At 34.9% G+C, this 72,089-nt stretch overlaps 1 pseudogene; it reads right to left on the bottom strand.

The window, feature by feature from the left end:
* Positions 1-19,255: 19,255 nt before the first annotated feature.
* Positions 19,256-45,086, bottom strand: LOC149547513 (putative UPF0481 protein At3g02645; annotated as a pseudogene).
* Between the last annotated feature and the right edge of the window lie 27,003 nt (positions 45,087-72,089).

Raw genomic sequence — 72,089 nt, 5'->3', positions numbered from 1 at the left:
CCTTTAGTCCTCCTAATCATCCTATTTAGTTTTCTTGTCTTTATCTCTAGCTTGAGTGACTTAAGTATGATGAATATTTTCTACCTCAATTGTATTTGATAGCTCCTCATTCATCATGCTACTAGACTTCTAAAGATTCATCTTCTCCTCAAACCTTACATCTCGATAAATAAGCCCAAACCTAATAAGCCTTACAAATTTCATTGTAACCAACAAGGATACCCTTCTCTATAGTTTCTTCTAGATTTTCTCATTTTTTCCACAGGAATGTGAAAATACATAAGGCAATTTTTTTTTGAATATGGTCCAAATTTGGTTTCTTACCACTAAATTCCTCTAATATAATCAATTTTCCCAAAACTTTGTGAGTTCTCCTATTCTACAAATATAAAACTATATTGTGAGCTTCAACCCATAGGAACTCAATGCAAGTCTTGATAATGAAGCATGGCCTTGGCTGCTCCAACTATTGCCTTATTCTTCTGCTCAACAATGTCATTTTGGTGAGGATTGTATTAAACTATCAATTCTTTCTTGACACCTTCCTAAGAAGCAAAGGATTTGAAGGAATCTGAGGTATATTGGCTTCCATTACTAGACATTGGCATCTTGATCTTTGTCCTTGTATGGTTTTCCTTTAAATTTACCAAAGACCTCATCCTTGTTCTTCATAACATATATCCATGTCATTTTAGATAAAAAGTCAATGAAGGTAACATAATACTCATACCCATTTGAGGATCATGTTAACACAGGCCCACACAAAATGAGTATATCAGATATTAGATTACTTCAAATCTACTGTCACTTCTAGAAAAATCAGTCTTGGAATATTTCCCAAGAGAATAACCCTTACACACCTCATGCTTTTTTGTCTTTGATATTGGTAGCCCTATCACCATTTTCTTGAACACATTAAGTGATCCATGTTAGGCATCCTCCTATGCCATAATTTTCATTTCCCTTTATATATTATTACTAATGCTTGTGTTATCTATAACTTTAATCAAGATAAGTTTCCATGTCTAACTCCAATCACTTTTGCAACTTTGGAATTTTTTGGATGAATATAAAATTTTCCCCTTTCAAAATTTATGATGTAAGCCTTTTTTTTTCAAATTAGAAATTGAACTTAAATTTTTTTATATGCTAGGAATAAATAACACATCATCCACCAATAAGGGTTTACACGAATCCTTTTGAAACTTGACAGTGCCAACACTAGTTGCATAGTACTTGGCATTGTCACTAAGCTCTATATAGAAAATGTTGAAATAATATCTAACTCCTGTCATATAGTAAGAAGCCCCATTGTAGATATACCAAAACCTATTGGTAATTTATCTTGAGAGGCAAGAAATGAGTAAAAAATCATTCTCAAATCATGATGCAAACTCATCCACCTTGGATGTAGAAGCAACTTGCTTCTTTTGATTGTCCATATTTTTCTTATTCCTATTCGAACAATGACATGGATAGAGACCAATTTTATGGTAGACAAAATATTTTATCCACCTTAGATCTTATGTCTTCCCACTCTTATAATAGGAATGTTTTGTTTTCCCTTTATTAGACTTCTTCCTACCTTTATTAACAAGAGCAAGATTTTATTTGTCTTGAGCCAACTTTATCTAGTCTCCTCAATGAACACTTTCACTAATTTCTTCTTGAAAAAAATAATCCAAAAGTATTTCCCAATTAGTGAGCCAATCTCTACCAACCACACACTTTAAAAAAAACTTCCTAATTCTTTTCAAGTCTATATGCAGAAACTCATCTTTGTAAATTGTCTCTACAATGGTAACTAGCTCATCTTTGACTTATGTAAGCTTGGACAAATAAGTGTAATTGAAGTTAGATTCACAAGAAGTTAGAGTGCACCCCCAAGCCTATCCTTGTATTGAACATTAGTTTTCATCACCACAATAAAAGAAACTAAAGACAAAAAACTTATTTTTTTTCTAGTGAAATCTGTGTCACAAATCCTTTCTATGTATTTAGAGTTTAAATATCTGATACCATGTTATCTTCTCATAACCTAGCCACATATTAATTTCTCAATAAATTCATAGAAAGAAACTCAACATGATTTATAAAAATTATTACTCTAGGTCAATTAATATAAGGAAATAATTATTAAAGAAAAATAAAAAAAGTTAAGGACACGTAGATAATAACATATAGATACACTTAGGAAATCACAATTTGGGGAAAAACCTGCAACTATTGGATCTTAAATTTTGCATAATGACCAACCTTCTCTTCAAGAATATCATTGATTTTTCTATAGAAAATTTACATATATAGATCCTAGCTACATTACTTAGCTTGCAAGGAAATAAAATTTTGTTGCTTTGTTTGGTTTTAAAATCAAATAAACTCACTCTTCTTTTATGCTACCTAACAAACTAATAATTATCTTATTCAAGAATAAAAACAAAATTTGTTGCTAAACATCCAACTTGAGTTTCTTCAAAGCAACTCCACCTTCCAAGCTACCATAAAAATGTAAAAATCAACATGGATTCATCATCAACATTCTTGTAATTATCAAGGTTAATCGTTTAGATGGTGACATTTTAATGGTGCTCTAGAGGGTTCCTCAACTCCATCACAATTTTGAACTAAAAACAATGATGAGGAATTTGATTTCTAGCTAGAATAATATGACCATTGTAGATGATCTTACCAGTTAGTAGGCTTAGTAGTTCTATTATTTGGAAACATCTTACAATTTATTCATTATTTCTTTGCCTATTTTATCTTGATATGTCAAGCTACATGTTTCACATCTATTTAAGCATTATCTACACATGAAGTTTTAAATATAACAACTTAATAACAATGATATTATTGCCTATTATATTTGATATTCTTTTTTTTTTTCCACTAATGTTGATGAGTCAATATATGATGGTGATAGAATATTAAAGTGATATATTTGGTATTAGTTTCTTTGATTTATGAGGACTATAGTCAAGGAGAATCATTTCAATATTCAGTACACTATATTAAAATTATTATTATTAGGATAATACAAGTAGTAATAAAATTGATGATTATGTTGGAAAAATAATGTCATGAATTTAATGGATGCATATTGATAAGTTATGTGAAGGATCATGGTTAACCAAACTATGCCCTTAAGCGGCAATGAAAGATCAAAAAAATAGGGTTGTGTCAAATTGATGTGCAATTTTAAACTTGTTATGATCTTCTAATCAAAAAGCTATGAGAAAATAATTTGTAGGAGATTAATTTTAGTTTTTGAACTACTAGACCTTATTTGAAGAAATAAAAAATTGATTGGTCAAAATTTTCAATTTTAATGTAATAGTACAAAAAATTCAAGACAAAAATTAGAAGTAGGTGTATGTTTGACCACCTTAATCAAAATCAAACAATAATATTTTTTTGACAAGATTCTAGATATAAGAAGTAGACTTGTGCCTAAATGTGACATATTTTTTGGTATTTTTATAACAAATAAATATTTAAGCATGAATTTTCTATTATAGCATTTTCAGAATAAAAAACTCCCATGTCTAACCAGCTTAACTAATTCACAACTTTAAAAAAATTAATTTTTCTTTTGTTTTCCTTATAGTAGAAAAAATTATATAATGTGACACATCTTTTGGATTTTAAAAATGTTATACCATTTGAAAGTTATATTTATTTTTCAATCAGTGTGTTAATCAACACTTTGTGCATAAATCCACTAGAAAATGATTAATAATTACTTACTAAACTCTTAATTTGGAAGACATTACACTTGTGGAAATATAAGGACATTCTTAAGAAACCCTTTTCATTTCATCAAATTTGGGTGAGAAAAAAGTCATCAAGCAAATGTTAAAAAACACACAAGAACAAGCCAAAAACATGTTTTCAAGATATTTTTTAAGTCTACCATGTAAGGTAGGTACCCAACATAATAGTAGGCCTTATAAAGATATTAATATTTTGGTTTCATATTAGGATTTATAGGGTAAAAGATAGAATATATTTTGAAATGCTTTGAGGCATTTCATGTGAGGCCTCACCCAATCCATCGTAGTATAGATGACATAATTGCATTGTGGTACTTTTAATTTGATGTTTTGATATAATTTTGAGACTATAGGGTTATGTCATTTTAATATCAACATTTTTATGATTCACACTTATTAGAACCTAATTTAATTATTTCATTTCATGTTCTAGGCTATTTCAATTGCTTTAATGGAAACTGAATTACATAAATACTTGAATGTCAAATCATAATGTTCAAATGAAAATTAGCACCAAAGGATAGATTTAGATATGCAAATGAACCCAACTCACATGCCTTGTAACTTAATAGTCACACATTTAATATTTCATCACTATGATAGAGAATAGGTTATGAGGTTGTTCAGAATGTTAATTTGATCATGTTACATAAGAACCTGTTATTTTGTATGAAATGATTGAACACATATGGATACAGTTTTATGACCTGGTACTATTAGATTTTGATGCGATGTGAAACATTAATTATATTAAGATGATTTATGGTTTTTAGAGAAACGTTAATTCAATTATGATGCTTTATAAGATGAAGGATTATGACATGCAGATAAATGTAATTTGATAATGAGGACAACAAGACATATGGTTACATTTGAAAATTGGTTTTATATTATGATGACATAATTATGGAAACATTCTAATAGTCTGTGAAATTAACCCTAGGAACTCACACACAAACCCCTCGTTATGTGATGAAGGGATATTAATAGGAATGTCATTATCCTTAACCTAATTGAAAAGATACTAGTTAGCAAGTCTACATATTAGTGATTTCTATTCAAATACATATCCTAGGATCCAATTATTTACTTAAATGATTTAATAGATATGACCTTAGTGTTTGTGGTTATGATAGAAAAGTATTGTGATAGTGTATAGAATCGTAATTTCATTATGATAAGAAAGATAAATGTTGATACACATTTTTTATATTGAAATGTTTTGAATAGTTTATGGAAATAATTAGATGGAAGTTACCTGAATAAGTTAGTGTGGATTAAATGATATTGGAATATTCTGCACTTATCTACATGTATTTTTATATTATTTCATTGGACTACTGACATTGAGCTAAGTGTGCAGGAAAGTGGAACCATGGAAATTCTTGGGGAAACAAGTTCCAAACCTTGTGAACATAGTTTAACCAAGGCGAATCTTCGAAAGATTCAAAAGCCTCGTTGTGAAAGTATTTTTCTCCATAATTGTATGGTTTCTTGCTTGTGAATATGTTTAATCATATATTAGATGCATTAAAGGCATGCCAAGGAAAATGTAATGTATTTTTAAGTGTGTCACTTGACACTTGTATAGTCTATGTGTTGATGACATTCCACCTATAGTATTGGTCTCAAGGTTACTCAATCTCGGTCGTCTTCCTTCTTTTCAAATTAATGCTTGAGTACACCCATTTGGGAGAGAGTGTTTGGATGGGTCACATCATGTTGGAATTCGAATTCAAACTTGACAAGGAGTTTAGGGGGTCTAGATGGGATCCTAAGGTGTTATTTTATTGTTAAAAAGCCACCCTAATGGTAGTATAGCAGGTTAGGGGCCTAAATTTAATTATTTTAATGTTTTCCTAGCTTTGGGAACCCCTTAAACAAAGCCAACTTGAACCAATTCGAAATTTGAGTTTTTCTATGATAGAACCCTCTCAACCCCACTTGGTCAACCTTCTTATTTTGGAGGAGCAACAATGTAAGATAGGGAGGCTTGATGTTTCTTACTAAAAAAAAGGGTTAGTGGGGAGTCTTTTAAGGGGGTAGTGACAAGTTAGTGGGTTGTTCACCCAATCTCTAATTTTAGAGATAGCTAAGTTTTGGAGGGAGATTAAAGGGAGCTCTTCTACAACTATCCTTACCGTAGCTTGGACCGAGGTTGGTGACTTAAAACATATTATTTTATTCCTTTCCTTTCATATGAAAAGAAAAAAAAATATGCAACTGTGAAAAGTTATCAATGGAGTATGCATTGCATTGTCAATCTTGTGTTATGAGCTTGTCATTGTGTTGGGAAGAAGTGACTGTGTTTTGTGCTTTTGGAGATCCTTTCTTGGTTTTGTTTTTTGGTTCTTCATTTGTTTTGTTGTTGTTTCTTGTTTGAATGTGAGAGTTGATTGTGATTATGGGTGTGAAGGCTTCACTCACCCTTGGGAGGGCAGAAAAGCCTTGGGTGAAGGGAACAAGTTGGGCTTGACATTGCAAGTGAGAAAAGAAATCTTTTTTTTTTACCTCATGATGAGGTTTGTTATTATCATGGAGCATGGGCTCCATCATGGCCATGAAATCTTATTGTTTGGGAGTTATAAGGAGGTTTGGTGGATGAGGAGAAGATGGTTTTTTTTGAAGGCCTTGAGAGGCAATGCAGTGGCAATATGTTGTTTATGTTGTGGTGGCCTTGAGAGGCAAAATGCATTGGCAATATGATATTTATGTTGTTAGAATTTCTCCTCCTTGAAGAGCCCACCTTCACCCAATGTTTTATGATTCTAATGGTGAATCATTGTGCAAGCCATGGAAGGGTGTTGATTTGTGTTTGTATTGTGTATTCATGCAAAATTTTGTGATGTAGGTGTGTAACCTGTTTGGTTCTTGTTTCCCCGACTCGGTGGGTGGCTTCAAAGGAGCCTAGGTTGGGAGGTGAGCCTCCATGGTTACTATTTTGTGTGTGTTATGTGCAAGTTTTGTGAAGATGCATGCCATGAAGTATTAGGGTTCCACCATTGTCAAAGTGGAGAAGATCCCAATGTGTTAAAAAAAAAAGGCTCACTGTTCATGTTTCTCAATGTTCATGATTTTGAAAGTCTCTTGTCTTGTTTCAATGTGGTGTAAAAGAGATTGTGCTAGTGTTACCATGTGAGTAAGTAGAGAGAAGAAATTGAGAATGTTGTGCATATATGTCTCCTTGTAAAGAAATGATCATTTGAGGTTTTATGTGTTATGAAGCACTAGTGTGAGTTGGAGAATACACTGATATCATTGTTACCAAATTAAATATTATAGAAGGAAGGATGTAAGGCTGTATGTTTATATATATTTATTTTATTTTATATGGAATACTCCATGTTAGATTTCATGTGTTATGAGATAAGGTTGTATGTGATTCTTCTCTCTTGGATGTATTTTTAGATATTAATTTCCTAATTGCCATATAGAATAATGTGATGTGATGATAGAGTTGATAAGATAGAAATATATCAGTTACATTGAAAGGATATATGTTGTGCATTTCATAACTTGGAAGAGAATTATTAAGTTTATACTTCATTATCTATGTATAAACATCCATACATTGGACTCTTTAAGTTCTCTTAATTTTCTAAGAAGACAAAACCATACTACTAACAAATATGTTCACTTTAAAAAAAGAGAGGAAGTTTTGATGGAATGAAATGAAGTATTACATGAGTAGAGGAAAAAACCATATTGCAACTTTCCTGTAGGACCCATTCTCCTCTCTGGAAAATGTATGGGATTTGGAAAAATGATCTTTCCTTATTACAGACCATAAAAAAAATAGTAATATCCATAAATATGCCCTAGTAGATGTAATAATGCCACACTACATATATCAAATCACCAATTTTAAACACTTAAACTAAAACCCAAGTCATGAATTTAAATATTTATTTCATACAATGGATTGACCAACCCAGCATTACCTTAAATGATGAACAAGCAAAATGTTTGCACAGAAAACAAAATGTGGTCCCCATTTTGGCAAGTTGTCTTGTTTCACCTTGGGGCCGTACAAAAAGGTAGTCATGAGTGCTTTATTTGACTAGTCATCCCTTTTTTTTAAAAAACCTCTACCTAAGTAGCCGACATGGAGATTTGGTGCAGGTTATGTTGGTTTGAAATGCACTCCACCACGCCTAGGGAATAGGGAGCCCATACGTATAAACAAGGTGAGGATAGATGGAAGTTATTGATAGGACTATGTCCTGTCACATTCGACTCCTAGGGACCAATCCTTGCATGCCTTGAGTTGGGAGAAACATAAGAGTCAATCATGCTCTTTAAAAGGCGAGAGTTGGGCACATGACCCTAGGATAGAAGGGGGTATGCCTAAAGGGAGATAGCCTCTTAAATAAATAAATAAATAAATAAATCAAATTAAGTAGTAGTTGGGGTACGTGCAACTCATGTAGAGGCTAGGTGGATTTAGATTTTTTTTTTAAAGGAGAGAGCATATATATATATATATATATAATGTAGTGGGGTATCAAGTGGGAATGAGGCATAGTTTAGTTTATTATTGTTGAAAATTTTAAAAGGGTTAGTAATTAGGTAGTAGGATTATTTGAGTAGCCTAGTATTGCAATGTTGTGGTAGATAAGTAATGTTAGTTTAATTAGAATAATAAAACTCACTTAGGAATGTCATTACCAATAAGGTATATGGATAAGAGGATAACTAGTAATGTATATAATTAATCAAATAATAATAATAATATTAGAATTTAGATTTATAATGTATCTTTTTTTTGAATTATTGAATAAATTATTTTTAAAAATAAAAATAAGAACTTATAGGGTCGCAATTTAATAATGGAACAAACACCTTAGACATTCCACACAAGGAATGGTAATTTAGTGCATTAAGATTTTAAATGTGAGTAAATCTAATCTTTCCTAGGGGAGGTAAAAGTATGTTTGGAAATTAATATCATTAAATTACTGAGGTTAACAATGTTAGATCTTGTGACACGACATATTAACTCAAACTTAATTAAATGCATTGACTTACTCCCTCATTTGGAAATATAGATATTCAAAATTGGATGGATAATGAGTAAATAATTTATTTGAAGTAAGATCATTGAACGGTCAATAGTTAATTTATTTATTTTTTGTATTAATTTAGAAAATGAATAACTAGCTTTAAAATATAAATTAATTAATTTAAGGGAAAAAAATTAAAATAAAAAAAATAAAAAAAAATAAAAAAATTTGGTTGTATTTTAGCTAGTAAATTTTAGGGCATGACATTTCAGAACCACAAATATTATAGCTTGGCACCTTTTGGCAAACTATGATCTTGCATATACCCAACATAAGCATAATGTCAATGGATTTGTTTAATTGTGGGTTGGAGAATCATAAGGATTTCTTGTCTAGAATGATTAAATTAAGTTTTTTTTAATGTGGAGGCATCAAATTTACCTAATGGTATAGAAGGATCTTTAGTTAGATGCAATAATGATTATGTAATGTAAAGGGACTCCCATAGAGGAATAAATGTAATTGGGATGATTGATAGTTTGTAGGCTTTTCAAGACTGGTATCATGTAAAATCCAAGGATGTGAGTGCTACACACACACACACACACACATACATACATATATCTATATATGTATGTATATGTATAAATCTATATGTATATGTGTATATGTATATGTATATGTATGTATACATATATATGTGTGTGTGTATATGTGTGAATGTATATACATATGTATGTACATGTAGATACATACATACATACATACATACATACATACATACATACATACATACATATATATATACACACACACATATGCATATACATGTACACATACACACACACACGCATGCGCGCTTGCGCACACACACACACACACACAAGCACACACACACACATACATATACATACATACATACATACATATATGTATGTATGACTTAATTATATCAATGACAAATAGTTGTTTATGTCACATTGAGTAGATGAGATCAAAATTTTTACTACCATGATTTGTGTTGACTCAATAAGAAAGAAACAAATAATTAATTAATGTGTTTAGATTGATTTGGATTCTAAAGATATTTTATCCAAGAGGAGGAATTCACATTTAGAGGGAGTCTATAATTTTATGATAAGAAACTATTGATGGCAATGTTAGAAAATTGATAATATATTTAGAAGAAGTCTGAAATTTTATCAGAAGAACACAAAGATGTGAAGGTTAAAAGGTAGGTATATATTTCAAAGGGAGTCGCATTATAATGTGGATTTTCCAATACATTTTTATTTAACATAATTGTTCTTGAGGTATAATTCCTTAAAATGTAGCTCTCTTTTAGAAAGACTTGAGATTTAAGTGCTTATTATCACTCTTTCATGTGGTTCATGGTGGATGTCATGTGTGTGATGCCATGATAGCACCATGCTAGAATATTTCTGAGTTTTTCTTGTACTAGTGTGTTTACAATCTACATAAGATATGGTGAATATAATTCTATGGTGGTGATATGATAATGATGGATAGTTACACATTTTACCATCATTATGTAGTTAACATCTCACACTAATGGTTGACATTTCATGAGGTAATATTTATAGATCGCCAAAATGGTAAAAATTTTGTGAATGCATGTGTGTGAGTGCACACACATGTGTGTGCGCACGTACATGTGTTTGGTAGCTTAAGTGTCATGCCCAAAATGCAAGGACATGAAGACACCAACAAAAACTATTTTTTTATTTTTTTATTTCAAGAGTGATAATAGGATTAAATGTAATAAATAACTATTCGAATAGAATCACTAAACTTTCTCATACATATTTATAATTACAAATTTTAAGTACAATTCAATTGCAAATTTTCTTAACATATTTTAAACTAAATTGCATAACTTAATATGTATCACAATGTTATCTAATTAACTTCAATCAAAAGAATATGATTTCGAATCAAAAGAATGTCATAGGAAGGTGAAACATCATTTTATCCATTTAACATAAATCAAGTAAATATATGCAAAACTGAAATACCAAAAACATCATATGCATGAATATTACTCAATTTTTCCTTTTTCTATTAAACCACCTAGTTCAAGGCTCCATTGGGAAAGAACCAGTAAGAAAATTCAACATCCTTGCCACTTCAATAATAACTTTAAAATACATTTTTTTAACACAAGATTTCAATCCTGAACATAACTGAATTTCAACAATCAATTAAATTTTCTTCTTGACCCTTAACAAGGGATCTATTTCAAATTATGCAAAGCATCACAGGGATCATGGAGAGAACAAAAACTGACTAGGTGACAAACAAGCATAACAAGGAACACAATCGGACCTTCATTTCCATATTGGGTTTTCACAATCGATAAAAAACTAGGGAGAAGGTGGATTTTTCCAATAGGAGATGTTAGACACAACACAAAATAGGTGCCCAATCGGGGCTATAACTCAAGAACTTCTGTTCTTCCAATTTTTACATGCCAAAACTCATACGTGATTTGTGCTGACAAGTAGGGGCCCATAACACCCTACCCTCTCTCCCTCTTCTCATCCTAAGAAGAGACTCTACACTGTTGGAGTCCAACTGAAGACCTTTCCTAAAATTGGCCACTTCTGCCTTATTCGAGGGTGAATAATGCCAAAACACCCATACAAGAAAACTTCAAAATTCAAGCAAAAAATGAAGAAAAAGCATTTAAGAAAACATGTTTCAATCCTTCCCAAGCATACCCAACATACATACAAGAATACCAATGAACAACACAATAACATAAGCATGAACAAAGCATGAACAATATGAATAACATAAACAAAATGAGTTGAAGAATCCTACCTTCACAAAAAATTTATGGCCAAATGAACTAGTTTGAGAAGAGCATTCCCTTCCTTCTCCTTCTCCTTAAATCTTAGATTCCACTCTAAAACTAGAGGTTGGGTAAACACTCAAAACCTACTCAAAAATGCCTCTAAATAAGATCATAACTCAACCACCTCAAAAAGGAAATAACTCCCCCACTTGTCTAAAATTCTAGAGGCTTCTAACTCAACTAAACCTAAGGCTAACCTCAATGTGGAGTTAAAATCATTCAACCCATGATGAAATAATTCAATTTTCGCACTAAATAAAAAATGGAGTTTTTGAGTGACCATAAAAGTCAACAAAAGGGGCTAGGAAGGTGGAAAATGTCCCCAACCCATACCCATACCCTTTGGGTACTTAGATTTCATGATTTTAGGCCTTAAGGATTAATGAGGGACCTATCAAAAGCTAGGATATTTTTAGGATTAATAAAAACCATCTAAAATATAGATTACTCACTAATCTTGATTAGGATAATTAACCTCGATTACTCACTGATTAGCAAAAAGGTAACTAAGCTAATCTAACTTAGATCTTTAGTTTACTTGGTTAATCCTAACTATCATGCTGGAATGCATATACAATTCACAAGTGTCAAGCAACACTATAAAAGCATTGTTACGAATCATTAACATTTAAAGATTACAAAATGATACATTCATTCAAACTATGATACAAATAAAACATGAACAACAGGTTTGCATCCTTTGTTAGATTCAACCCTAGTTTCCACAATCGGTACATAGGTTTCAGTTTCATTTCTCTATTAGATTTCTTGGCTAAAATATCCTGCACACTCATTGCACACATTAGTAGCACAAGAAAATTACATGCATATATGTATATAATGTATCAAGGAAATTACATAAGTTAAAACATCCATCTTTCAAATAAGTTAACTATTTAATTCATTTCTACTCACATTTAATCATCAGAAATCATAAAATCAATATAACATAACTTATCCATTCATTTAGATTAAAATACTAGAATAATCATCGTTAGGCATGCATATACCTATCATCATAGACATCACCAATTAATGAATACTAAACTATCTGAAAGCATAAAACCTAACCCTTGAGTTACCAAAATCAACGCCCTTATTATTTGGTCAAAATGCCTCGTATGTTTGTTAGTGAAATTTAGTGTTTAAGCAGTTGAGATAATGTAGTAGTTCTTGAATCACTGAGTAATAAAATGTATAGATGTATCCATTGATCTAAAATTTATTAGGACATTCACAACATAAAACATTGCTTCATATCTATTCTAATCTCCTAAAATAGATTTAACAGAGAAGTTCATATTTAATAAGTACATGCGAGGAGGGACCTTACATTAAGTCAGATAAGCTCATTGTACTAAAATGAATTTATATATATTATATACATAATCTGATATAAGTATATATGTGTGTACAGTTAAATAATAAACTACTATATTAATTCAATAGTAATGAAAACACATGTCCTATAAAAAAGATACGTCTGTCCATATCTTACTGATAATATAAAGAAAGATTATTGTACTTGGAACACATATATCAAGAAGGAAGTATTGTTACATCTTCAAGTGATCCTTTCAAAATTTACATGGTAATAAAGCCTAATTGTAGATGTAAATTGAATGAAAAATATAAGATAGAGACTTTGAAGCATGAGGGCGTACAAGTTCTGCATTTGACAATCATGAGTAAACTATAACACTAGATATATTAGAAATCATGAGTATTAGAAAGAGTATACATATAGCATTTAGAAAATATTAATTTCCAGTAAACCACAAGGAAAGACATCACATATTCAACAAGCATATAAAATACCCATAAATAACTATAAACAAAAAGAAAGACTTTATGTGAAGGGTGTTGATTGTAATGAATCTTGACTTTTTTATTATAACACTCGAATTTTATTAGTTGATACCGCCTAAAGGAGGGAACTTATGTTTTCAGATGACTTTTTGCATTAAATCTTCCCTATAAAATCATGAAATTTCAAAAGCATTCCCACAAAATTAGCTTCCTTTCAATTTTGTCAATTTTTTGCAATTTTCAGATTGAATATTTCTTATTTGTCATTAGTGGATGGCTTTATTCTTGGTGTCCTTTTCATTTTCTACATCCAAAATTTCTTAAAATATATGAATGTGGTGTCGTAGTTGTGGCTAGCAATAATAAGGAGGTGATGACATGTAGTAATTAGTGTGGCATTATATATGGTTATGTATCTATGACTATGCCCTTTGTTTGCTATTTTCAATCACTATATATTTTAGAAATTGCTTTATAGGATATGGATTGTTCATTAGGTTGGCTAATTGTAGTTCCATTATGCTAAGCTAGGCATGATATGAGCAGCAATCTTGGTATCCAAACCATCTAAAATCATGAAAATATTTATTCAAGACTATGTCAAATCCCCCAAAGGCCTAATCAAATTCATCGCTATGGCTAGACTAATGAAATACTAGTTTCAAGTTTTAGGAATGCCCCAAAATGGTGAGGATTGGCCCAATGTAATGACATTGTCAGAAAAAACCAATCCCTCATTATTTTCACTTCTCAATCATCTAAAGAGGCCTCATAAGAAATTTCCTACCAATGGAAATATGTAGTAATATAAGTTCAGTCATTCTTAAGTCTGATCCTATTTTTGCTACCTCCATTTTTTATTTTGATTTACACGATTTCTCAATTCGCTTCCTCATTTATGCAATGGAAAAACACTCTAAAAAGGAGGTTGATTGATTGCATGAATTAAATAGACCTACTAATTGTGAAAAATTTCAAATATTACCCACAATAATCTCCTTTTCTCTCATCATAGTTGTTCCCTTATTGTTATGCATTAGATCACTCGTAAACTAGGTTTATTGCATAAATTGTTTAACCTTGTAATTTGGAAAATGCATTTAGAATGCAATAAGGTCTCAAATAAATACATTGAATTCATTTAGGATGATGAGAGGAAGAAAAATAAATGATTTTTTCTTGTCAAATTTCATTTTTTCTATGCCCCCTCCATTGGCTTTGAACTTTACTCCTACTTTCCTTAGTTTCACTACAGATGGAAGGTTGAACCTAATGTCTGATGGCTATGGACATGAGTTCCATAAATCCTCCCTTTAATTTTATTAAACATAATATTTTCCCAAAAAAAGATAAGCCATACAACATGTAGTGCCTCTCCCATTTGACTTTTGTAAGTCATCCTAATGGATGCACCCTTGATGATATTTTGTTGTGATGGGATCATGATTGTGACCCTGAGTGGTCTACACCGTTGAGGTGTTTGGATTTATCTTTCTATATAAGTTTCTTTGATTATGCTTTTGACTGATCTATGAGATTATGATGTGATTTTTGGTTCACTGAAGTTTGTGCTAGTGGTTACCAAGATTGATGTGGTATCATGAGGTCGTTTCGTGATTACCTTGAGATGTGTGCAGAGATTGCGCTATGTTCTTTTACCATGCTACACTGGACTAGGTTCCTATAGCAGTGGTTAGTCATGTTTATGATTGTGTTTTCTTATGTGTTTTAAATGCCTTTTTAATGTAGAGTAATCAATCTTTATTAAATGCATTAATGATTAGAAATGGATTGTTCATGTGAGATTATTTGGTTATGTGCTGTGGACATTTACCTTGTTATATTTCTGATTATAGAGATATTTGTTGCTCATGTATGTTAAATTTGAGATGACCTAAGGGTCAGATATTATACCTGGTTTTCAGTATCATAGATGTTATACTACTATGCTATTCACTTAATCATTTTGCATGGGGATGCCATTTTGAGATGACAGTGTGTTTTATGCTGATATCTGGTTACTTGGTAGTTGGACATATCTTTGATTATGTTATGTGATGGATTTAATGCTATGGTTATTTACTTCATTCCTATGTTGTTATGCTTTATGTGAACATGAGTGATGTAAATAGATTATTTTAATCTAATTAAATAAATGGTTAAATTAGGTGATTTAACACATTATTGCTTTGGATGTGTTATTATATGCAATTGCATGTGATCGTGTTGTTTAGTGTGCAAGATTTATATCCCTAGCAGTGGCACATGGAGTTAGTGATTCAGCCATTCATATTTTACCAATGTCGTCCTTGTATGGTCAAAGTATCCTTTATTAAAATGTTTAAATTAAACCTTTTGGTGATTATTAAATTTGAACTCATTTGCATTATGTGATTAGACCAGTAAGCATGTCTATGCATTTAGAGGTTCGCATTGTCGCGAAAGTCGTTAAGGTGATTTCTATGTTTTTGGGCTTTTGGGCTTTTTAATTGTTTTATTTTAATTTTTGGTAGCTTTGCCATAGATGAATTCCTATTTATAGGAATAGTCTATTTTCATTTGGGTCGATTCAAGGTTTAACTAGGTTGGTTGGTTATTTGCCCTAATCGATTATTCACTCAAAAAGTGAATAAATATCCAAAGAGGAATTTAATTCTTCACTTCTCACTTTCAAATTGGAAAGTTGGAGAGTAAAACCCAAAATCCTCTTCATGAGGATCTACTATTTTGTTCGTTGTGGGAGCTACGGGCATGGGATTGTCGCAAGGTTGAGCTCATTGGATCCAGCTCGGGGAAACCTTGGATTGCCGCAATTTTCAGCCACTTCTGCGGGTGTTTTATTTTTTGGTTCAGTTTACCGTTTTGCCCTTTTGGCTGTGAGGTAGGGCTTTCTTGTTTTATTGTTTCTGCTCCATTTCTGCTTCTTTTTTTGGTAGCCATTTGTTTAGAGGTTGAGAAATAGTGTTCCCCTCCATTTTTGTATGTTAGTTCTACTCGGTTGGGCGGGTATGAATATTTCCTTATTTTTTGAAATGAGGGTTTGGAGTTTTGCATCGTTATGCTGGCCATTTTTGCATACGGTGTCCATTTTCATTTATTTTTGGATTTTGGGGTTTTTGAACCGAAAGGCCAAATGGGTTTTAATTTTACAATTTTTCCAAAATGTGGGGTTTTTACCTCGTTTTGCATGCTGCCATATTTTCTCGAGTTTTCTTGGCACAATGTGGGTTGTGGACTTGGATGATTCATTTGGATATCAGTCATACCACTTTTGCACTTGTTTTGTTGCATTGGGATGCATGTCACACCCATGCTCTTGAATTTGTGTTCGGTTGAGTGATTTGTCACCTGTTGTTATGATTTCTTTTGGACCTTTTCTTTTGTTTCATGAATGCTAGGATTCATGTAGAATCCATACTCTTTGATTGAGGCCAGTTGAGTAAGTTCATGAATTTTGGTCTTTTTACATCATTGGGATTCATGTAGAATCCATACTCTCGGATTGAGGCCAGTTGAGTGGTTTTATGATGTATGGTTTTATTGGCTTTGGGATTCATGTAGAATCCATCCTTCCTGTGTTGCTTTCAGTTGGGTGTTTTGTTTTGCATTGTGTTCTCATTCATGTCCTTGTGTTATGATCTTCATGATGGTGGTGCGCCACACACAAGTACATGGGCATACATTTGTCGGAGGACTTGCGGGTCTTGACCTTCCATGTCTTTTCTGGGAGTTTTGATCATTGGGGTTGGGATGGGAGTATGCATGCCCACAGGCACTTGTCATAGGATAAGCATGGGTAGGGTAGGGTAGCATCTAGAGGGGGCTTCTAACTCGCAGCTCGACGTTCATGGCGCCGGAGGTTGACGAAAGATAAGAAGTTTTAAGCAAGTGATAACTAAATAAAATGTGTCAGTGTTAATAAAATTTAAGATAATGAAAAGATCTTCCTTCGTGTGATGGTTCCAAGGGAGTCCCTTGAGAGTGTTGCCACACATGATCCGAGCTTGGGCTTTTCGATGCCAAGTGACTCTCCAGGATATCAGCCCCTACTTAGTACCCTATTGAGTGTCTGACCAGGACCTGTACTCCTTGCATTGTCTTAGGTTCTTGGTTGCAGCCATCATATTGTCTAGCGTGAGTGTTAGCCATGGATGTTGTGATTTTTGTGTGTTTGTGGTTGGATCATTATCTCCATCAGCACGGTGGATGTGGACCTACGGGTGCCATGTGGTTGGGAGGCATAGCTACCTTCACCACTGGTAGGGATCGATGTACAAAGACGATCTTTTGTCCTAGTGCGACCGTTGCTGGATGTCTTCACTTGGTACTTCAGATTCTGGAGTATGCTTTCTTGTGATTTATGCTTTCATTGGAATGCTTGTATATCATGTTTAGATGATGTTATTTTGTTTGGCGTATTCCCTTATTATGATGTTTAGCATATGATTAGATGATGTGATTTGATTTAGTAGTATATCTGTTGCTTACTGCTGTTTAGCATGTGATAGGTGATGTTATCTACTGTAGGATTATCTTATGCTTTTCTACTAGCATGTTAGATTTCCTTATGCTTATATTGTTGCATGTTTTTAGTAGTGACGTCCCTATTATGACAGTATCGACGATTTGGTTGGTGGCTTGGGATGCTACGTGCGGGGGATGGCTAGGACCCACGATGGTCTTATGATGCTATTGATAGTTGGGAGGAACCGCGTACTTAGTTTGGTTGTTTTGTTCCTGAGATTTATTTTTGTACATTGCAATGTTGCTTTTTTTCTCTTTGATGTTTATTTCAGTACGTTCTTTGTTGTTATGGCTTAGATGGATAGATGTTCTCCTTTTTGTGTTGTTGTTGCACTTGAGTGTTCATTCCTCGAGCCTTTGTGGATCCGGTACTCCCTGGTGTGGAGGTTCTTTGCTCTAATTTTGGTCCTTTTTGCTTCTAGGAGTGTTTTCATGTTTCTATGGGCGACATTTGTTCAGCATGGTGTGACACTTTAAAAGTATCGCACGCCCATGTAAACTATGTCGTACGACACTGTAAAGTATCGTGGGCATTCTTGAGAAATGTCGTAGGATACTGAAAAGTGTCACATGCCTTCTTGAGAAATGTCGTATGATGCTGAAAAGTGTCACATGCCATCTTGAGAAATGTCGTACGATACTAGAAGAGTGTCGCACGCCTTATGGAGAAGTATCGCCCTCCCTTAGTAAAAAGTGTCGCATGGTTTTTGTGAAAAACCTGTGCGTGCCATCAGCGGGCACTTTTCTTCGTGATCCAATCTTTTTGAGAGTGGTTTTGGATACCCTTTTGGGCGTTCTTCGACCCTATGCTATTGCATTTTTTTATTCTGTCAGTTTCTCTTGAAATCAAGTTTTCGTGTTTCTGTTATAGTCTCTTGGCGTTTAAAATATATCATACTTAAGATATATTTTAATATGTGACAAATCATTTGAGATAGGTTTCAGACCTCTCGGAGATAAGTTATGGATTCTAGGATTTCAGGCTTAGCTAAATTTCGGGATTCTGCATTTTACACCAGCTTGGTGTTTTGTTGATGAGTGGTCATTTCTTGTGCCCTCATCTTGTTGTGGTGGTTGTTGGCTTTTTTTTGGGTGTGTCAGTTGGGTAGTGACGTTCAGAGATTCGTTGGTTGTCGGGATTGTATTGAAGTCTTCCGTTGTGATCTTTGTGATCCCTGTATGATGTTGTCTTGTGCATTCATACTTGTAAAAGAAAAATATCTTGGCTTGATTTGAATCCTTGTTTCCAAGGATCTCCAGGCGGGGCATTACACAACAATAGAATATGACTCCTCTTTGTAAACCTCAAAAGGTCGATATGTGTTAGCAAATACTACATTCAGTACAAAGTCACTTTTGTCCTAGGCTAATTCCACAAAATTTATCTCCATTTAGAGAACTTGAACTAGTAAAAAAAATAGGGATCTAATTCTCCAATTTCATCACATCTCTAATGATTTCAAGAATTGTGTTGTTATCACATTTTGGCTAGAAAATTGGATGAAATTGGGGGCAAAATATATGACATTTTTTGCAATTTGTAGGTTGAAATAGGGTGATGTTGTTTTAGAAGAACTCAAGAAGAAAAGAAGCATTCCACACTATTTTCCAGTAGAGGGTTGTATTTTATTTCCTTATTGTAGCAATCTCTAATTTGGCACTCCATGGTCTTCATCTTGTCAACAATAGAGAAGAAGTTTTTTGGGGGATAATTTCTCCTGAATTCAGTTGGATACCCTACACATAACTTAGGATCTATGCTTCTCCAAGAATGTTAGCTTTAGTTTTCCAAAGTGTTAGGTGGCACTAGATATGAGTTTAGGAATATACACCACTTCAATTTCATCGATTAATGTCTTTGGTATGTTGAAAATGTAGAGCAGTGTGTGCTTTTAATCGTGGCATGCAATTACTTCACCTTTAACCTAGATGTGTTATTCAACTTCATTAATTTGTAGTCTTGTGGACTTTACTATATATTTGGGTACCACTATATATTATTTCAAGTAGGATTAAATTAAATTATGTCTTCTATGTTTTGTCTTAAAATAAAAGAGATTGGTTAGTGCATTTCCATTTTGAATCTCATTTTCATTCTGCGTTCAATTTTTGCATGCTATCTTCTCATTGATAACTAGCCAACGCCACTTGCCCAAATGTTGAAAGATGAGTTCCAATCCATTGTTTAAGCATTTCTAGACTTTTGGTCCTACACAAGTTCAACACTCTTAGAAAAGAGTAGCATTTACAACTAGCTCTTCTACCCATTCATTGTTCCCCACTAAAGAATACCTCTCCTAAAGCCCACCAAAGGAAGGCACTGGTGCTCCACAAAGCCATTGTTCAATAACTTATCATATTCTTGATTGGCACATCACCATTTTTATCATAGATGTGTTAAAGAATTGTGTGCACTTATTTTATCTTGTAAATATGTCTCTCATTCTATGTCCTAAAGAAGAGCTTACGAACATCATATCCTATCACGATTGAGAAGTTTTCCTACTTCAATCAATGGCTAGAATTTTAATTTTAATTTTCTATTCTTTTTTCTTGCTCTATGTGAGAGTTATCTATGTACATTGATGGTTTATCTTATGTATCTTTCGAAATGTGATAGGCCATATTGCAAGAGGTCATATCCCCTTCTCTCAATATTGGTATTACTTCATAATCTTCACCACCACTAAGTGGGCTTTTTGATTGCCAAGGAATATATTAATGCCAAATTATACCTTAATAAATTTAATCTCATATAGTTCTTAAGATTAATTATTTTCATCCTTTGTTGTTGAGTAGTTTCTTATAGGTGATTGAAAATATAATGAATGAAATTTGCTTTGAATCTTTCTTACGGAAATTCAAACATGATTGCAAGCCTCAACATATGACTTGCATGAACATACATGTGAGCTTATATGAAGAATTTAGCATAGAAACCTATGGAGGTAAAAGATAACCAAATATGATGGAAGGAGTGTTGAAACTTAAAATTATAGGAGAATATACAAGTTAGTTCATCTTTTTTAGAGTTGTCATTTTTATTCTTTATTTTTGGTTTACTCTCATTTCAACATTTTTTGTTTGAACCATTGGTATTCTCAAGAGTCATATCTGAATAAGAAGTTGTACTAAAATTTTCATATCTACCTAATTTTTTTTTGGTATATCCTTCCCTCAAGCTAAATTGTTGACCAAGTCCTCCTTTTTAACCAACCTTAACTGAAAGTGATTTATTCCAAAGCACCACTTATTAAGGTTTGAAACATTTCTTGGTATAGTAGGTAAGTTTCCAAATACTCCTTGAACCTTTTGTACCCCTTTACCCCTTTACTAAGTTCAAAGAACACTAAGCTACATTGAAACCTTTGTACCAAAGGAACTTGTTCACAAGTTCAATGTTTCATTTGTTCCTCAAATCAATGTCTCTTGGTGGATCCACTTAACATGTCAGGTATACATGTGGTATATAAGCCACGCAAAAAATGGTTGTCTTGTCATGATTGACCTGGTAGCAGGTGATGTGATGACCTAAAAAGTTAGCACAAGAAATTAATGGTTGAAGTAAAATTGTCATTAATGATTGTGTTGGAGCTTTGATTTAAAGCTTCAGAAATAAAGATTTGGCACATGTAAAGAGGGATAATTATTTGAAGTACTTTCCTCCCAGTTTAATATCAGTGCCTATTTTTCCCCATCATCTTTCCTTCATGGCATGCCAAATTACTTCCATCCTCTATGCAATTAATGATCATTTCCTCTTTTTCAAGATGCATCTAAAAGAAAGTTTTCCCATTTAAAAGAGACATTAAGTTTCTTTTCTTACTTGAAATAGTAGTCATAGGAAAAATGGAGAAAAAAAGCCTTCTTCCATAGTTCATATAGTCATCACTCTCTAGGTAATCCTTCCTTTTTCTAGCTATTTTTCTCCTGCCTTTTGAGTGAATCATATTTGTGGCTATTTCCTTTCTTTTGAATTCAAAGTAAAGCTCCTAAATCATGAACTCTACAATACATCTTTTTGGGAACACTCGTAGTTTCCAATGTAGGTCATCCATGATAGCTGATACAAACTTGCTAGGGGTTGATTTGGGAAGTGTTTCAGAAAGATTATGCGAAAGATTGGCCAAACCTTTTTCTATTAAAGTGTTGGACACAAACTTGCTCATTACTTCCACTTTCTTGCTAGCTTATCCTTTCCCAAAATTGATTCAAGAATGCATACATATGTACAATGTGTCTAAAGGAAATATATTGAAGAAGGATGGCATTTTTTTGTTGAATGTCAATAGCAAGACCATATCTAGCTTGTTTCACCTGGAAGAGTAGCAATTTTCTGACCTTACCTTGGCCTTGTCTACGACTAGATTTTTTGAGAAAGAAAGTGATTATAGAAATGTCATAGTAAAAAGCTAGACCAAATCTTTCTATAGAGGTGGTTTGAGGTTACCTAAAACCTTTAAGAAAAGCCTAATGACTACTCAAGTCTAAGATATATAATGGTTCTTTTACATAAAATTTGTTCCTCTCTTGATGTCTCTATTTTTGAAAATTCTATGTACTTCTACATTCAAATTGTGATAAAAGGTTCACAATTTATAGAATGGGTAGAATTAATAGCTAACTCTCTTATAGATAAGTTGAAAGGTGGTTTAAATCTGAAAAAGGATTTTTCCATGTCATCTTATTTAATGTACATGTTAGTTGCCACTCAAGATTTGCAACATTTCCCACATGAACCTTGGACTAAGGATATCACCATATACAATTATTTTCTACTGTTACACAAAGATAAAGTCTTGGAAGACTTTAGAAGGGTTCATGATCTATTTTTTTCTAGAAATTTGTGTCTTGATATGAAAAGCTCCTTGCAACATAGATTATCACTTGAGTCTTAAAGACTCATCGAATCTTTTGGTATCTTATACATCCAATTCCTAAGGTTCACTGATTTGAAAGTAGGAGGTTTTGATGAGGAACCTATGTGTCTTCCCAGATTTTCCTTTGATTGTCTGATCTTGGTAGAAGTAGCGTGGAAATTAGTCTTTGTGATAAATAAATTCTTAGTTGAAGAGGCCTATGATATCATTTTCCCACTTAAGCTAAGAAAATTGACATACAAAAGCATGGAAGATGCAAAGTGTATAAGTTTGGACTTGGTCAAATTTAGTTTTGGTTCCTATCAGGCTAGGCCAAACTTTAATAGCAAAGGAATTATCTATAGCTTGTTTGATACTTAGGAAAATACTATACATATATCCACTATGGATGATTTTTGGAAAGATTGTACATATGAATTAGAGGTGAAGAGAAGGGGGTTATCCACATTCACCATTTCCCAAATCCACCTTTTTCAATTGAAATTGGGTATAGATATTACATACATAGAAGAAGATGGGATAGACATCCCAGTTCCTCAAGAAATTGAACTACTAAATATAGATTGGGATTCTAAGGAGGAAAATAATATTCTTGAAAGAACAAAAAATGTGATTAAAAGGATAAAATTTTGGTTTAAAATGAAAAAAGACACATGTGTTTTAATAACTAGGTTGATCCTATTTCTAATGTTCATCTTACAATTGTAGGTCATAGAAGGTCATCAATGATTTCTAAGAAAAATATTCATAATCCCCCTCTTGTGCAAAAAACTCATTATAGAAAGAAGGCTAAAATGTCAATACTAGTAAGTCTTCACTAAGTTATTCAAGTTGATGGCAACTAGGACAAAGGCCAAGGCAAAGAGCTCATTGATAATAGCTAGAGAGTTCAAATGAGTATGGGTTCATCTCCTCTAAGGATGCTTATCGTAGCTACCCCACAAAAAGCTACTGAATCATAACAAGATGCTATCACTCCTCATTAGCTTGTGGTCTCAGTGTATAGAAAAAGGAGTTTGGTTTTGATTTCTTTCCTAGTTGATGGCATTATGACTAAATATACCAAGAAGGCCCCCACACCCAAAGAACCAAAAGAAAAACTAGGATAACCTTTGATAGTGCAACTAGGAGAAGTATAACCGAGGTAACCACCTATAATGAAAAAGAGGGAGATAACAAGTTGGACTTGAGAAACTTTGAAATTACACACATAGAATTAGGGGTAATAAACTGTGAGACAAAAGAGCACTAGGTAGAAGCATCTACAAACCAAATTGTGCTACAATCACAAAAAGATGAAATTAAGAAGAAAAAGCTAAAAGCTAAAAATAATGCAATGGCTAAGTATATAAATTCTAAAAGGACAAAGATAAATTCTCGATAATCAATCACAAATTGCCTTTGATTCTAATGCCCCTAAAAATTAGTAGTTGTTAGAAGATTTAAAGAAAGGAAAAATGACGACATCTATAGTGTCCAGTTGGATTAACCTAGTAATGAGCCAAGTCACTAAACTCGTGCAGAATTTTCATGAGATTGTTTCTCTAGCAAGGATTTCACTTGATGAATCTCATGTTCAATCTAGGACATGAAAAATAGAAGTTGAGAAACTATTAGCCATGGTGTCTTAATTAGTGGAAGTAGAATATTTTGCACCAGAAAAATTTATCCAAGTGAACCCATTGCAACATGTAGATGTAGGGCTGATTAAGGTTCTAAAGAAAAACATAGCATGGAGGGTGTCCAATTATACTTTTGTGATCTAAAGGATGCAATCATGTGAAAAATATTTCAAGACATTGTAGGAACAGATAGGTAGGGACTTTAAGTCCATCAGCTCGACTTTCCCTAGCCCTCTTAAAGAAGTAGGTTTTGATGTAGAGATCATGGTCAAAAAGCATTAGGAGTGCATATAATTTGTAAGAAAAAAAATTGATCGCACATTATTTGAATTCTCCAAGGTGGCTAAAAGTGAAGTGATGTTAGGAATATTCACTCTATGATTCACAAATTACTTCGACAATGTGAATAAAATGAAGCTGGACAAAGATATCTGGAAGAAGTATTTGTAGAGCATCAAGAACCCAAAAATTACTACCATGACTAAATTCATGAATGCATTTAGAATGTGGAAGCTCACATGTGGTTAGGATGATGTTGCAAGTGAGGAAGAAGAGTAACTACTTGACTAATCGATGGATGATTAATGTTTTATGTTTAATTGCTTTCAAAACTTTTTAGTTTATGGTTTTAAAAGGTTAAACTCTGGGTCTACATACCCATTTTCATGTGGCTTTTCATAACTACTTCTAACTATTTGAGAATCAGGTTTTTAGGGAGACTCTCAAATAGCTTTCTATTTCAGTTTGAAACTCAATAGCTCTAAGGGTTGGTTTTTTTTGATGGTTATCATGCTATGACCACTTTCTCTTAATTTTATAGTTATGTAAGTCTTTATGAATTTTCTAGTATCATTTATGAATAGTGTTGTTCATTTTCAAAAGGAATGGTTGAATGTACTCGTTATTGATTTAGTATTGAATCAATATTGAATTATTGAAATTCCTTTGATGCTAGATATTTCTTTTTATGGTGAATATGCATCAATTTTGATTATTCTTTAAAATGTGATTGAATAGAAAAATTGTCCATTCCCTACTACATATGCATTTTTGTTTATTTAATTGCGATTATTTAGATTATTCCCTCTATATAAGAATATAGATGGGATGCCTTATTACTTTCGAGTTAAAAGTAATTCTTATTTGAAAGGCATTTGTGATTGAAAATCTAATAAGGGAGCTGAACCTTGCCAAAATTTAGATAGCAATTGAAGAAGTGGAAATTCCTCAAATGTTGGAAAATTGTGTTTGTGTTGTGAGATTTGGGCATAGAATCTTTTATTTATCTCTTTTATTTAAAGACAAATCTGTTCATCAACAATACATAAGAAAAAAGAGAATTGATATTAGACTTAGAGAGAGTTTAATGCACCATCAAAAGAATTATTTGATGAGGAACTTAGAGCATTGATATCAGATTTAGAGAGAGTTTAATGCACCATCACAATAATTATTGAATGAGGAACATAGAGGATTAATCTTTAGGGAGTATGAAAGTCCATATGTGTCAGTATAGAATTCTAGTAGGCCTACCCCCTCTATGTATCATGAGGAAGTGATGACTTCTAAATTATTGCTACTTGTATTTTCAAAAGCTATGGGAAGGTGATGATCTTATGATAATTTAACTTTTTATATATAGATTTGATGTATCTATTGAAAATCAACAACTAAATATTATATGCCATTCACTTGAAGGTCTATGAGTTGTTTGGATAGATATATAATAGGTATTTGGTGAATATCATATGTTGATATTCTACAATCCACGACCTCATTGAGAACTTGGTAAATGTCATGTGTAGATAATTTGGCAGAAATACTCATGATATAAGATGTGATATCAACCCTTATTAAGTAATTGGTGAATATCATATGTTGATATTCTACTAACTATAACTCATAGTATTAGGTGCATATCATCTTTTGATAATTTGGAGGCCAATACTCATGATATCAAATGGAATATCAAAATGTTGAACACCATCTAAGCATATATATTCTCATATTACATTGATATTGTTAGCATGATTTTTGATGATAATACATTGGTGGAGTATCATAAGCATTGAACAATATTGATATGTTGCATTAATGATTGTATTTGTCATTGATGTCAACATAGAAATGATTTTGTTAAGACTAGAAGAATAACAATTAGTAATCCTAGTATCCATAGAATTTGAGGAAGTTTTATATGATGCATAGTGGAGGACACGTTCCTAAGGTTATCCTAGTGATGTGGTTTAAAGGACTAGGTCTGATTTGATGTTGTATGGATGTTACACTTGTTTTACTAGAAGTAGTGCAAAAATAGAGCATCTTTTTGGTAGTTTCTAATGGTTGCATTATATCTTTTAGCCAAGATGTAATGAAGGTGATGCATAGATAATAGTAATAGAGAATAGTCATGTGAGAATGTTAACATGTGCACAAGACATGGTTACACACATGTGACATTTTGTATAGACTATGTGCCAACAGTGTTGTGAATTAATTAATTATCTTATTTTAATTAATTAGGAAAGCCTCAAGAAATTATTATGAAGATATGGTATAAAGGAAAGTTGTTTCTCTTGTTTCTAGAGAGACCTAGATTTAGAGGATCAAGTGGAATGTGAAGTATTAGTGTGTAACTTGGGAAGGAGCATAATTCTTACTAAACTCATGTAAGCAATCTAAGGGATCATTAGGTGCGTAGTATGAGATCTAGTTACAAGATTTGAAAGAGAAGAATTCTAGTTGATAGGATAAATATGAAGGAAGGAAGTACATTTTAGTTCTATTATTCTATAAGGAATAATACTGAGAATATTTGGATAGTGTGTTCTTTGATGTTAACCTTGAAGTTTTTTGGGTAGTGGGTCCAACTATCTTCCACAACTCCTAATATGGTTGGCACAACTCATAATAATGTTGGAATCTCCCAACAAGGACTCATATGTATTGAATGTTGTAATAGACTCCTAATAGGGTCTACCCTCTAACAAGGACTATTTATATTAGTACATCATCTTGTGGGTACCATCCTCACTAGGGTTTTCATTTTGATCAAGGGTGTCCCTAGTTAACATATCTGGTGTTAATTGTGCATGAGTATCTTGTCATGGTTTCAGGTTAATTTTTATGATGATATTTTTATAACTGATTCACCCCTCACCTCACCCACCCTCCCCTCCCTTTTAAGTTATTTCAGTGGACTATATATTCTAACAATTAGCATCAGAGTATCTGATCCTTGAAGATAAGGCTCAAGAAATTTTGGAGATCAATGGTGAATATGTTCAGGAAAGATAGTCCACGACTCAGTGGGACCAACTATGATAGTTGGAAGGAAAAAATGAAGACTCGTCTACTATGCATGGGTCCATGATATTGTCTTTCGACAAAAGCTAAGGAAATTATTGAAGAATAAAAGTTAGAAGAATGTAGTGAGGGAGAAAGAGATTTGTTCATGTGTGACATGAGAGTCAAAGAAGCCCTACTATCTGCTCTTCTAAAGAATGAATACAATTAGATAAAGACATTTTAAACTTCTCATGAAATTTGGAAAGCATTCGATGTTGCTTTTGAAGGTGATGATCATGTAAAAAGAATGAAATTAAAAAGTTGGATTTGCAAATTCCAAGATGCTATGGAAGATGAATCCAATAGAAATTATGTAGGAAGACTATTAGGAATTGTTGCAGGTATTCAATCTCTCGATGTAACTAAACATGATGATGAGGTTATATGGAAGATCTTGAAAAGTCTATCACCACCATTTAAGCAAAAAACTTAGATGATTCAACTAGTAATGTCCTACACCAAATAATTCACAAAGGAAACTTTTCTTGGAAGATTAGAATTTGTAGAAGCAAAAATGAGATAGGCTGGGCAATTAGCAAAAGTTGAGATAGCTTTCAGTACTATTCATAGTTGACCTAATCTATTAAGAAGTACAAGCACAAGAGGAGACTTCACAGGTAGTAGAAGATCTAAAGAAGAAAAGAAGATTGGAGAAGGAATAGCCCTTCTGGTAAGAAGATAAAAAGATGGTAAGAATATCTTTAAGTGTTGGACTTGTGATGAATATGGTCATTTTGCATCTAAATTTTCTAAAAGAGAGAAAAAATTTAGAGGAAAATTCAAGCCCAAAAGAGATAAGGATAGATATTGTTTATATGCTAATGAGGGCAAAGAATCTAATGAAAAAAATCAAAGTGAAAGTGATGATGAATATAGATTTGTGGCTATTAAGGAAGATAACCTTGATAGAGAAATTAATGAAGAGGGAGCTCTAGTTACCCAAGTTGAGAAGAAATCAGATTGGATAATTGATAGTGGATGTTCACATCACATGACTAGTGATATAATTTTTTTTGTTAAGTTTAGAAATCATGATGGAGTTATTGTTAGAGTTGGTAACACTGAAGCCTATCATAGTATAGGGATTGGATCTATTACTCTCAATGGTAAAACTCACATTGATGATGTTTACTTTGTTGATGGTTTGAAACATAATTTTTTAAGTGTTGGATAGTTCGAAGACAAGGGATATTAATTGCAGTTTGTAGAGAAGACTTGCATTGTCAAAGGAAAAGATGGTAAGCTAATTAGTACTGGAATCACATCTAGAGGTAATTTATTTAAGTTGAATCCTACTAAAATAACATGTTTGATTGCAAAGGTTGATAACAATTAGTTATGGCATAGAAGGTTTTATCATATAAACTTTGATAATATTGTAAAGGTTGGTAGTACATTTGTAGTGAGAGATGTACCTAGGATTATTAAGCCTACTAATGTTGTTTGCAAGGAATGTATTTTGGCTAAGCGGAAGAAATAGTCTTTTTCCAAAAAGGTGTTCTCTACTACAGAGCAATTAGAGATTGTTCAAATAGATCTGAGTGGTCCTACAAGAACTAGAGGATTCTTTGGTAAAAGGTAATTTATGATTTTTGTTGATGATTTCACTAGGATGCTGTGGGTAGCATTTCTTAAAGAAAATTTTGAAGCTTTTGAGAAATTTAAGATATTCAAGAATAAAATTGAAAATGAATCTAGGGTTATCATTAAGTGTTTAAGATCAGATAGAGGAGGAGAGTTTACTTCTAGAGAGTTCAACATGTTTTGTGAAGAGAATTGAATCAAGAGACAATTATCTTCACCTAGAACACCTAAACAAAATGGGATTGTTGAAGGAAGGAACAAGTCAGTAGAAGAAGTAGCAAGAGTAATATTTTTCCAGAATTATGTCTCAAAGAAATTTTGGAGAGAAGTAGTTAAAATTGTAGCATATACTTTAAATAGAGATAAGATCAGAAAATGTATGAGTAAGACACCTTATGAGTTATGGTTTGGTCAATCACCGTCAGTCAATTATTTAAATTTTTTTGGAAGTAAGTGTTAAATAAAGAGAGATGATGATATTGGTAAGTTTGATCCTAGAAGTGATGAAGGTATGTTTCTAGGTTACTCATCAAAAAGCAAAGCATATAGATGTTTCAACTATGAAACTAAGACAATAGTTGAGTATGAAAATGTAAGGATTAACAAAAAGTTTGGTACTAAAGAGAAGATGGTAGATTATAATTCTAATGAAGAAGAGGATAATTCTAGAATTATTCAATAGAATGTTGAAGTTCTTTTTGAGACTAAAAATGACTTGTAGAATGATGTATCTATTGAGCATATATTACATCAGAGATTTGAACCTAGAGAAGGGATAAGAGTTGAGATGTCAACTCCTACTTCTAGTAGAAATATGACAAAGAATCACCCTCTAGAGAAAATAATTGGGAAAAAAGATAAAGGTGTAATGAAAAGGAATACAGTGAATGAGGAATTATACCAAATTTCTCAAGTGGAACATAAGAGAACAAATGAAGCATGCAAGGAATATTACTGGATGACAGCTATGAAAGAAGAACTAGATTAGATTGTGGAGAATGAGACATTGGAATTAGTTCCTACACCTAAAGACAAGAATGTGATAGGAACCAAATTGGTATTTAGAAATAAGATGAATGAGAAAGGAGAAGGTTGTAGGAAATAAGGCTAGACTTCTTTGCAAGGGTTAATCATAGTAGGAAGGCATAGATTATGGATAAACCTATGCACCCGTGGAAAGAATGGAAGTAGTAAAGATTTTATTGGCTTATGCAGAAAGAAAGAATTTCAAAGTTTATTAGATGGATGTCAAGGCAGCTTTTGTAAATGGAGAACTTGAAGAAGAAGTCTACATTGAGAAAACTAATGGATTCCCTTTGATAGAACATAAATATTGTGTATGAAAACTAAAGAAATCATTGTATGGTCTAAAGCAAGCACCCAAAACCTAGTATATAAGGTTGGACAGGTATTAATCAATGTTTGGATTTATCAAAGGTAGAATAGAAGGTAATTTGTATTTAAAGAAAATTGATTATGACCTACTTATCATTGTAATATTTGTGAATGACATAATATTTGGAGAAAATGATGAAGAAAGTGACAAGTTTGTTGAAGAGATGAAAAATGAATTTGAAATGAGCATGATAGGAGACATGAAGTGTTTCCTAGGATTGCAAGATTGTGTAGAAAAAAAATGGGATATTTATTTTACAAACTAAGTATTTGAAAGATTTGTTGAAAATATTTGGTTTGGAGAATTACAAGCTTGTTGGTACACCCATGATAATTGGTCACAAGTTATCTAGTAAAGATGAGATATTTAAAGTTGAGCACAAGAAGTATAGATCTATGATTGGAGGATTGCAATATCTAACTCACACCGAACTAGATATAGATAATGCAGTTGGGATGGTGGCAAGATTTGAAGCTGATCCAAAAGAGTATCATTATAAAGAAATAAAGAGGATATTCAAATATTTGAAATGTACATCTCATTATGGAATTTGGTATGATAGATCAAGTGATTTCACCTTGTACACATATACTAATGTAGATTGGATAGGCAATATTGATGACAGAAAGAACACCAGTGGTGAAGTATTCTTTCTTTAAGGAAGATTGGTTTCTTGGTTGGGAAAGAAACAAGACTATATATCTCAAAGTACAACTAAGGTAGATTATGTTGCAATAGTAAATAACTGTAATCAAGTTATGTGGATGAAACAAATGTTGAAAGATATTGGGATTGAGTTCATAGAACTCGTTATCATTTACTATGATAAAAAGTATAGTAAATATGTATAAGAATTTGGTATTGCCTTCTAAGTTGAAGCATATATCCATAAAGTATCATGTTTTAAGAGAAAAGCTAGCATAGAAAGAAATAAGTTCAATATATGTAAGAGCTACAGATTAGATTGTAGATATCGTTATGAAGTCATTTCCTACAAACACTTTTGAGTACCTAAGAGTTATGCTAGGGGTTATGCCCCCACCTACTTTAGAGTTGTTGATGCAAGGAGTGCATCAGTCTAGTGGTATAGAGAACTATGGTTAGACTAAACTGAATGCTAATGCTTCCTAAATGGGGGAATATTTGATATGTACTAAGTCGTGAAGGACTCTTGGTAATTGGTAATTGGTATTGAACAATGTCTTTGGACACTTGAGCTTGTTGATGATTGAGCAGCTAATTAGCAATTGATATGTAAAAATTGGTATTATGATCGATAGCTTTGACGTTGATGTCAATGGGGGAGAGAATGTACATGAAAAACATATTACAAGAATGTACATAAGCAGTGAGAAGAGAAGCACCTATTGAGATGGCAATGAGGGAGAGTTATCTCTTTAGGGAGATTTAGAAAGATTCCTATAAGTGCACTATTAGAAATATAAATGCACACAAGGAAGTTTTCATGTCCCCTATTCAAATAATTAAAAAAAAAAAAAACTTTGTTAAGGCAGGCAGGCTCCAAAAAGGTGAAATTTCGGAAAAAGGGGCTAATCTTTGGAAACCAATGGACTAATAAATAAAAATTATTATTAAATTATATTTTATTAACCCCTCTTGGACGTGAGTTAGGGTTATGCCCTCTTTAAAATGGGTTTGGAGGCATTTTGGGCTCATTCTACATCTTGATTCTTGCTAATTTTCTTGTTGTTCTTCAGAGGCTGCCAAACCTGTGGAGAAGGAGACCCAAGAATGGGAGTTTGCAGGTTTCCAAGAAGGCTAAGGATGGGAGTTTTAAGCCATTCCAATCTGCATGCTCATACAGAGTTTTCCTTTGTGTTGAATAGTGCCGATTTGGGTGTTTTCGGGGTTGTTTTTGGTTTGAGTTTGGGTTTTCAGTTGGGTGTTTCATATCAGTTTGGTTTGCTGCTGTATTTCAAACTTTATGATGTTAAAATAGGGCTGAATACATGTATTGGGTCGTGATTAAACTTCTGAGATAGTTTATGAGTGTTTTGTGGTGTTTCTGGGCATTTTTTTGTGTTAATTTCGGGAGCCCGATTGAGCATAGTTTTGCCCTACATTTGTGAGTTGTTGTGTAAAGGCTATAAAAATATGGAAATGTCATTTTGTAGGTTGTTATGCTGCTGAAATTTCTGTAAAAATGTCCATTTTCAGATTTATTAATAATTTGTGAAGTTGTGAAGTTTTTGGCACTAATTTGGACATACCCGATTTGGGTTTTATTGGGAAATTGGCAGATCTTTGTAATATTGGTTGTTTAATTTTAAAGTTCTGATTTGAGGCTGGAAATATCATAAAAAAGATAGTAAAGGGACATTTCAAAAGTACAAGTTGCACAAAAGGAAGTACAAGTGCAAAGATGAAGCAAAAAAATATTGGAAGTTATTTTTTGTGAACAATTTTTTCCAATCCTAAAAGAAGAAGAAAAATAGTACAGTATTCTAGAAGATTTTAGATTGATGAAGAGGATTTGAGAAGATGAAAACAACAAAGTACAATTTGGTATTCTTGGAACCTAGATGGTTTTCATCTATGTTGCCATTGATGCCAAAGGGGGAGATTGTTAGTATAAATGTTGATGATACTACATTGGGGGAGTATCCTAAGCATTGAAGAGTATTGATATGTTGCATGCATGATTGTATTTTTCATTGGTGTAAACAAAGTAGAGATTATGTTAAGACTAGAAAGATAGTAGTCAATAATCTTAGTATGTGGAAAAGCTGAGAAAGTTTTAGATGATACATAGTGGAGGAAATATTCTTGAGGTTGTCCTAGTGGAATGATTTAAAGGAATAAGTCTGATTTGATGTTGTATGAAAGTTACACATGTTTTACTAGAAACAATGTAGAAACAAAGCATCTATTTGGCAATTTCTGATGTTGTCATTATATATTTTAGCCAAGATGTAATGAAGGTGATGCACAGATAAAAGTGATAGAGAATAGTTAGATGATGATTCCAACATGTACACAAGACATGGTTTTACACATGTGAAGTTTTGTATAGACTATGAGCCAACGGTGTTGTGAATTAATTAATTATCTTATTTTAATTATTGGGAAAGCCTCAAGGCCAATTCAAGGAATTATTATAAAGATATGGTATAAAGGAAAGTTGTTTTCCTTGTTTGTAAAGAGACTTGGATATAGAGGATCAAGTGGAACACAAAGTTTTAGTGCATAGTGGGACAAGGAGAAGAATGCTTACTGAATGCATGAAAGTGATCCAAGGGATTATTGGATGTGTAGTATGAGATCTGGTTACAAGATCTAAAGGAGCAAAAGTTTGGTTGATAGGACAAAGACAAAGGAAGGAAGTACATTTTAGTTATATTATTCTACAAGGAATAATACAAAGATCATTTGGATGAAGGGTTCTTTGATCTTAGCCTTGAAGTTGTTTGGGTAGTCGATCGAGTTGTGTTCCACAAATCCTAATAGGTTTGGCACATATCCTAATAGGGTTGGAACCTGATAATAGGGATTCAAAGTCTCCTAACAAGGACTCATATGTACTAAATTTTGCAACAGACTCCTAATAAGGTCTATCCTCTAACAAGGAATATTTGTATTAGTACATCTTCTTGTGGGTACCATCCCCACTGGGGTTTACCCTCTGATGAAGGATTTCTCTAGTTTATAGATCTAGTGTTAATTGTGTAAGAGTATCTTGTTGTGGTTTTAGTTTATATTACTCACATGGTTAGGTTTATTTAAGGTTAATTTTTTTGATGATAGTTGTATAACTAATTCAGCTCCCCCAATTATATTAGTGGATTATATATTCTAATAGAGATAATATTGTTGGAAACAATTAATTAATTGTGTATTGTATTTGATGTTACACAAAATGTCATATCATTCCCAGTTAGTGCATGTTGAGCTCACTTAAGCATTGAGGATAGTTTTCTGTGTCTGTCAAGCATTCTAAAGTTTGGCTAGTTCAAAAGATAGTCTCTACCGAGTTCACTTGGGCAACAAAGGAAAGTTTGCAGAACTTGAGTGTTAACTGAGCTCACTCATCTAATAGAGTAAATGTTGGATAGAACCAATGTTAACTAATCTCACTTGATTACCAAAGGAACTTTGTGAAAATGTAGTGTTAACCGAGTTCACTTGGTTAACATAGGAAAATCATTTATGAGTTAGTGTCTATTGAGTAGGATAAGGTAATGAAGGGTTTTATTATTTTGGCATATTGAGTTCAATTAAATATTTTTTTGGTTCTAGCCGACTGAGGAGATGAATATTAATTATTCGAAGTTATATTCAAGCCGACTTGAAAATGTCTAAGATATAAGTATAAGGTCAAGTTAAGGATTGATTGTTTGGAACATAATTGAAAATTTGATAATATTTAGAGCAAGCAAATTAGAAGGATAAGAAGAATATCCTTTTTGAGATGTAAAGATACATTTTATTAGGAAGGATCATGTATATAAGCTAGAATTGAGATCTATAATTAGCAATCCAGTTGCATAAGAAATTAGCTCATCTCATTGTTACTCTCTAACCATTGTAGTAGTGATCTAAATCTCTTAACATAGTTTTCTTAACAAAAATTTACAAAGCCTCTAACAAGGTGGCATCTATTAAATTGTCTAAAGACCTCTAACAAGGCCGCTCATAACAAGGTGATTAAATCCTCTAATACGGTCACACCTAACAGTGTATTTTGTAATATTTAATAGGGCTGGATCCTAATAGGGCTCACTTGAGAAGAGTGAAAATTAGTCACTAGTTGCAATTGGTGGTTTTTCCTAATTTGAGATTCTACATTAAATATTGGTGTCAATTGTGTCCATGTTATTTCTTTATGTGTTTATAACTAAGTTATAGTAAGAGATCAATCATAGATAAAATTTTAATATTTTCATATTAAGAATTTACTGAGCTATTTCAGTGTTTACTCAGTTACAACATTTTTCTTTGTGTTTACCGAGTTACAATAGAGTTTAGTTTTTATTTGTGTTGATTTCTAAGGGATCAACGATTTATTTTTATGGTAACTTATTCACCCCTCACCTCTTAGTTACCGCTCTTATATTTCCAACAATTTGTATAGGAGAATTCGGTGTTTGCAGAGAAGGTTTGAAGGGCCAAAGCTAAAGATTAGGATGTCTTATAGAAGAGAGATTCCCAAGTCGAACTGAGACAACTTTGCATCATGGCAAGGACTTATGAGGTTACATTTGGAAACTATCTATGAATTAGGTTGTAAATATCTTGATAGTAAATAGAAGGCTCCTACTAAAACATTATCAATTGAAGAAATTGCTGAAAAGAAAAATCATAACTTCATGATGGTTGACATTTATTTTGCTCTTAATTATGTTGAATTTGATGAAGTCAAAAGTTGCATTACATCTTATGATATGTGGATCAAACTAAAAATCATCTATGGAGGAGATGATAATGTAAGAAGAGCTAAAGCAAAAGTCTCGTAGGAAAATTTGATTAGATGAAGAAGAGAGAAGATAAAAACATTAGAAAATATGTTGAATGAATTAAAAGAAGTGTAAGTGCAATCAAAGAATCTAGAAGAGACATTTATGAGAAAATAATTATAAGAAACGTACTCCAAACCCTTCTTCCTATCTATGCAATTAGAGTGTCTACTACTCAAGAAATGAGATGTGATCCAAATAGAAATATAAATTTAGATGCTCTAGTTGGAAGATTGATGGCTTTTAAGTTGGATAATATGATAACTATGTCCCTAGTTCCAAAGGTATTGTGTTTGCATTTCAAGTAGAGAAGCTTTCACTCAAGAAAAAGGGTAAGAAATCAAAAGCCATTCAATTAGAAAGTGAAGAAGAGGAATAAATTTTAGATAGTGATCTTGAAATTTTTGAAGCTCTACTTGCAAGGAAATATTCCAAAGGCAGAGGAAAGTACAAAGGCAAGATTCCTCTAATCTATTCTTCTTGTGATGAAATTGGTCAGATTGCTACAAGATGCCCAAATAGAGAAGACATAGATGAAAAGAAAAGAAATAAATTTAAATGCAAGAAGGAATTCAAAAACTACAAGGGCTACAAGGACAAAGGTGAGAAATCTTGTTTTATGGCTAATGATTTTGGTAATAGTGAAGATGAAATGGTATATATTGTTGTAAAAGATGAATCTAATGATGAAAGAGATAAAATGAAACTTATCTCTCATGTTAGCAAAAATGATACATGGATTATCAAATAGTGGCTACTCACATCATATTATTGGAGATAAAACAAAATTTGAACACATGGAACATTATGATGGTGATAGCGTGAGATTTGAAAACAATGAACCTTGTTGCATAAAGGGAAAAGCATGCATCTCATTAACCAATGGACTTAGATGTGACAATGCTTATTGGGTTGAAGAACTAAAGCATAATCTATAGAGTGTGACAGAGTTGAATAACATTGGGTTCAAGGTAGAATTCATGAATGGTAAGGCCAAACTACTGGATGGAAAAGGAAATCTGTTTGGACTTGACAAACAAACAAAAGGTAATCTATTATATCTAGATCTTAGTGAAAGTTCATATTTTATTGCTCAAGCAAAAGAAAGATGGTTAAGTCACAAAAGATTATGCCATGTAAACATTGATAATATAGCCAAGATAAGAAAAAATAGAAGAGTAGGAGGTATTCCTAGCTGGAGGAAGCCTGATATTGGTCTATGCAAAAATGGTCAAATTAGTAAAATGAGAAAAACTAGTTTTAAAAGAATGAACTATCATTTTGAAGAAGTATTGGAGCTTGTTCATACATAATTATGTGAACCCATTGGAATAGAGAATTACAGTGGAGATAAGTGTTTCATTCTTTTTGCTGATTATTATTCTAGAATGATGATTGTAATATATCTAAAAGAGAAATATGAAGCTTTTAAAAAATTTAAGTGGTATCTAGCAAGAGTAGAGAAAGAAACTAGAGAGAAGATAAAATGCTTGAGATCAGATAGAGGTGGTGAATTCATTTCCAATGAGTTGAATGAATTCTATAGTAAAAAATAAATTAAGAGAAAGGTACCTATTGAAGATTTGATTGAAAAGATCATTATTGAAGAAGGGAGATTGTTGCAAAGAGGGAGATTATTGATAAAGAATATTTTCAATCATTGTTTTGTCATTGATGTCAAACTTGCTATTTTCTAGATTGACAATTTCTTATAAGTTCCAAGTACTATCACTTAGTTGATTGATGAAGACGACTTAATCAACAAGATGTATTGATAATACACTTGAAGATATAGAGGTTGGCTACACTTAGAAACTCTACAAGAATAAGTTGTAACAAAGTTATCTACAAAGCCTGACCAAATTCATTAGTAGTTGCTGAGCAAGCTAGTTCATGCCAAGTAGATTATCAGTTAGTGTTGAGAAAATGCAAAATCTAGTGTGTGCTGAGTGAAACAAAAGGTGTTGAGAAAGTTTAGGTGTCGAGCTACATAAAATGTAATAGGTGTCGAGCATAAGTAAAACTTAGTTGATGCTAAGTGAATCCATAGTAGGTACTGAGCATCACTAAAACATAGTTGGTGTCAAGTAACATAGTATGTGCCAAGCATTGGAGAGTCAATAGTGTTGAGCTACTACATTATTTGAAAAGTCAAAGATTTTCCAAATTTGAGCCAACAAGTTTGTTACATTGAAGTTTGTGAACTAGATGGAAGATAAGAATGATGAGCTGGTGTTACAGAATTTTAGGTAAACCATGTTTAGACAAATACAAGTGGATTCTACATGAAGTTTCTAGAAGAAAATAAGATAAGGGGTAGATAAATTGTATCTTACCTAATCCATTTGTACCCCAAACAAGAGTAGGAATATTGGAGCAGAAAAAGTATTTCAAACTTCTATTTAAGGAGCTACTAGTCACAAAGCAAATTTGTTAGTTGGAGAGAGTGTATGGGTTCAAGAAGAAGGCATCAAGAGGAAAGATTATAGTACAAAGACTTTTCTTCGATAGGTGACTCACAAGGAGAATAAAGAATCAAGAAGACAAAGCTTGAAAGGAGGACAAGTTGTTAGAGCTACAAAGACTGAAAGCCAGGAAATTTCGTGAGCTAAATTGAGATCTAAAATCTGCAAGTTATGTTGTGAGTTGTATCAGATTAAAAGCCCTTATTGTTACTCTCTAGCAATTGTATTAGTTAGGGTAAAATCCTATGGACTTAGGTTGGTTTAACAACCATTTTAAAAATCTTTTAACAGGGTGACATTCCAACTGAATGTTCTAAGGTCCTTTAACTAGGCCCACTTCTAATAGGGTGGTTGAAGTCCTTTAACAAGGTCACATTTAATAGTGTGTTTTGTAGCCTTTAATAGGGCAAGCCTTTCATAGGGCATCACTTCAGAAGAGTGAGAAAGGAGTAGCATGTTACTAGTGGTTTTTCCAAAATTAGGTTTCCACGTAAATCACTATGTTATGTGTTGATATTTCATATTTTATTCCTGCATGTTGATTTATCAGTAACTTGCTAAGAAGAATGTTAATATTGGATGCATGGTTAGTATAGATGGGCTTGCTATACTTAGTGAAAAGTTTTATTAGGAAATTTGGACCTTTAATAACTGATTCACCCCCAACCCAACCCCACCTCCTTCTCAATTATTCTAAAGCATTTCTAACAATTGGTATAAGAGCCATCTACTGATTTGTTTTAAAGGTATTAAAAGTAGGAAGATCAAGATGTCCAAGAGGGAAGTTTCCAAGCTCAATAGAGATAACTTCATTGTATGCAAAATTTTAATGAAGCTACACCTTAGATCAGTAGGTGATCATGCACAAACCTCAATTGAAGTAGAACATGTTGATCCAATAGGTGTTCCTACTATAGAAGATATGAAGAAAAAGGAGGAGAACAATCAGGAAATGTTGGACATTGCCTCTTCCCTCAACTATGCTAAATTTGATGACATCAAGGGATGTAACTTTCCATTCAAGATGTGGAAAGCCTTGTCAGGTATTTATGGAGGAGATTAGAATGTCCAAAGAGAAAAAAGAGAAAGCCTCAGAGAAAATTTTGATGACATGAGAATGGAGGAAGGTGAGAACATTGCTCAATATGCCTCTAGAATAAAGTAAGTAGTGGAACAATTGGAAGCATTGTTGATAGGAGATTTCATAGAGACAGAGGTAAATTCAAAGGTAAGTTGCCTATCATTTGTCTTGATTGTAATGAAGTAGGACATATTGCTACAAGGTGCACACAAAAAAAGAACTACAGAGAAGGCAACAAGCACAAGAACAAAAGAGAAGATGATAGTAGAGATTATAAAGACAAAGGCAAAAAGTGCTACATTGTTGAAGAAGAGGAATCTAATGAAAATGATGATGAGGTAGTCTATGAAGCCATGAAGGATAAGTTAGATGAAGATGAGGCAACAAAACTGGTAAACTGTGTGAAGAAGAATGATAGCTAGATCATAGATAGTGGATGCTCACATCACATGATAGGAGATAAAAGTAAGTTTTTTACCTTTAGTTAGTATGATAGAAATAGTGTTAGATTTGGAAATGATGCTCCATGTCTATTCAAAAGAAAAGGTTCCACTAAGCTTACAGGGAAATTTTTATGTGATAATACATATTATGTTAAAGGCTTGAACTAAAATCTACTAAGTGTGTCATAGTTAAGCAATGTAGGATGCAAAGTAGAATTTGAAAACAAAACTACCAAAATCTATGACACTAATAGAAATATGATAGGAAAAGGAGACCAAACTAGGAGTAATCTATTTTACCTAGATATGGAGGATGTTGCATGTCCTATTGTAAGATTTGATAATGCATGGCTATGGCATAAAAGGCTATGTCATGTAAAATTTGATAACCTAATTAGCATTAGCAAAATAAAGAAAGTTAAAGGTTTACCAAAACTGAAGATGCCTGACAATACAATGTGCAAACAATGTCAACTAGGAAAGATGACCAAGTCAAATTTCAAAAGAAAAAGCTATACTTCCAAAGAATTACTAGAGTTAGTCCATACTAATTTATGTGGCCCAATAGAAGTGCAAAGCTACAAAAGAGATAGATATATAATGCTATTTGTGGATGACTATTCTAGGTTGATGACTGGCATGTTCGTAAAGAAAAAATTTGATGCATTTCAATTGTTTAAGTAGTATTTAGCTAGGGTTGAAAAGTAAATAGGGAAGAATTTGAAGTGCCTAAGATCAAAAAAAGGAGAAGAGTTCACATCAAAAGAATTTGAGACATTTTGTAATAATAAAGGAATTAAGAGACAAACATCAACACCCAGAACTCCCACATGTAGAAAGGAGGAATAGATCAGTGATAGATTGCGCAAAAATATTAATGATGGAGAAGAATGTTTCTCTAAGGTACTAGAGAGAAGCTATAAGTACAACTATCTACACCTTGAATCGAGTACAAATCAAGAAAGGTACAAATGCAATACCTTTTGAATTATGGTATGATCACCCACTCAATGAAAAACATTTCAAAGTGTTTGGTTGTAAATGCTATATTCTTAAAAATTCTAGAAATGGCAAGTTTGATACACAAATTAATGAAGACATATTCCTTGGATACTCCACTAGAAGTAAAGCATATAAGTGCTTAAATACTAACACTAACAAAATTTTGGAGAGTGCAAATGTAAACATTGATGAGCATACAGAAGTTCAAGTTAATGAATCCAAGAAATTAGAAGAGTACATATCCTTTGTATACTTCTATGAAGGAATGCTTACTAAAGAAGAAGCTACTAATCAAGTTGGGAATCAACAACAAGTTTTAGTATCAGCTAAGGCACATCCAGTGAATGTTGAGTTGCATTCAGAAGCTGAGTTGCAGAATGAAGAAAATGCACATTCTAATTTTGAAATTAGTACACATGAAAGAGATGCTAAGCTACCTAAAAGAGATGTGCATAATGGGTTTGAAAGCAAAAGACCAAACATGGAAACAAGGACAAAACCAAGGCTATACAAGTATGTGAGAAGATATCACCTTGCAAAAAAAATCATTGGTGACAAGGAAACCAGACCTATGACAAGGAATAGACTAAGAAATAAATCATGTCTACTAAGCAAGATTGAACCCAAAATAATGAAAGATGCACTAAAGGATGATAATTGGTGTAAAGCTATGAAAGAGGAGATGGATTAGATAGAAAAGAAAAAAACTTAGACCTTAGTTCCAAGACCAGCTGATAAGAATGTGATTGGTACCAAGTGGGTATTTAGAAACAAGCTAGATGAGAAATGTGAGATCACAATAAATAAGGCCAGCCTAGTTTGTAAAGGTTATGCACAACAAGAAGGAGTAGACTATGGGGAAAAATTTTCCCCTATTACAAAGATAGAAGGAGTAAGAACTCTACTTGCATATGCTACTTACAAAGGTTTTGAAGTCTACCAAATGGATGTAAAGTCTACTTTTCTAAATGATATACTGGAAGAGGAAGTCTACATATAACAACTAGAGGGATTTGTTGATGAAAACAATAAGGATATGGTTTTCAAACTATATAAAGAACTCTATGGTTTGAAACAAGTGCCTAGAGCATGGTATGAGAGACTTCACACATATCTTGTGAAGATAGGATTTGAGAGAATAGATGACAACACAAAACTATATATCAAGGAAGAAAAAAGTAAAGACATTTTGATATCTAAAATCTTTGTTGATGATATAATATTTGAAGGAAAAGATGCACTATGCAAAGATTTTTATGATCAGATGAAACATGAGTTTGAGATGTTAATGTTTGGGGAAATCAAATTCTTTGTTGGATTGCAAGTACATCAACTAAAATATGGCATATTTGTGACCTAATCAAAATATATCAAGGAGATACTCAAGAAATTTGGCTTAAAGGATTCAAAACTAGTCAGTACACCAATGGTAATAGGACATAAGTTATCCAAGAATGATGAATTAGCTAAAGTAAATCAGATAATGTATATATCAATGATTGGAAATTTGTAGTATGTTATGCATAGTAGACCAAACATTGCATTATCTATTGGAATAGTGGCAAGATTTTTTGCAAACTCAAGAGAAAATCATCTTATGGTAGTAAAAGGAATAATTAGGTACCTAAAGGGAATAGATGACTTTGGCTTATACTACAAGAGGAGTGAAAAGTTTGAGTTGAATACCTACACTAATGTAGATTGGGAAGGTAATATAGATGATAGAAAAAGTACCAGTGGACAAGCACTTTTCTTAGGTAGAAGATTAGACACTTGGACTAGCAAAAAGTAATGTTGCACCTCATAGTCCATAGCAGAAGTTGAGTATGTTGTTGCTACTATTAACTGCACCAATATTGTATGGATCAAACACCTACTGAAAGGTATGAAGGAAGAGATAATAGAATCTATGATACTCTATTGTGATAACACAAGTGCCATTAACATAATAAAGAATCTTATGATGCATGTGTTGGTGTTTGAAAATGTTACCCATTTCCAATTACCCTAATGAGAACAAAACACATCTAGGGGCAGCTAACTCCCATTTTCAACATGCCCATTCAAACACTAGGCCAACTATAAGGCTATACTCCTTCTGCACTTTAGGCTCTGCAAAACCTAGGTGGGTAGACCTATAGATTCCTTATATGGTACCAGTTATCTAAGCATACACTGAATCTAATATGAAGTAGATAAAACCCTTAATATCTCCTAATGGCTTATGAAACAACATAGATTCTACAATCGCTAGGTGCAAACCTATATTATTCATAAACTGAGTGAGGGTTTAAACTTTTATGTCCACTTCAACATGAAGGGAAAATGATTGATTTATATTGAGAAAAGACAACATGTCCAATATGCAGCAAAAACTTAATGATCCTACAAATGACCAGTGCCTTATCCATTAGGGCAATCCTATACTCCAGAATTATGCATCCTTGAACATCACTCAACATATGGCATATGTAGAAACCTTCATGTTTGGTTTGTTCACCTTATGAATCAGACAACAATATCCAATATAACCCCATACTTCCACGCATCCTTCTCAATGAATCTGCAACCTTGTCTAAAACCACAAGCAATTATATGACTCCTTGAGTCAAAGGCAAGAAAACCTCAAACATACAACTGGGCAATTGCAAATAGGTTCAAGATCTTTGTTCTTGAACATATAAAATTACAAATTCAACAAGAAAGGAGACAAAATTATATTGAAATTCAAAACCTTCTGCACATTGTATTTATCTCCTTGAAATAAGTACATTAGGAATGCATAAAACAAGATACAAGATCACACTACTGTATCAAAACTATCTATGAAATTCATATGCTATTCATACAAGATATGCTGGGTGTGTGGCTTTCACAGCCTAAGGAGAGCTCTAAGAACTGGAAAATAGAAAACCCACCAACAACCTTTTTTCAGAGAAAGAGAGGGAATAAGTAAGGAGAGGGCAATTCTTAGATCTGGTCTGAAAAATTGATAGCTGTCCACTAGGAAAACCCTTTCAACAGGTTAAAACCTCTTTCTGATCTTCTCTCCTAACTGGTAAATCAAATCTTTATAATTACACCTCTCAAAGGCTTCAAAAATATGAGATATTTGATTCCCGTTGTAACTGATTTCTGCTCCTAAAGTGAAAACACGGTAAAAATTGAAAAAACCAGTTACAAGGTAATTTCTAAAAGCAAATGAACCTTTTAGAGTCTGTTTTCTCCATATCCAAACTTCACCAAGTATTGAGATCTGCTCTATAACCACCTTTGATGACTCATGATCAGATCTACTCATTGTACTGAGAAAACCCCCAAAAACTATAAAACTACTTATAACTTGAACCACTGCAATGTTGTGCAAAATTTGACCCCATATTTGGAAAATTTAGGCTCTCTTGATTCCAATGGTATATTGGAGTTCATATCTAACCTCTCAGAAACGCCCAGAATCTCATTTTGAAAATGACTCCTTTGTTATAACTATGGCTCTGCACATCTTTGCCCTTTTTTTTTTAAATTTTGAAAAATTTGAAAAAAAAACTCTAAAGTTAAAACCTTAGAAACAAAGACCCCCTTTTTGATTAAACAAAAAACTGAACGTGAATCTCTGTTTTGAAAAATAATTTAAAATAAAATAATTATTTTTGCATTTCAAAAATTTCCCTTTGTTTATTATTTGGCCCACTAGGCGCCACCCGACTACTACGTGGCAGTCCCTGATTGGCTGCATATTCACCACATCACCTGCCTACCTCGCCCCTGGCCCGAGCCCCATTGCCACATGGCGCAAGCCTGCATTCTCGCATTACTTATCTTTCACACAACTCTTTTTGCGGGGATGTGCACGCCGTCGAATGCGGCCACGTGGCGACATCCGGATGCATCCCCGATTTTGGTGCCATGTCAGCTCGTATGCAACTTTGATTAAAATTTATTTAATGTCACCTTCCGCTGACATCATTGTGGGACCCCCAAGCCTGCGGTGTATGCCTTTCAAAAGGCTTCTTTCTTACAACAACAAACTTTCGATGTGCACAAGCATTTAAGGAATAAAAACTTCACCATGGAAGCAATGTGGAATAAACAAAACATGTTCACGGCTTCCCCTGCTGCCTTTAGCGGCTTCAAAACACACCCTCCTCACATGAGCAGCTTTTATGCCTACCACTTCTTTGCATTAGGTGTTCTTTTATGCATGTGGCTTCTCGTTTTAAACTGCAGGTTGACTATATCAATGGTTGCTCTCTTTTGCTTGCTGGAAGCTTGCTTCAGGCATGTGGTCTTCCTTTGCATGAGCTCCCTGTTTGCAGACTTAATGGCGCCTTCGCTTTGGATAGAAACAGGTTCAAACTACCGTGAACCTCCTTTTCTTCTCAAGAGCATGATTTCCATTAATGTTACTGGGTGCTTCTTCTGCCTTTAAACACGTGGAGAGTTCTCTAGTCTTTGGCTGTAGACTTCTTTGTTAACACTGGCATGTTCCTCGTGCGTGGGCTCTTTTGAATGTGATTTCATAAAATGTTTCCTCCTTCTCATGCGTTAATGCTTGCCGCTGCATTTGAAACGGCTTCTAAACATGCTCAGCTGCAGTCCTCTCATGGCGTCCTACCTCAAATCTATTTCAAACTCCCTTGCGACTTTCCTTTGAAGTTTGATTGCGGCTTCTCAGAATATATTCTTTCTTTGATAGCGCTGATTGCATTTTTCCAAAACATGGGCTTTCTTTCTTTTCCAAAAATGACTCCCCTACACACACAGATATGTCCTTTGCTTTTTCCAGATGGACTTCAGCTTCTGCTGATTCTGTTGCTAAGCTTGAATCGGCTTCCTTACAGGATTCAAGTTTTGCTGTTGAATTCTAAAGCAACGATGACGCAGCTTCAAGCTTAGAGTTCAAATCTTGAGCTAAAGCAAGTTCCTTTTTAAGCATTTCAAGCTCTTCCATTGCATTTATTGTTTTGCATAGGCTTTGTCTCAGCCTTTAAAGGCGTGGGCTTCATCATTTTTTTAGACACCTAGCTTCATGTGGGCAATTGGGAGCTGGAAAGAAAAGTTTTAAAAACAATAGCAAATGTTTAAACACATAGGCTTGGGTCCTATTTGATTTGACCAACGACTTAAACATTAACATTTTCCCTCCTACATGCGAAGATCTACCTAGCCATAATGGTGAATGGACTTGGAACCACATGGTCTGTTTGGGTTGCCCCTGTCCTTTCTTTACACGGTGACTTCTTAAGATTAACACAGCGTTCAACTGCTACATGGGTTGTCTTGAATGAACCACCCCTTTTCTCAACATAACACCTCTGATGTGGGGTGCTTCAATTTGCTAGTGGCTATTCCTTGCCATTGACTATTTCTTATGTATGATATTTTTTTTTATCAATGTACCCTATTTTTTAATATTTGCAAATGAGTTTTTCTATCTTAACTTCAGTGCAAACTATCTTTTAATAGCCTGGTAGTCTAAGAAAGGAGAGGTGATATGAACAGTCCTTTGCAATCTATAATCTAGTTGTAGCCAACCGCTCATGTACTTGACACATTTTTTTTTATCTCACTTGAGTTAAAAATGGAAGTCCAAACTTGCCAAACTTTTCAAGAAAGTCATTGTGTCTGATAAGTCTTGCAGGTCACCCCCATAAAGTATCAAAAACCTCAATACCTCTTGGAAAAGAAGTCACATTATGTTCATTTTTCTCTCTGCAACCTTCTTTACCAATCTGTTGCAGATTAGTCAAACCCCCAAAATGGGTTCGACTAAAAAAAATTTCATTTTCAAATGACTGAATTGCAAAGTTGATCAACTGACCTTCTTGGACTAACTAGAATCTAATTCAACCACTGAACCATCAATTAAAACTCACTTTCACTTATTTGCAAATTGTCACTTTTACGCCAAGAGGTACCTTGACTACCTTTAAAAGCTGACCCAGACAACTGACCAGGCTCTGAAAATTGGCCCACTAACTCTCTGTAGCACATTCTTGCACATTGTCAAGTCTCATCTCATGACGAGTTCCTAGTCAAAAGATATTGACCATCGAAGTTGCCATCTCAGAATTATCTACAAGTAAACACATTAGAAAAAAAAAACTGGGTTGGATTTGGCTTGGAAAACTAGGCAAACAGACACTTGAGGTTCTAAAAACTGGGACACTGGTACTTTGCCATGAGGACAGTATGATTCTACAATTTTGGCTCATGACGAATAATAGGTCAAATTTGGCAGACGTTCAAAGTAGGCTACTTGGAATTGTTGACTGGAAACATTGACAAGATAATGATTTTTGCAAATGGAATTAACCTTGAAAAGTGTGCATACGGATTCGTCAAGTTCTAAAAATTGGCACACTTGGGGTATTTTCAGAGTACATCACAGTGGTACAATCCATTCAATCTTATCAGTCACAGATCTCAAGTTATAATGTCTCGAACAGAGGTCTTGATAAATCTGCAAATGCTGACACCAGGAAAAATATAGAAATTCCATTTGAAATCGCGTTTGAAAACTGATCAAACAGATTGGTCATACGTTGAAACTTGAAACATAATAAGTCTCTGACATCTAAAATGCAACGCAAAAGGAATTTAAACATTCAGATTAACTAGTCAAAATTTATAGTACGTCAAATAGGGCTTCCCAGATTTTGAATATTTTGCAAAAACATGAAAACAGTAACTGACCAAATTCGAGGGATTCAAAACCTAGACAAATGGACTCGAAATGACTTGAAATCTGAAACATAAGTTCTCAAGTATGGAAACTAGACACTCTCAAAGAAAAAAGTCACAAAACCTTTTTGGGTGTGAGATATTCAAATGCCAACATGGCCTCTTGTCGCTGTTTGATACTAGGGTAGAATGCAGATTTGAAATGCACTCAAAACAAGACTTCGCAAAATGGTTCATAATAACGCTTTAACTTCATGGAACAATTAGACACACTAAAAGTAGGGTGTTAGAAACATTAAACACCATTTATGCATTAACTCAACAACAGGGTACATAGGCATCAAAAAGCTTTCATAGGGCTTAATTTCTCAATGGTGCTCAAAATGTGGGCTACAATTTTGAGCGCCAACAGTATGCTAAAACAAAGTACATTGCAATTAAGTATCAATATGTAAGAGAACTGGTGGAAGAAAAATAAGTAAAGATGGAATATGTCAACTCAAAGGAACAAATTGCTGACATCTTCACAAAACCATTACCTAAAGATGCATTTGAATATCTTAGAGGTAAGTTAGGGGTGACACCCCTATCCGAGGTTGCTTAAGTAACAAAAAAATTTCCCTACATGAAATGAGTTGATTGTTGAAATGATATAAATTGATGTAGAGGATACTTATTTTAAGTTTTACCTAAAGTAATTAAAGTAATGAACTTCCAAAGAAGTCACAAGTAAGGTGATAGAGGGAGAAATTGGAATTCCTAAAAATGCTACACTTGCATGATCAGATGCTAACATAGTATGTCTGTGGCATTGTTGTCAAAGAGGGAGAAATAGCAGAAACTGATCAGACATGTAGAGAGACTATAGGATCAAATGTTTAGAAAGGAAAAAATAGTTAAGAGAGAGGAAGCAGAAGAAAAGGAATTAGTCAGGATAACAAATTAGAGAGGGAGTGGAACAAAAGAAGAAGGAGAAGATAGTGTATAATTAAAAGAGATATCCCTAATACATTGAGAGAGGGAGTTACTTATAGAATTCAGAGGGAGTCATAAGAAATTCTAAGTTTATGATAGAATTAATAGTTTTGGATACAAAGTTTCTTTTTGGCATTTGACTTACTGTTTTAACCTAGTTAGCATTTTGATAACTTGGTTGACTAGTTTAGTTTGCCATCAATGCCAAAGAGGAAGATTGTTGAAGATCTGATTGAAAAGACCATTATTGAAGAAGGGAGATTATTGCAAAGAGGGAGATTACTGATAAAGAATATTTTCAATCATTGTTCTGTCACTGATGTCAAACTTGCTATTTGTTGGAATGATAATTGATTATAAGATCCAAGTACTATCACTTAGTTGATTAATGAAGAATATTTAATCAACAAGATGTAACAAAAGCACCTAAGGGAAAGGTTGAGTTATCATATTTTAATGAAGTAATAGGATTAGTTAAGACAATGGTAAAGTGATGTATTGGTAACACACTTGAAGATACAAAGGCTGGCTACACTTAGAAACTCCAAAAGAAAAAGTTGTAACAAAGCTGTCTACAAAGCTTGACTAAATTCATTAGTAGGTGTCGAGCAACCTAGTTCATGCTAAGCAGGTTATCAGTTAGTGCTAAGAAAATGCAAAATCTGGTGTGTGTCGAGTGAAACCAAAGGTGCTAAGCAAGTTTAGGTGCCAAGCTAGATAGAATGTAATAGGTTTCGTGTATTAGTAAAACTTAGTTGATGCTGAGTGAATCCACAATAGGTGTTGAGCATTAGTAAAACATAGTTGGTGCTGAGTAACATAGTATGTGTTGACCATCGGGCATATGCACCGAGTTGTGGTGCCAAAAAGGTGACAACAAATTTTTTTTTTTCTATTTTAAATAGCGCGTACGCGCTTTAAAAAAAATAAAAAGTATGTATGATGGGCTGCAAACCCGCAGCCCATCATTTTCATTACCATTTTCTTTTACTCCTACAGCGAGCAATTCATATGCGAGTTGAAGACTCAACATGTGCACCACCATTTTCCAAAATGCCTCCTCGTCGACGAAATCCAAGACCACAAGCGCACCCACGATGATGCCGTAAGTGATATAAACCTAACTTTGCATTGTTTGATATTTTTTCATATTGTTTTGTAAGTTTTTTATATTCTTTTGTGGGGTTTTTACAAATTTCATTTAGATTTGTTTATTTATTTGAATTTCAATTGATTTTTTATCAGGAAATGTTCATAATCAACCAGAAAATCCACAAGAACATCAAAACCCTCAAGAACCCCAAAACCAAAACCCTCCTCAAGAAGAACAAATTCCACAACCCAAACCAATTGCAAGACCTCCACTAGGCACACAAGAAAATCTAAGAAATGAAATAGAGAGAGGCAAAACTGAATTAGAAGGAATCATTTCTCGGTTGAAAGAATTCGGACAAACCAATCCAATAAGGGCTCAATTGGCATCATCCCTCGAATCCATTAACACTCAGATAGCCTCAGTTAGTGGTCATTTAGATATTTGGCAAGCTAAGAGGGATGAACAAAAAAGATTTTATGCAAATAAATTGTCATATGAAGATGTTAAAAAAAAGGAAATACCAAAAAGTAGTATATGTGCATTATTTAGAAAACCTGGTGAGCAAAATACTGTTAGAGAGGGTACTAAATGATTCCCCATCCATTGGTGCATACATGATGCTATTAGAAATAATTTTTGGGATAGATGGTGGATGGTTTTTGATGCCCCTCCTTGCAACAATCACAAGGTCCCCATGTATTTTTTGAAAAAAAATTATATTGTGAGTTTGTCCTTGGGGAGATCCCCAATTATTTTGATATGTTAGACTCCCAGGGTAGAGGTGGGGGTTCATCATTTGAGAGGCCCAGAGCACGTCGTGATCCTAATGTAGTTAGGGCACCCGTGGTCCATCCACAGCGTGAGCATGTGATTATTCTTTCAGTTGTGAAGGAACATGTAGAGGCCAACACTCTAGGGACCATTAATGCTTTGACACAGACCCCCATCCATTCCACGAGCCCATTAGTTGAGGGGGAGCCTTCTATACGTCGTGGTCACATGTGCACTTCATGTGGATCCCTATGCACATTTGGCACTCATGTCGGAGATGGTGGAGATGATGGGCTTGTCATCGATCAGTTCCTGAATGAGACATTTGGCATTGACACACAGGTAAATTACTAATTTGATCACATTTCATACATATAGTGAATGATTAATTAATTAGGATTTATTGACATTGTTCAAAATTTAGGGTCAAAGTGTTCCTGGGCCTAGCAGTGATCCTCCAGGCCCATTTTTTGTCCTTTCGACGAGTCCTGAGGTATGTATCAATTTAATCATTTTAATTAATACATATATTTATTACGTAATCATATTAAGGATTGACCAAAAAAAATATGCATGTGCATCAGTTCTCCACAGGACCCTCAACCTTTACCACAGATGTAAAGCAGAGACATCATACGAGCTTCACACAGGTACAGTTGTTTCATGTTAATTTAATTCATTTGATTATATTTATTCCATGTTTCATGTTATATATAATGTGTATTGTATGGCGTGTAGCTCATGATGTCGGACACACCTCCTCATCTGCGACAGTCTGTTGATAGTGGAGTGGTCGCAGCTGTGGCTAGCTCACAACCACTGACGGAGGTATGAAAGAATTTTCTTCATTTTAGTTGTTGTTTATAATAGTTAATCTCAAAATTTCTAATGTTATTTATAAGTGATTATATTTATTGAATTTTTGTAGGGTCTTGTCACGCCTGATCGTCCACGAGCATTTGAGGTGGACTTACAGAGTGACTATTTGTTGGCGGTAAAAAAATAATTGATTTTATGAGTACATATATTTGATTTCAACGTATAATAAATATTGATTCGTATCTAATTTCTTTGTATTAGTTGGACCTGGAGAAGAGCCTCAACAAGAGGTCAAGTGAGCATGTCAGGAAGGCCCCGTCATCTCCATTGTCTCCCTCCACACGACGGCGGAGGACGTCGAAAGACTTGTTTCCTTCCCCTCGTGGGAAGGAAAAGATGTAGTTGAGATATTTGATACATATATATAGAGACTTGTTTCCTTCCCCATGTATATATATAAGCATCTGAGAGACATATTCGATACACATTTGATGTACATATGACATTCTATATTTGATGTATGACATTATTGGTTAATATATGATATGTTTGTTCATATACGAAATTATTGGTTATCATAATATATTATGTGTTTGTTAATGTATATTACATTATTGGTTATCATTTTATATTATATGTTTGTTCATGTATGACGTTAAATTAGATATGTTTGTGTATGACATTAAATTAGATATGTGCATGTATGAAATTAAATTCAATTGCTAGAGAGTTGCCATTATGTCTACCAACTAGTAGATGTTCTTTTTTGCTTTATTAGTATTTCTCAAAAACTGCCAAGAAGCTGTTTCTGGTAGTATCTACTATATTCCTACTCAAATATGCTTTCAAAAATACTTAGTATGGAAAAGAAATGTCTATGGAAAGCTTGTCAAATAGGATATTAAAGAACTAAATGTGGATAGTCATTAGTACCCATCAATAAGAACACAAACATCTTTCTCAAGAAAGCCATATGACATTAGCAAGTAATTTATAAATTTCCTTTGCAAATAACTAGAAGATGCTATGAATCTTAATACAGAGTTAATCATGAACTCATTATTCCATCCAAGAAGCATATATCACCCTAAGCCAATTAACCGACAGGATAAAAATTAATTCAATTTCAACAAAATTTTGAGTATACCAAGCATCTTAGGGATTCTTACAAGAATTAACACGATGTTCACAAGAGCATTACAAGTTCTTGTAATGCTATTTCACATATTGTAATCATATTCAGTTTTGAATGGCCATTTGTGTTACAAGCATAAATGTTCTTTAAGGTCTTTTAATTCTAGACATGAATTTTATTATGAAGCTTTTTTATGACAACCCACTCAATGCATATATTTTTGTTCCACATTATGATAATTTGACTTTCATTGGTTGATTTGGGTCTAGACATGACGTTATTCACTACCTTTTTTATATTTTTTTTTTTTGTAGTGAGGTTCTGGCCTGAATGAATGTATTAATCATCAAAGTTGTGAACCTTGGTCGAGATCCTTACAAATATATTTTCAAATTGGACCTCAAATAGTTTTCTCAGTCACCCCCTATACACAGATACTGAAATTGTAGTTAATTACAAAATTAATACTGAATTAACACAAGTTTAATTGAGAATTATTATGTACCTCAATAGGCTAGATTATTATTGACCAGGAAGCTTTATCTTAGAGCAGTTGGTTTCCTAAATCTTTAGTGCAATGACAGTCTTATGGAATGTGGAATTAGGTCTGCTAGCTAAGGAACATTCTTTAAAAGGTAGAGGAAACTCAAGACTCACATGTTTCCAATCAATATAAATGTTTAAATCGCTTCTCTAATTTTTTCTATTTATGATCTTCTTCAAACTTAACTTTCTAAATGCATTGATGGGGAAATAAAGATCTTCTAGGAACTAAACACTAATCATGTTTAATACTTACAATTCTCTATTTTTATCTAATAATTTAAAAAAGATTGTACAAGTGTTTTCAAAGAGCAACACTTGTCACTAACATCATAAGAAGGAATATCCAAGGAGTCTTACCACTGATCCCCCACCACCAAATTCAAGAGAAAACAAAATTCCACTACTAAAGAGATAGTAACAATGATCATCCGTAGTCTCTCCCTTATCACAAAATGATTACCATCAAAATTTGCATTTCCAATTGCGTCATGTGCGTTTAAGTGATAGTAACATTTTCACTCTCTTACCTAATGTCTCCCATTTCTGAAACTCCTGGGGAAGGGCAAGGCCATCTTCTCAGTACTTCAAAATAAAACGAGTTCCATTTTTTCACATATTGATAATCGTTGACTTAAAGTATAGTCGAAGTATTGACAGCCCATAGATATGCCCCATCAAAGATCGCAGCCCTGTGGCATTTAGTGACCCTTAGGGACATTCTGGTTCAGCGTGCCTGAGAACGTTCGAGCACTGAAGGGGATAGGAAGAGGTTGGGGATAGGGTTTACCCGACCACCCAGAGCTAATGGAGTAGACAGTTTGATCCCATGACAAAAGATGAGAGAGATTTGGCAGTTGGCAACTTTGTACTAGCCAACACTACAAGTTTCAGCATCACCCGAGATGGCATTGTAGAATGAAAATGGAATGTGATCTCCAAAAAGTGAGAGAGGTTATTGTAGGTCTCTGCAACACAGTCCTGTAGGAACTAGAATCCCATCCATACCTCGCACGAGCTCCGAGATATGCTCCATCAAAGATCGCAACCCTATGGCATTTAGTGACCCTTGGGGACATTTCGAATTGGTGTGCCTGAGAACGTTCGAGCACTAAAGGGGATAGGACGAGGTTGGGGATAGGGTTTACCTAGCCACCCGGAGCTAATGGAGTAGACAGTTCGATCCCACGACAAAAGGTGAGAGAGATTTGGCAGTTGGCAACTTTGAACTGGCCCACACTGCAAGTTTCAACATCACCCGAGATGGCATTGTAAAATGAAAACAGAATTTGATCTCCAAAAAGTGAGAGAGGTTATTGTAGGTCTCCGCAACATGGTCCTGTAGGAACTAGAATCGCATCCATACCTTGCACAAGCTCCGAGATATGCCCCGTCAAAGATTGCAGCCCTATGGTATTTAGTGACCCTTGGGGACATTTCGGATTGGCGTTCCTGAGAATGTTCGAGCACTGAAGGGGATAGGACGAGGTAGGGTATAGGGTTTACCCGACCACCCGGAGCTAACGGAGTAGACAGTTCGATCCCACGATGAAAGGTGAGCGAGATTTGGCAATTGGCAACTTTGTACTGGCCCACACTACAAGTTTTAGCATCACCCGAGATGGCATTGTAAAAAAAAAATGAAGTGTGATCTCCAAAAAGTGAGAGAGGTTATTGTAGGTCTCCGCAACACGGTCCTGTAGGAACTAGAATCGCATCCATACCTCGCACGAGCTCCGAGATATGCCCCATCAAAGATTGCAGCCCTGTGGCATTTAGTGACACTTAGGGACATTCTGGTTCAGCATGCCTAAGAACGTTCGAGCACTGAAGGGGACAGGAAGAGGTTGGGGATAAGGTTTACTCGGCCACTCGGAGCTAATGGAGTAGACAGTTTGATCCCACGACGAAAGATGAGAGAGATTTGGCAGTTGACAACTTTGTACTGGCCAATACTACAAGTTTCAGCATCACCCGAGATGGCATTGTAGAATGAAAACGGAATGTGATCTCCAAAAAGAGAGAGAGGTTATTGTATGTCTCTACAACAAAGTCCTGTAGGAATTGGAATCTTATCCATATCTGGCACGAGCTCCAAGATATGCCCCGTCAAAGATTGCAGCCCTGTGGCATTTAGTGACCCTTAGGGACATTCTGGTTCGGCGTGCCTGAGAACATTCAAGCATTGAAGGGGACAAGACAAGGTTGGGGATAGGTTTTACCCGGCCACCCGGAGCTAATGGAGCAGATAGTTTGATCCCACGATGAAAGATGAGAGAGATTTGGCAGTTGGCAACTTTGTACTGGCCAACACTACAAGTTTCAGCATCACTCGAGATGGTGTTGTAAAATGAAAAAAGAATGCGATCTCCAAAAAGTGAGAGAGGTTATTGTAGGTCTCCACAACATGGTCCTGTAGGAACTAGAATCACATCCATACCTCACACGAGCTCCGAGATATGTCTCGTCAAAGATCGCAGCCCTGTGGCATTTAGTGACCCTTGGGGACATTCTGGATTGGCATGCTTGAGAACGTTTGAGCACTAAAGGGGATAGGACAAGGTTGGGGATAGGGTTTACTCGGCCACTCGGAGCTAACGGAGCAGATAGTTCGATCCCACGATGAAAGGTGAGAGAGATTTGGCAGTTGGCAACTTTGAACTAGCCCACACTACAAGTTTCAGCATCACCCGAGATGGTGTTGTAAAATGAAAACAGAATGTGATCTCCAAAAAGTGAGAGAGTTTATTGTAGGTCTCCGCAACAAAATCCTTTAAGAACTAGAATCGCATCCATACCTCGCACAAGCTCTGAGATATGCCCCGTCAAAGATCGCAGCCCTATGGCATTTAGTGACCCTTGGGGACATTCCGGATTGGCGTGCCTGAGAACATTCAAGCATTGAAGGGGACAAGAAAAGGTTGGGGATAGGTTTTACCCGGCCACCCGGAGCTAACGGAGCAGACAATTCGATCCCACGACGAAAGGTGAGAGAGATTTGGCAGTTGGCAACTTTGAACTGGCCCACACTGCAAGTTTTAGCATCACCCGAGATGGCATTGTGAAACAAAAATGGAGTACGATCTCCAAAAAGTGAGAGAGGTTATTGTAGGTATTCGCAACACAGTCCTGTAGGAACTAGAATCGCATCCATACCTTGCACGAGCTCCGAGATATGCCCCATCAAAGATCACAGCCCTATGGCATTTAGTGACCCTTGGGGACATTCTGGATTGGCGTGCCTGAGAACGTTTGAGCACTGAAGGGGATACGACAAGGTTGGGGATAGGGTTTACCTGACCACACGGAGCTAACAGAGTAGATAGTTTGATTCCACGAGGAAAGGTGAGAGAGATTTGGCAGTTGGCAACTTTGTACTAGCCGACATTGCAAGTTTTAGCATCACCCGAGATGGCATCGTAAAATGAAAATGGAGTGTGATCTCCAAAAAGTGAGAGAAGTTATTGTAGGTCTCCAAAAAGAGTGTTTAAAAATGCAAAAACAGTGGGGGCTCCTTTGTATGGTTTGGGAGTTTGACCATTAAAACTAGAAATTGTCCTAGTAGTAAGTGCTGGTAATAGTTTTGAGATTTGATTGTTGAGTGTTGAGAAACCTCAAGTTTGGGATTTTTCTTGTTGGTTTGAGTCTATAATAACCATTTCCATCTGAAAAGTCAAGTGTTGAAACCATTTAAGAAGTATTTGCATAGTTTTCCCTAAAATTTGAGTGCATAAAAAGGGGTATGTGATTGCTCCCAAGGTGGATTTAGTGTTTTCTCCAAACAAGAGTTGCATTTTATGTTTGAAGTCATCTAATATAACCAAAGTGAAGGTGGTTGAACAATTTTGGGGTTTTAGAGACGTTGCAAAGTAAGAGTTCTAGAAAGCCCTAGGGTAAAGGGGCTAGAAAGGAGGGTTTTGTAAAAACCATTGTAAAGTTGATCATGAGACCAAAAAAATAAAAGAATCCTTGCATTTGAGTCATTTCTTAAGACTTTTTTGGGTCATGGGAGTTCCAAAAGTCAAGGGATTGTGATTTGCTTTGTAAATGGCCTCAAACTAAGCCTAGTTGGCAGACTGAAATAGCCAGTTTTGAGTGATATTTTACAAAACAAGTGTAGTTGGTTTTGGAGTATATTTTAGAGTGAGGAAAAGGGTATTTTAATCACCCAATAGTTTAGGACTGGCAAGGGCTAGTTGGAACAAGCCTAGAAGAGGCAAAATTGAGAAAGTGTAAGAGATGAGTTGCAAAAAAAAACTATTGTAGATGATGCAAATATTGACGAGTTGTAAATCGAGGGGGAGGAAATCACTATTGAATCCTTCCTAAAAATAAATGGCTTATTAGATGAACCAATTAACACTTTGTTGAGGAGTTATGGAAAAAATATGAAGGGACTAGGTACAATTGCACCTAAAAATACCCAACCAGAAAACCTGAACTAGCCAGTGGACTATTATAGGAGATAAAACCTTGAGCATACAACAAACATTGATATTAGATTAACCTTTCTAATGCAAGAATCACAACCAGATTGGTTGTAGGAGGTTGTCACAAACCTTGGGTAACCAAATACTTGTGGGGATGAAAATGTTTCCATTTTAATTCCATCCCCACCACATGTTGACCCCAAGGACGTCATCTAGTGCTTTGAAAATGGTGGCAACCATGATGAAATAAATAGTTAACAATTTTTTGATACCCAAGCCCAAAATGACTATGATGGAGATGATGATTTTATACGTTACATGCCACTAGACAGAAAACAACATAGTGGTTTACCCAGTAGATTCCTATAGCTACCAAAGAAAAGGCTACAAAATTCTAAGGAACAAGAGAGACTAAGAAGTTATTTGAGGCTAATGCACTTTACATGAAGGAGAAGATCAGGGATAGGAAAGATGGGAGAGAGGAAAAGATTGCAAGAAATGAGATCTTATATGCTATAGAGAGGGGAAAATGAGTTGCGGAGAAGGTTGCACTAAAGGAATAGAAGAGGAAAGAAAGAGAGGATAATCTAAATGTTTGAAAGAGATATAGACCAAATATTGGAGGTGCACCTTCAACAAAATGTTTATCATAAAAAATAGAGCCTAAACAATCCCAAATTCAAACATACGAAGGTCCAACTAGAATAATGACTTTAAATAACCAAATACCAAAGCCAAACAAAGGAAATGGGACATTTACCTTAAATGAATAAATTACATGAAGAAGGGTGGCTGGTCATTTGGAAATCTACTTATTTTTCTTCTCTCCCTCCTGTCATCCAAGAGAACATGCAATGAAAGAAAAATATCGTCACAATAAGAAAATATGAAAAATATTGTTCTAGCTTTAAAAAAATTGGAGACATCAAAACATAAAATCTAGATTCTAAACAAATCAAAACATAAAATCTATGATTTAAACTAAATCTCATCACTTACACATCATAACAATACGGTCCACCTTATTCATGTGGACAGTCTTGGGGAAGAGGTTGCAACAATGTATTTGAATCCAGTTGATCACTTTTTCTCTCTCTCCCTCTCTCTATATTCAATCTAATGAGCCAACTGGATCTGCTCGACATTTTAATGTCTCAAGTATTGCCTCGTGGTCTGACTCACGAACTCTCCAAACATTCTTATTATGTAGTTTTCCACCATATTTTATCAAGTGGACATTTGATGCGACAACAAGATTTGAATAATGAAGAATCTTCCTCTCTGTTTGCCAATCCTCAAATAACCACAAGTTAGGGTTCTTCATAGAATATCGTCTAAGCCATGTGCCGGTTACAACCACCGCACTAACATGGTACTCTAAACCTTCACCATCTATAACCCAGTGATCCAATTTTTGTTTGGCTTGAACACAACGACACAAATAATAATCTTTCCCTTCTTCATTGTCTTTAGGTGCAATAACAGCAAAAACATGGCCTGCAGTGACAAATGTACAAAATGCGGTCAATAATTCAGAAAATACTTGCGTAAAAGTTATAGAGTTACATATTGAAATTACAAAGATATATAAATATATATATTACCAGGTTGCACTAGATCAGACAAGCGGTCAAAGTCAATAGACGATTCCATCTGTACCATTTCTAGTGCTTGTGGGGGATGATAGGTGTCAATTGGGTCCAAAACCCGTATATCCCATTTGTCCACCCATTCAGTCGACTCACAGTCATCCCAATTTTCCTCTGCACATGATGGACAATAGCATGCCATTTTTTGTGTGTGGATACTCCATGAACCTGCATCAGAGCTTCTGAAAGAGTGCAACTCACTGGATCCTGTTAGTGTGCAACAATCCTGATATGGTGCAATGTTAGTATTATCTATCAACCAAAAAAATCTACGAACCATAGACTCACCTTCCTTACCTGGACCCATTGTAGTGTTACACCACTGGACGATGGATTTTGCATCTATCAATATTGCTCCATCTTTGTACTTTAGTTCTTCACGAGCTAAGGCTCTTTTGATGCATGCGCCTGCACCATCGTGCTCTCCCTTTCCATGACCAGCCTCTGTGAAATTCCACATGTATTGAATTCTACACAACTTGTGCATCCTGCTCAACCAATAGAACATCCATGCATTCTTGAATTGAGATGCACAATTATCTGACCAAATAATGTGCTGACGATATGTGATGCCCCTGTTAGCCAAATCTCCATAAAATAGTTGAAAACAACCATGTACGAACTCTGTAGAATGTGATCGATCATCACTGATGTAAAAATGGTACTCCCTCAAAATCTTCATGTCATCCTCTGTACTTGTAGGTGAATGCATGAATGTTATGTGAACAAATATGGAAACCTATTGAGAAGTATAATACTTTGCTTGCACCTCATTTTGTGGTTTTAGTGTGTAGTTCTCTGCGAAATCTAGAATCGAAACAATGGTATCCAGTGGAAACGTATCCTTGCACAACTTGAATTGCAAATCTGGCCATCGAGCTCTATGGGTATGCCTTGCATACTCGTAAATAATGTTTTCATGGAAAATCTTCATGAACTCATACACTGAAATCTTTTCAATGACTAAATCACATCTTTTACCATGTTTCCCATCTTTTAGAGTATATGTCACTGTCTTAAATTTTCCATAATCTACTATTTCATTTCCAATTGCATGTGTACTATCCATATGTTGACAAGTTGATAAAAGTTGCAAAAAACCATAAAATAAGCACGTACCATCCAAGCATGATGTCTTGTAAAATTGTTGGCCGTCCCTTATTTCACATAAAATGTTGGATATGAATTCCTTTGAAGATCTTGGTGGCTCATTTATGTCACAATCTTGCAAAACAAACTAAGAATGCAAAATTATGCATATATGCCTAAAAACATCAAAATGGTTAGAAAATTCAATATGTATCCTACAACAACAAGTTGTGCATGTGTGATTTATCTTCACATAAAAAGGTTTACCCATCTCAAAAAATCTTTGACTTATTCGAATTTGAGGATACATACCAATAAATTTTGCAAAAAATTGTGTCTGAGTTGTGTCCAAAAAATGTTTTGCATGTGGCTCGCGATTTTGGCTACCAATCCTCCTTCTTACAACATCTCTTTGATTAGGGGAAACACGTGTGTTATTTTTCCAAAAATCTTCGATCAATGATTTCAAGGCTTCACTAATTTCTTTATCCTTTCATGGTAGTCTACCGCTAAATGTCCATAACTCATTTTTTGTTGGATCTTCCAATCTCTCATGCCTTAGCATGGCTCTCCTTAGAGTACCTCTACCAATTTTTAATGTTTTGCTTGTCTTTCTCATGAGTCAAGATTTCTTCATTTGGCTACTTACTATTGTCGATGTAAGTACTCATCTTGCGATATTACTATCTTTGGTGCATGATTTAGAACTCACTTTGTCATAAGCATTCATTAGATTCTTTACAATGTTTTTTTCATTTGAATCATTCATCGTTCTTAGCCCAAGAATCTTCATGATAGGCCTAAATTTTAAATTCCTCATCATTTCAACAAATAATTGGCATTGGCCTGTAATATTTAATTCATCAAAAAATAATCTCCACATATGATTAACTTTTATTTGACAAGTACGCTTGCTAATCTTGTCAGGCATTGATTTCAAAATGTTACTATCAATATCAATCAAATATTTTGGTCTTCTAAAACGAATTCTAGAAGGTGTTATAATCTCTTCAATTCTCTCAACATTTTGAACATCAACATAAGGTTGAGTGTATTGCGTACCTTGAACCGAAGATGATGTGCCTTGGCAATAAGATGCAAAAGATGGAATATCACCTACTTGATGTGTTGATGTTGTGCCTTCAACATGACATGATGGAGTGTGTATATCGTCGGATCTACAAATCGGTGTCTCTTCAACATGAGAGGACGATATGACTTCAACATTGGAAGATGGTGTAGCGGACGATATGACTCCAACATTAAAAGATGGTGTAGCTTCACAATTCAATTGTCTTCTTGAGCGTAACAATCTCATTCGTTCTCTTTGTCTTTCCAATTCTTCCTCTTTGTTTCTTAGTACCAGTGGTTCTTGATCCTCTTTGAAGGTCAATTCTTCATTATTGCTTTGCAATTTTCTTTGCTCACGTAGTAATTTCATTTTATCTCTTGTAATCGCCAAATCTCTCTCCCTATCTTCATTTGTTTGATTTTTTGGTTTCTTCCTTGGCATGATGATGATTTCTACATGTCAAATTATTCAAACATTTGAATTACTTAAAATGTGTAAATTAAAAATTATTCAAATACATATAAAAATTATAATTATTTGAATTAATACACAATATATATATATAATGACTTGTCAAATTTCTAACCATTTCAAAATAACATTTCATTGAAACATACAAATTTCAATGAATTCACTATATATTAAACAACATGTCAAATTATAATCAAATTTGTATCTATATATCAACAAACAATATTTAAAATAGATTGCACTAACCTTTTCTATACAAGGAATATTCAAAAAGTCTTCAAATCGTGTATCCAATGATTGAATTTGGTGTTTGTTAGCTTCCAAAAGTGTTTTCCACCTTGAAATAGTGTTTGTTAGCTTGAAATAGTGTTCGCCACTTTGAAAGAATGTTTGCTATGTTGAAACCTGCAATTTCTATCGGGATAACAAAGTGCAGAACAGAACAAAAGCAGAGAATGAATGAAACGGGCCCCAAAGTTTCTTTTTGACAGTTTTTAGGTGTTTCACATAGTGCGTACGTGCTATAGTGCGTACGCGCTATATTAGAACACATCACTCTCCACCCTCCCTACTCTCTCTCTCTCTCCCTACTCTCTCTCTTTCTTCCTACTCTCTCTCCCCTCTCCCATCCTTTACTCTTTAGATCTCTCACACACACTCCCATCCTCCCTCTCCCACTTCCTACTCTCTCTCTCTCTGCCACCTCCTACTCTCTCTCACACTCTCTCCCATCCCCTACTCTCTCTTACACACACTCCCATCCGCTACTCTCTCTCCCCTCTCCCATCCCCTAAACTCTCTCTTTTGTAGATACACACTCCCATCCCCCTCTCTCTCTCCCCTCTCCCATCCCTTACTCTCTAGATCACTCACACGCACTCCCATCCCTCTCTCTCCTCCTCTCCCACTCCCTCTCCCACCACCTACTATCTCTCTCTCTCTCCCTCTCTACTCTCTCTCTCTCCCATCCCCTACTCTTACTCTTTCTCTCTCTCCAATCCCCAACTCTCTCTCACACTCTCTCCCATCCCCTACTCTCTCTAACACTCTCTCTCATCCTTTCACTCTGTCTCTCTCATCTCGTACTCTCTCTCTCTCTCTGTCACCTCCTACTCTCTTTGACACTCTTTCCCATCCTTTCACTCTATCTCTCCCATCTCATACTCTCTCTTTGCCACCCCCTACTCTCTCTCACACTCTCACACTCTCTCCTATCCCCTACTCTCTCTCTTTCACAGACACACACACACACACTCACACTCCCATCCCCCCTCTCTCTTCTCTCCCATCCCCTACTCTCTAGATTTGTCACAGGCACTCCCATCCCTCTCTCTCCTCCTCTCCCACTCCCTCTCCCAGGTCACCTACTATTTCTCTCTCTCAAGTTCTCTCTCCCTGTCTACTCTCTCTCTCCCATCCCCTACTCTTACTTTCTCTCTCTCCCATTCCCAACTCTCTCTCACACTCTCTCCCATCCCCTACTCTCTCTCACACTCTCTCCCATCCTTTCACTCTATCTCTCCCATCTCATACTCTCTCTTTGCCACCCCCTACTCTCTCTCACACTCTCACACTCTCTCCTATCCCCTACTCTCTCTCTTTCACAGACACACACACACACACTCACACTCCCATCCCCCATCCCTCTTCTCTCCCATCCCCTACTCTCTAGATTTGTCATAGGCACTCCCATCCCTCTCTCTCCTCCTCTCCCACTCCCTCTCCCAGGTCACCTACTATTTCTCTCTCTCAAGTTCTCTCTCTCGCTCTCTACTCTCTCTCCCATCCCCTACTCTTACTCTCTCTCTCTCTCTCCCATTCCCAACTCTCTCTCACACTCTCTCCCATCCCCTACTCTCTCTCACACTCTCTCCCATCCTTTCACTCTGTCTCTCCCATCTCATACTCTCTCTCTCTCTCTCTCTCTCTCTCTCTCTCTCTCTCTCTGTTGCCCCCTACTCTCTCTCTCACTCTCTCCCATCCTTTCACTCTATCTCTCCCATCCTTTCACTCTGTCTCTCCCATCTCGTACTCTCTCTCTGCCACCCCCTACTCTCTCTCACACTCTCACACTCTCTCCCATCCCCTACTCTCTCTCTTTCACAGACACACACACTCTTATCCCCCCACTCTCTTCTCTCCCATCCCCTACTCTCTACATCTATCACGCACACTCCCATCCCCCCTATCTCTCTCCCTTTCCCTCTCCTACTGCCTACTAGATCTCTCTCTCTCTCAAGTTCTCTCTCTCCCTCTCTACTCTCTCTCTCTCCCATCCCATCCCTTACTCTCACTCTCTCTCTCTCTCATCCCCTACTCTCTCTCACACTCCCATCCCATACGATCTCTCTCTACCACCACCTACTCTCTCTCACACTCTCACACTCTCTCCCATCCCCTACTCTGTCTCTCTTACACACATTCCCATTCCCCCTCTCTCTCTCTCCCTCTCCCACTCCCTCTCCCCCATCCCCTACTCTCTCTCTCCCCTCTCCCATCCCCTACTCTCTCTCTTTCATAGACACGCACTCCCACCCCCCTCTCTCTCTCCTCTCCCATCCCCTACTCTCTAGATTTGTCACACACACTCCCATCCCCCCCCTCTCTCCCTCTCCCACTCCCTCTTGCACCACCTACTATCTCTCTCTCTCTCAAGTACTCTCTTTCCCCCTTTACTTTCTCTCTCCCATCCCCTACTCTCACTCTCTCTCTTCCATCCCCTACTCTCTCTCATACTCTCTCTCTCTCTCTCTCACCCCCATCCTGTACAAGCTCTCTCTACCACCCCCTACTCTCTCTCAAACTCTCACACTCTCTCCCATCCCCTACTCTATCTCTCTTATACACATTCCCATTCCCCCCCCCCTCTCTCTCTCACTCCCTCTCCCATTGCCTACTCTCTCCCATCCCCAACTCTATCTCTCTTACACACTTCCATTCCCCCTCTCCCTCTCCCTCCCACTCCCTCTCCCATCGCCTACTATCTCTCTCTCTCTCCCCCTCTCTCTCCCATCCCGTACTCTCACTCTCTCTCTTTTCCACCCCTACTCTCTCTCACACTCTCTCCCATCCCCTACTTTCTCTCTTACACACACTTCCATCCCCCCTCTCTCTCCCTCTCCCACTCCCTCTACCATTTCCTAATCTCTTTCTCCTCCATCCACCCTCTCTCTCCCTCTCTCACTCCCTCTACCATTGCCTACTCTCTTTCTATCCCATACCCTACTCTCTCTATCTCTCTCTCCCCTCTCTCATTCCCTACTCTCTCTCTTTCAAACACACCCATCCCCCCTCTCTCCTCTCCCATCCTCTACTTTTTCTCTCACTCGCTCTCCCTCTCCCACTGCCTACTCTCACTCTCACTCTCTCTCTCTCTCTCTCTCTCTCTCTCTCTCTCTCTCTCACTCTCTCCCTCTCTACTCTCTCTCTGCTACCCTCTACCCTCTCTCACATTTTCACACTCTCTCTCTTTCTCTCTTACACACATTTCCATCCCCCCTCTCTCTCTCCCTCTCCCACTCCCTCTCCCATCACCTACTCTCTCTTCCATCCCCTACTCTCTCTTCCATCCCCTACTCTCTCTCAAGCTACTCTATCTTCCCCCTCTCCCATTCCATACTCTCTCTCTTTCACACACATGCACTCCCATCCTCCTCTCTCTCGCTATTCCACTCCCACCACCTACTCTCTCTCTCCCCCATCCCCTACTCTCAATCTCTCTCTCCCAACTTGTACTCTCTCTCACACTTCCTCTCTCTCCCATCCCCTACTTTCAATCTCTCTCCCCCATCCCATACTCTCTCTTTTCCACCTCTACTCTCTCTCTCACACTTCCTCTCTCTTGCATCTTGTACTCTCTTTGCCACCCCTACTCTCTCACATTTCCTCTATCTCCTATCCTATACTCTCTCTGCCACCCCTACTCTTTTTCACTTCCTCTCTCCCCTCTCCCATCCCCTACTTTCTCTCTATCTCTCTCACACACACAAATAGCCATTCCCTCACCCCACCCCCCTAGCTCTCTCTTGGTTTTGATTTGCAGTTTAGGTCTCAATAGTGCGTGTGCACTACCTCGAATTCAATAGCATTTTAATAGGGCGCACATGCTATTCAAAGCTTTGCATTAAAACCAAGCCTAAGGCTTGGTTTTGCCTTGGAGATCCAACCCAAAGGTTTGGAGTTTATAAAAAGGTCTGAGACGTATTTTCCAGCAAACATACAAAAAATGATTGATTTTTCTTGTGTGCTCCCCTTCAAGATTCTTCGTGGTTGGGTATCAATAAGATCAGGTTACATAACATTATAGGTCTCTGTGTTAGCTATCTAACCATATAATTTATTTTTAATTTGAAATATTTTAAGTCTTTCATCTATAATTTCTTTTGAATGTATGTTCATTTTTTGTCAAAAACCACCATGTACTAATTGGGCTATAGATTTTAGCTCATTCATTGAATTTTGTAACAACTTAGTTTTTTAGAAACTAGACTCCATTATACACACTTTGAAAAAAAGAAGTTTTGATTTTAGATTAGTTTTCAATCATTTCTAGGGGGAGCACATCGATATTTCACATTTTTGGGATGGGTCTAATTTAAAAATTCATTAAAAAAAAATGCACATTATAAAATTACCCGAAAAATCTAGGATAAACTACATAATGTTAGGTAACTTTTGACTAGAGCGATTAAAGAATTTCAAAAAAAAAGTTAAAATTTTAGGGGGGCCACACTTTGTACTATGTTATGTTTTTTTGGAATAAACGGTACCACTTTCTGTGGCCCCCTTTTTTGAGGACCTAAAACTAAACCATTTTGAAAAAAAATTAATAGTTTAGAAACTAGATTCAAAGGACTACGACTTTTGTTTTTGTCATATCTTAAAATTTTGAGCATAACTATCTTCAAATTCTTGTTGAAGTCCAAAATTTGCTGATTTCAGGAAAAAGGTGTCCACTTATACCCCCCTTTTGGCACCACAACTTTGTGCACTTACCCCATCAAAAATTCAATAGTGTCGAGCTATTGTATTATTGGAAAAGTCAAAGATTCACTAGATCTAAGCTGACAAGTTTGTTACCTTGAAGTTTGTGAACCAAATGGAAGATAAGAATGATGAGCTAGTGGTACAAAATTTTAGGTAACCCATTTTTAGGTCAATATAGGTGGATTCTACCTGAAGTTTCTAGAAGAAAACAAGATAAGGGGTAGATACATTGTATCTTACCTAATCCATTCGAACCCCAAATAAGAGCAAGAAGATTAGAGTAAAAAAAGTATTCCAGACTTCTATTTAAGGAGCTACATTTCACAAAACAAAGTTGTTGGTTGGAGAGAGTGTGTGGTGTCAAGAAGAAGGCATCGAGAGGAAAGAATAGATTACAGAGACTCTACTTTGATAGGTGACCACAAAGGTGATTGCATTGGCACAATGAAAATGAAGACTTAGGGAGACAAAGCTTGAAAGGAGGACAAGCTGTTAGAGCTATAGAGACTAAAAGCCAAGAAATTTTGTGAGCTAAATTGAGATATGAAATTTGCAAGTTATGTTGTGAGTTGTATCAGATCAAAATCCCTTATTCTTACTCTCTAGAAATTGTATTAGTTAGGGTAAAATCCTATGGACTTAGGTTGTATTAATAGCCATTTTGTAAATCCTTTTACAGGGTGACATTCCAAGTAAATGTTCTAAAGTTCTTTAACCAGACCCACTTCTAACAGGGTGGTTGAAATGATTTAACCAGGTCACATTTAATAGTGTGTTTTGTATCCTTTAATAGGGTATGCCTTTCACAAGGCATCACTTCAAAAGATTGAGAAAGGAGTAGCATGTTACTGGTTGTTTTTCCCAAATTGGGTTTTCACGTAAATCACTGTGTTATGTGTTGATCTTTCATGTTTTTTTCCTGTATGTTGATTTATTAGTAGCTTGCTAAGAAGAATGTTTAGCTTGGATGCATGGTTAGCTTAGATGGGCTTATTATACTTACTGAAAAGTTTTATTAGGAAATTTGGACCTTGAATAATTGGTTAACCTCTCACCCCTCTTAGTTATTCTAAAGAATTTATAATAGTATTAGCCCCATGCACTCCTCAATAAAATGGAATAGCTGAAAGAAGGAATAGAGCCATCATGGATTGTGCAAGAACATTGATGATAGAAAAGAATGTTGCAATCAAATACTAGAAGAAAGCAATTAGTGTTGTAGTGCATTCTTTGAACAAAGTACAGTTGAAGAATGACTCAAATCAAACTCTTTATGAACTGTTGTATGGCTACAAATCTAATGTAAGTTACTTGAAAATATTTGGTAGCAAATGTTATATCATGAAAGAATTTAGGAAAGGAAAATTTGATGTCAAAGGTGATGAGGGCATATTTCTTGGATACTCGCACAAAAGTAAAGCATACAAATGTTTGAATTTGTCTACTCATAAAATAATAGAAAGTGCACATGTGAGAATTTATGACTTTACAGAAAAGAGTGAAGAAGAGAGCAACAAAGAACTTGAGGATTATAGAAGATTTATTTACTTTGAACCTGATATAGTGCCAAATCTATTTGGAAGTTAGGAGGCCTCACCTACTCAGTGTCCAAAATCTCCCGAAGCTACCCAGTTGTAACCAGTGCAACCCAAGTCACATAGTGAAGGACTTGAGTCATAGTAAGAATTTACCAAGTAGTTCATGGAGAAAACAAAGTCCGATGGACCTGAGTCATAGACAGTTGGACCCAAGCTTAACAAAGAAGATCATGAAGAAGTTAGTGGAACAAACTCCAAATCCAAATTACCTATGTTAGCAAGATATGTTAGAAGGCATCATGCACCTAATCAGATCATTGGAGAGAAGTTAGATGGAACAATGAAAAGAAAGAAATTGAAAGGTACATGTTTGCTTACTAAGTTTGAAACTAAGAATGTAAAAGATTCTTTGGATAATGAAAGTTGGATTGAAGCAATGAATGAGGAAATAGAATAGATAGAGAATAATAAAACAAAGGATAAAAATGTAATTGGCACAAAGTGGATATTAAGAAATAAGCTAAATGAAGATGGAGACATTTCCAAAAGTAAAGCAATGTTAGAATGAAAAGGCTATTCTCAAGAAGAAGGTATTGATTATGGTGAAACTTTTGCTCCTGTTGCACGATTAGATGGTGTTAAAACTTTACTAGCATTTACTGCTCACAAAGGATTTAAAGTTTATCAAATAGATATAAAATCTTCATTCTTGAATGGAATTCTTGATGAGGAAGTTGACATAGAACAACCTGAAGGTTTTTTAAATCTTAGCAAAAGAGATATGGTCTATAAATTACACAAAGCATTGTATGGTCTCAAGAAAGCTCCTAGAGCTTGGTATGAAAGACTTCATAACTACTTGATAAAGATTGGTTTTCAAAGAACAAATGATAAACATAGTTTGTATATCAAAGAAGGACCAGACAAGAAGATTGTGTTGAAAAAAATATTCATGGATGACACTTTATTTATACGAAATGATGACTTTTGCAAAATATTTTTAAAAGAAATGAGTAGAGAATTTAAGATGTCTATGTTTGGAGAGATAAAATTCTTTGTTTGATTACAAATCCAATAGAAGAAAGATGGTATCTACATCACCCATTCTAAATATATCAAGGAGATACTAAAGAAGCTTGAAATAGAAGATTCAAGACTGGTTGGAAATCCTATGTATACTAGACATAAGCTTTCTGAAAATGATGATTCCAAGGAGGTAGATCAAACCACACATAGATCAATGACTAGGAAATTGTAGTATGTAGTACATACAAGGCCTAATATTGCATTAGTAGTTGTTGTGGTGGAAGGACTCTCAATAGATTCCAAAGAAAATCACATGATGGAAATCAAAAGAATCATGAGATATCTAAGGGGTACTCATGGCTATAGTTTATAATACAAAAAAGGTGGCAATTTGGAATTAAAAGAATTCACAATTGCTAATTGGGTAGGAAGCATTGATGATAGAAAGAGCACAAGTAGTGGAGCATTCATTCTTAGTAAAAGACAAGTGTCTTGGACAAGTAAGAAGTAGAATTGTATTTGTTAGTCCAAAGAAAATGTAGAATATGTGGAAACAACAATTAATTATTCAAATTTTGTTTGGTTCAAGTAACTATTGGCAAGTATGAAGATAGAAATCAAGGATCAAGTGTTTATCTATTGTGATAACACTAGTGTAATTAATATATCAATGAATCCAATGATGCATACCAAAATAAAGAGACAAGATTGGAATATGTGAATACTAAAGAAAAAATTGTAGACATATTCACTAAACCATTACATAAGGATATATTTCTATATCTAAGAAGTAAGTTAGGGGTCATTCCCCTATCTAAAGCTCACTAAATGAAGTTCAATTATGCATCAACCAGATCATATTAAAGATCAATCAATTGATGCAGTATTGACAAGGGCACATTGCAAATGAATCAATACATTATGTACATTGATATTGACTAAATTTTATAATTGGCATGATATGTCAAAGAGGGAAAGTATAGTTGTCATATCAATTTTTTTTTTTTTTTGACTATGTCAATGAGGAAGAACTTGGTATGATATCAAAGACACAGTTTTCTATCAAAAGAAGATATTGAAGGTAGAGTTTTTCTAAAAGAGGGAGAAACAAAACGCAGAAGGAGTTTAAACTCATAGAGGGAGTTTTCATGGATGAATCTTAATGAAACTAAGTATATGCTCCTTATCTTATTTTTGCTCTAAAATTTCATTATATTATGACATGTTGTGTTGCCATCAATGCCAAAGAGAGAGATTGTTGGAAATAATTGATTAATTATGTATTATCTTCGATGTCATACAAAATTTCATATCATTGCCATTTAGTGTATGCCAAGCTCACTCGGGCATTGAAGACAATTTCCTATGTCTACTGAGCATTGCAAAATTTTTCTAGTTTGAAAGATAGTGTTTACCAAGTTTAGTCAGGCAATAAAGGAATGTTTGTAGAATTGCATGTTAATTGAGCTCACTCAGCTAATAAAGGAAATGTTAGATGGAACCATTGTTAACCAAGCTCACTCAATTACCAAAAAAACTTTGTGAAAATGTAGTGTTAACCAAGTTCACTTTGTTAACACTAGAAAATAATTTCTAAATTAGTGTCTACCAAGTAGGGTGGGCTAACGAAGAATTTTCTTATTTTGGCATATTGAGTTTAATAGAATTGTTTATTGGTTCTAGTCGATTGAGGAGATGAATATTAATTATTCTAAGTTATATTCAAGCCGACATGACAATGTGTGAGATATTTAAGTGTAAGGTCAAGTTGAGGATTGATTGTGTGGAATATAATTGAGGATTTGATGATGATTAGAGGAAGTGACTTAGAAGGATAAGCATAACATCCTTGTTGAGATGAAAAGATACATTCGATTTGGATAGATCAAGCATAGAAGCTAGAATTGAGATCTGTAATCAGCAATCTAGTTGTATCAGAAATTAGGTCATCTCATTGTTACTCTCTAACCATTGTAGTAGTGATCTAAATCTCTTAGCAGAGATTTCTTAACAACTATTTGTAAATCCTCTAAAAAGGTGCCATTTCTATTGAATTGTCTAAAGACCTCTAACAAGGCTACTCCTAATAGGGTGCTTAAATCATTTAATAGGGTCACACCTAATAGTGTTTTTTGTAACATTTAACAAGGTTGGCTCCTAACAAGGCTCACTTAAGAAAAATGAAAATTAGTAACTAGTTGTAATTGGTGGTTTTTTTCAAATTGGGTTTTCATGTTAAATCTTGGTGTCAATTGTGTTCATGCTATTTCTTTTATGTGTTTGAAACTAAGTTAAAGTAAGATGAATCATAGATAAGATCTTAAGATTTTCATATTAAGCATTTGCTGATCTATTTTAGTATTTACCAAGATACAACATTTTTCTCTGTGTTTATCAAGTTACAACAGAGTTCAAATTTTATTTGTATTAACATCTGAGGGATCTGAGAATTATTTTTGTGGCAATTGATTCACCCCTCCCCTCTTAGTTAGTCCTCTTATATTTCCAACAATTATATGGTCA

The sequence above is a fragment of the Cupressus sempervirens genome, chromosome 7, assembly GCF_028749045.1.
Source record: "Cupressus sempervirens isolate cs-2001-9-10 chromosome 7, ASM2874904v1, whole genome shotgun sequence".
Taxonomy (NCBI): domain Eukaryota; kingdom Viridiplantae; phylum Streptophyta; class Pinopsida; order Cupressales; family Cupressaceae; genus Cupressus; species Cupressus sempervirens.
The sequence above is the reverse complement of the archived record's forward strand: the minus strand, read 5'-3'. Positions and strand labels throughout refer to the sequence as shown.